This window comes from Argopecten irradians, chromosome 9 (genome assembly GCF_041381155.1).
Source record: "Argopecten irradians isolate NY chromosome 9, Ai_NY, whole genome shotgun sequence".
In the NCBI taxonomy this organism is placed as follows: domain Eukaryota; kingdom Metazoa; phylum Mollusca; class Bivalvia; order Pectinida; family Pectinidae; genus Argopecten; species Argopecten irradians.
This window is the reverse complement of record NC_091142.1, coordinates 34481506-34553594: the sequence shown is the minus strand read 5'-3', so window position 1 is coordinate 34553594 and position 72089 is coordinate 34481506. Positions and strand designations below refer to the sequence as shown.

General features: G+C 37.5%; 2 protein-coding genes across 2 annotated transcripts; one reads left to right on the top strand and one right to left on the bottom strand.

The window, feature by feature from the left end:
- Positions 1 to 9786: 9786 nt before the first annotated feature.
- LOC138330956 (uncharacterized) lies at positions 9787 to 16154 on the top strand. The gene is made up of 5 exons (XM_069278426.1): positions 9787 to 10010; positions 11620 to 12124; positions 14070 to 14195; positions 14290 to 14975; positions 15696 to 16154. The coding sequence occupies exons 2-4, from the start codon at positions 11653 to 11655 to the stop codon at positions 14958 to 14960; spliced, it is 1269 nt and encodes a 422-aa protein (XP_069134527.1). The 5' UTR covers positions 9787 to 10010; positions 11620 to 11652; the 3' UTR covers positions 14961 to 14975; positions 15696 to 16154.
- Positions 16155 to 55192: 39038 nt separating this feature from the next.
- LOC138330955 (uncharacterized) lies at positions 55193 to 60919 on the bottom strand. Its single transcript, XM_069278425.1, has 5 exons — positions 60861 to 60919; positions 58781 to 59285; positions 57014 to 57139; positions 56202 to 56919; positions 55193 to 55516 (listed from the first exon to the last, which is right to left on the bottom strand). Exons 2-4 carry the CDS (start codon positions 59250 to 59252, stop codon positions 56249 to 56251), a joined length of 1269 nt encoding a protein of 422 aa, XP_069134526.1. The 5' UTR covers positions 59253 to 59285; positions 60861 to 60919; the 3' UTR covers positions 55193 to 55516; positions 56202 to 56248.
- Positions 60920 to 72089: the final 11170 nt, after the last annotated feature.

The following is a 72089-nucleotide window of genomic DNA, read 5'->3' as shown; positions in this document are numbered from 1 at the left end:
GTAAATACTGTGTTTGGAATCAAAATATGTTTTTATCCCCATTCTGATTTACATATAGTTATAATTAACCTCTAAAAAGATAAATAATTCACAATTTAGTTATAGTTAGCAATCATTAATCATGCATACTATTTGTGAGTGACCTAACAGACAACTACCTTGTATACCTATTGGTTAAAATGACGTCACGTGATAGACACGATTGAGTCGTATTAGTATAGAAGAAATCGTATTTCGTTTAAACGATAGAATTTTCGTTCTTTGCCCCCAATTCATCAGTAATAAGATGACTGTCATGTCACGTTTGTATCGACCGATACAAGTTTACTTAAGACCAATATTTTTTCGCATTAGGTCACCTTAAAATAATATTTTCAAGCGTAAATGTTTTTTTTTTTAATTATAATGCTTGCTGTGAAAGGTTTATAGTACCTACGACTTTTCCCTTCTTCAAGCTAAGAAATTACGTCAGTGATTTTTCCTTGGGAACTCCGGTTTTCTGACAAACTGTAACCCATCTTTCTTTCGCGAGCGATCTATTGCCGTAATCAAGATAAAATTGTGAAGTTTATCCCATCGAATAAGTATGTTGAATAATTATTGCACAATTAAATTCAGAGATATCATCACTCAATTTTAAATCCGCGATACATAATCTTCGCGAATATGGTTTAAACGGAAATCACGAAACTTTCCGAACGTAAAAGATAGTCTGTTGCAAAATAGTACAGCTACCACTAGCTCACAGTCTTTCTATTGTATTCATAGCTAATAGGAGTGAGTGCCAACTGGACATAGGCTAATTCCATAAAGCGCGCTAGCGGTCTGTTGATTTGTCCAGTTGGTATTCATATTGAATATGAATGTCAACTGAAAGACGTTCAATGACTAATATCTTTATATTTGGCAACAATTTTACGATGGAATGACAAGCGAGTTTGCATCTGTGAAGAATAACGAATTCATTAATGTCATTGTTTGAACAGCTATGTTCCATGAACGGTGGCCTGATAATTTTGATGTCAAAATGATAATGGTGTCATAATACACGGATGGCAGATCATAGAATAACGAATGCCAGCTGCGCTTGGTAAGGTTACTTAGAGGGGCTGCAGTGAAGATGTAAACATATACATTTAGTACACAGCGCATACCGACCAACCTCATCATTCCTCCGTATTATCAAATAAATTGTGTCAGATGCTTTCTTCTTCTTCTATTTGTAATACAGAACCAAGGATTCTAAATTATCGATCAGTTACCATGGCTGGGAAGTTAAACGATAAACCAACATGGAGCAAGCTTTTGCCTGTTCATGGACAGGGAATCGTCACCTTCAACATCATCAGGAACAATGCTTTTATGATAAAGATCAAGAAGGCTTCAACCACTGACGATATCAGACTTACAATTGGTCTAAACTCGGCTGATTTCGGTATAAAATAAAACGGCCAGTATTCCTAGCTTGACGGAAATGCAGAAACTGGCAGCGGATATGACACAAACAAGAAGATTTCTTATTGGTTCAGCTACAACAGAAATAGCATTGTTTTTAAATATGGTAAAGGTTACACCACGGAGGAAACTACTAAGCTGGTTTCTGACTTTCTCGCCGGAGCCAAGACACCCCATGGAAAAGAGGCAACCAGAGAGAAGTATTATAGTCTTTACGAGATGTAGTAGCCGTGGAAATGTTTTGACGTGGAGATCGCGAGATGTAGTAGCCGAGAAAATGTTTGACGTGGAGATCGCGAGATATAGCAGCCGGGATAATGTGTTGACGTGGAGATCGCGAGATATAGCAGCCGAGATAACGTTTTGACGTGGTGATCACGAGATGTCGTAGCCGTGAAAATGTTTTGACGTGGAGATCGCGAGATATAGTAGCCGAGACAATGTTTTGACGTGGTGATCGCGAGATGTAGTAGCCGTGAAAATGTTAGCCGTGGAAATCGCGAGATATAGTAGCCGTGGAAATGTTTTGACGTGGAGATCGCGAGATGTAGTAGCCGAGAAAATGTTTGACGTGGAGATCGCGAGATATAGCAGCCGAGAAAATGTTTTGACGTGGTGATCGCGAGATGTAGTAGCCGTGAAAATGTTTTGACGTGGTGATCGCGAGATGTAGTAGCCGTGAAAATGTTTTGACGTGGTGATCGCGATAGGTAGTAGCCGTGAAAGAATGTTGGTTTACTGTTAGTTCAATCTTGTAAAGCGACGCTCCATATATTGTTTTGTGTCGTCTGGTTCTGTGTCGTTGCTTGGAGAGGAGAAAAGATTTGGGACGAAGAATATATGATTGATACAGCCGTCTTAGTCATATACTTTCAGCGTTTCTTTTCACAAAGTGACAAACAATTTCTTTAAATGTTTTCAAACTTTAACAAAGGAAAACGTGATTTCCGCGTTCGTATTCACAAAGTGCCAAACAATTTCTTTAAATGTTTTCAAACTTTAACAAAGGAAAACGTGATTTCCGCGTTCGTATTCACAAAGTGCCAAACAATTTCTTTAAATGTTTTCAAACTTTTACAAAGGAAAACGTGATTTCCGCGTTCCTATTCACAAAGTGCCAAACGATTTCTGTAAATGTTTTCATATTTTATAAAGGAAAATGTGTTTTCCAATTCACAGAGCGACAAATAGTTTATTATGACCAAAAATAAGCATAAGGAGAAACCAGCAGCTAATTCAAAACTCAATTTAATTTTATATGAGTAAATCTCAGAAATGTTCCAAATTGCTTTCTATACTCTTTAGAAATATTTTAACAGGAAAACATTTGAGGCTTAAAACTGACTATTTGGAGCAAAGAAAGTAAATTTCAATACACTTCGTTCTAAAAATCAGAATTATGTTGATTTAAAAAAAAATCAAAATAGGTCAACCACACTGCTTGTCACAGGAGAAATGACCCTTATTCATACTTAAATGAAATATTGTCTAAGTGTGATAAAAAGTTAAGTTAGTATTTGTTATGTAGATAATCATCAAATATTTAATAGTATTGATAAGTTTTGTCAAAAAAAAGGCTTTCGATAAATTTTGAATAAAACGTTTGTCTGTCCTTTTTGGTTGAAATGATGCATCACTAGGAAGGATAAGTACTTTTATCCATAATGTATTAACTAAGCATCCACTCCCTATTTATTTGGCACATGATGACTTAGTCCAAAAAGGAGGGGAGTTTTTAAATCAAATCAAATCAATGACGAGTTTAGCTATCAATGAACATTTCAGTGTCCATGGTGTTACCAATTATTTTAAACCATGACTTGTATTTTCACTTGAACTCCGTGTTGTATTCTAAAGGAACTACTTGTTAGTTCAAATAAAGATGTTACAGTTTGTACTATAATGAAGAGTAGAAATGAAAATATTTAAAAATTGAAGAAATTGTCTGTAGTGTTACTGTTCGTGGTGTTACCAAATAGTGATAAATTAGTAACAACACTAACAATTTTTGGTAACACCACAGAAATGAAAAAGTAACACAAGAAGAAATTAAAATCACATGGTCATTTAATTGTTATTAAGTCTCTTTGATATCATAGTAGTATGTCTATCTAGTCCATTTTTAGTCTCTAATGAATTTCATTATGGTGACCAAGAACCTTACAAAACATTTCAATCTGGTAACACCATGGACAAATGTCTATGGTGTTTCCTTTGTTTTCAAAGAATTGAAAGACAAAAATAAAATATATGTCTCAAGAGAATAATTTTTTGAGACATTTTATATAATAAAATGAAAAGTATCTGTATGCTATAAAAGTACAATGATGTTGACTGGTGAGATATATCATTTGTCAGCTGATCACCGAGTACTATTACTTTGACATAGTTTCAAATAAATTCAACAGTTATTAATTACATAAACATATTTTAAAAGAGGGTATTATAGTATTTAAATATGGTAACACCGTGGACGTTTGACCTTGACATGTGATTTTTGGGACCTTTTCACGAATTAACAATATTTTTTTGATATCTACAATGATCATTCTGGATCAAAGTTATCTATTTTTTGAGGTAATTGTTTTCAGTTTCTTTATGTTGGATTTGGAACATTTCTGAGAAAGACTCATATATAATATAGATACAGATATGAGATGGTTTACAATATATAAAGTAATTGGTGGTGGTACAAGAGTATCAAGTAAGTGTTAATTATATATGTATGCGAGGGTCCTCGTATAATCCTTTATCCTTCCAGGTTCCGAATTAATAATGTTCACAAATCCACAAGGAATCTGAATGTCCACAGCAAATTTATAAAGTTCAGGGCAATATGAATTAATCCACACAATGAGTTGTAACAATCCACAGATGATGTCAAAATAACTCTCAACATCAAATCTAATATGGCTCTGTGCAGTTCTTGATAATGCATAAGCTAGGCCTTCACAACTCTAACTACAGGTCTTAGTACAGTTTTAATTACCCCCTGCACTGCTGGAGTATATATAGCTAAATCCTATTTCAAGAATATTGGAGAATCTTCTGCTTCCAGAAATACCATATTAAAAACAAAAAAATAAATGAACACACAGTACATTTTGGATTCCTACATAATCAACATGTTTACAAACAGGTTTGTCTATACATGATAATATTCCAGGAAGTTATATATCCTAAATTAATTATCTTACCATAGGAGCTACAGAAGTTATCTCCCTTACCTCATAACTGCATGCAATCAAAAGGTTTCTTTAAATATTAAATGTGCGTTCGCGTGTATTGGTGAGGGAGGAGAAATAGGTTCCCATGTACCCCTCTGGCAGTTTTTCGAAACATGGTTTTTGGGACCGGTATGATGTCTAGTTTCATTTTATGCTTGTTGCCATTGACAACTTATGTCCCATGGGGGTCATATGGCGGCCATCTTGGAATTCAGTTATAAAAATGGCCAAAATGACACATATACGTATACGTAATGGCATATATACGTGCATAGATAGAGAACCAGACAACAATCAGAGGCAAATAAACACATATTTTAATATGATTGAAACATGCTGAATACAATTAAATCATAATAATGACGTTACGTTTTCTCATTTTTGTGAATTGACGGGAAAACAATGAAATTTTCAGCTTTTTTTTCGTAAAAAAAATCGATAAATGTCATAATTCTTATCACAAGTCAAAAAATTGATGGACAAATCACCTTGTAACAGTCATTTCGAATTGCACTAACGCTTGTGTAAACATATGTGTATTATAAAAAAATAGATCGCATCCATGAGGACGGTAAAAGAGAGGGATCCTCCCGAAAAATTTATCAAAAAATGGCCAAAATGACACATTCGTATATACTCGCATAGATAGAGAACTAGACAACAATCAGAGGCAAATAAACACATATTTTAATATGATTGAAACATGCTGAATACAATTAAATCATAATAATGACGTTACGTTTTCTCATTTTTGTGAATTGACGGGAAAACAATGCCATTTTCAGCTTTTTTCCATAAAACATCGATGTCATAATTTTCATCACAAGTAAAACAATTGATGGACAAAACACCTGGTATAAGTCATTTCGAATTGCACTTACTCTTGTGTAAACAAATATGTACTATAAAAAGATAGATCGCATAAGTGAGGTTGGAAAAAAGAGAGGGAAAATGCAGAAGAAGAAAAACATGAAAAACAAAATCAATATATTAAAACTCAAAATTCTGTCAACACACATTGTAACAGTTATTCTGAATTGAACTGACTCTTGTCTAAACACATGTGCGTTATTAAAGGATAGATTTATGGTTTTAGCAGAAGAAGCGAGACGACCCCCAACCCCCATAATTTCAACAACAAAAAATAAACTTTCCCGTGTGGTGATTCGGCGGCAAGTGATATAGAAATACCGGTACATGTTTTGTATAATAAGGGCAAGAGGTCCATTATACAAGAAGACAAAACACGAATATACCGCAGTCTCCCAAAATAACTACCCCGCAAGAACTTACATATTTATGTCGTCTCGCCATCCTCCGCTATCATTGAAGGCGAAACGAAAATGACAAGACAAAAACAAAATTCAAAAAATGTGTATTTCCTTTTACAGTTTCTTACTTGGGTAAATATTTACAAAACAATAACATTCAAACAGCAAACAATGATGGGTATAAACAGGCTATAGAATACATAATGTCGAAATAGGATAATGTAAATATATTTCTATATAGTATAAACCTTCATGGTGAAAACAAAAATGGACAAACTACACATAAATCTTTACCTGTAAAACTAAACTCTTTCATGTAAAGCCTATGATAAAATTATATATATTGAGATGTATATTATATCGAAACAAGAAAATGATCTTAAGATACACTACTGTACAGTAACATCAGTCAAAAATAACTACTGAGCACTGAAAGTAGACACAGCAAGGAAACACCAAGCGAAAAACCTATATACATTATAGAATAAAAACAATGCAATAAAAATACAATGTACATTTACAATAGGTATAATAAAAACATCATTGTTTGGGGTTGCCACGTATTTGCCTCCAATTTCTTCATCCGCAATCAATTGATTCAATTCATTTCCACCAATTATATTGAATTAAATCAATAGGATTGGGTAACAGGCTAGGCCTATATAAGCCCCTTCCTAAGTCAATTGATTCCAAGTGCATATTATTTAAAGATTAAGTACATGTAGGGTGTCGATATTTGGAATGAACCACCAAGCAGTCCATAAAACAAATATAGATACCCTACTCAACTTTATCATTCGATAAATCCACCAGAAAGATACTTTAATCCTTATATTTACAGTATTAACGATTATTTGAATGGCTCAATATTACCATATCTAGTGTTTATGACATTTATAAGATTGAAATAGAATTATATCATTTGGCTCTGACAGGCATTTAGAACAGCCACTCAAAGTGGCGGGCATTCCCGTCAATTTATCAATAAACATACAAATAAAATGAGTTCCGTCTGATGAAGCATATATCTGGAGGTTTCCGGTATGATGTTATAAGTCATTTTATTTATTTGATATTAAGGATGTACTCCTCTGAGAAGTCAAAATTTTCATGTATTATATTTTCTTTCTTATATCTTATATAGATTTTTAGAGAAAATAGTTCATACCATAAAAGAAAATGGAAGAAAAAACATATGCCCATTTGCTCGTGTGTGAGCTATTGTCAAGATACCTAATTGACAAAATATTGGATTTCATGTGAATTTTGCGTTTTGACCATATACACAAGATATCAACGCCATAATTTCCTAATGAGGAGTTTGATATGTATCCCAGTGGTCTTCTTTAAAAATATACCAGTTTTGATTAATAAGACTCATATTTTTTCTCAGCATAACAACATATGCTACCCCTACCCCTTAATTTTGAGCTACAAAATGCCCCATTTTCAGCAAATTTTGACAAATTTAACCCTTTATAGAAAAAGCTCTAGTATTAAACTTTTGTTAATGTGTTGCAAATAAATAGGGAAAGGGTTGTCCTTCCTAAATCAGGCAGAAAAATGGGGGGTTTGTGTGCTTACTTTCTTGCCCCATTTGAATATTTGCTATTTTTCAATATTTTAGAGTAAAATATAAAATTGCTCAAATTACCATTAGATGTTAAAATAAAGTGATAAACATGTATCATTTCACACATAAAGCTCAATATTTTAATTACCACGAACTTAGTAAAGATTTACAGCAAAAATCAACTCGATACAGCTAAAATGCTGGCGCAGTGATCAAAAACAATTTCAGTAAAAAATGGCAAAACTGTGGCTCTACTCAAGGCGAAAAAGACACAATTTCAAAATGGTCGCCAAATGGTCCATGTCTTAAAATCCCCGAATAAAAAAATCTACTAAAAATAGAAGTGTATTTTGTTGACAAAATTTGCAACTGTCAACTTGCTACTTATATTGATAGATTGTATTTGAAAATCCCATAACTTCTTTGGTCTTTGTCGAAACGAGACTTCGACGGGACTGAAACCTCAGAAGAATACATCCTTGAAAGCTCAACGGTGCAAATCAATTTGATTTTAGACGTTTGCATAGTGTGATTACCCATGGATGCACAATTCATTACGTGGCAGGATATTTAACGTAGTTGTGACGCGGCGTCCGATTCAAACCGCCTGCGTCAAGGAGGTGCACATGACGAACAGTTTCTTCAACTAGGCCTTTTGTGATCACTAGAGTTCTACTTTGATAGATACCGTAGATAGTCTAACAAACAGGTTCATGTTTTAAATGACTTGAATGCATGGATTTTATAATAGTTAAATGTCATTATTTTCGGATTTTAGAGACATTCAAATGAATTGGACATCGGTCGAGGAACATGTACAAACACCCGAACATAGTGTAGGGTATAAAGTCTCCGGCGATTATCGTAGATAGTCTTACAAATCAGTCCCGAGACTCCCGTGAACGAGTTGTATTGTCGTGCTACATGTTTCGGTAAAACTTGTTGTTTTTCTGACATATCTTATCCATTTGCGTACAACAATAATACAAATATGATGTACACGTTGTAGCGAACAACACATTGTTGCTGACACAAGATATAAACATTGCGACGTCATCGATATGTGCAAAACGTTGTACACATCGTATATTTATCATACGCATGGAAGCATTGCTCAAAGAGATACGGTAGTAACATAAACAATAGAACTTTTCTACATTTGTATTTATAAACGTACACGTTCATTTGCTCTAACCTATTTTGATACATGTTCCTCGAACGTACGATCGGTAATGAAAACACCAACAGTTTCTGAAACGGACCAACATAAATTCAATCGCGCGGCTGCAAATTACGCATGGCATACTCAATTTATCGAGAAATAGCCTTTGGTTGAAATCAACGGGGTTAATACTATCAATTTACCACTGACTGTAAATATTAAAATATGTTTTCTTTCTCAAAATAATTTCATACCCATATTCAAATTACTAAGATAATCAATTACATTGTTTATATTTGAAATAATTTTACAAATGGTATTGATGTACAACTCATCAATACGACTCGAAAACAATAAATTAAATTAAACTAATTTGTTTACAGAAAACGAAAACCGAGTGCAAAATAAATTATGTAACACTTGCACCTACTTCATCCATGTGAAATAATAAACGAAAGGCGTGTTCATGCAAAACTTTAATATTTTAACATATCAGGTAATGTGCGAAGTCATTACATCATTCGCTTACATGAATACCTATACATAATAATAGTTAAATCCATTATAAAAACCTACCACATGCATTAACGGTGATACATATAACCCATCCTCGATACTCTAGGGGTTACTATCACTGACTTCATATCCACACCTGGACTATCTTATAGCAAAATTAAAGGCAGTGCAGGAGAAAAAAACACTAGCAAAACACAGACCTGCAGAGATTTTCTTTGAAAATTACAGTGAGAGAAATGTCTAACCTTTAAGCAACAACGTCAAATACAGGGTACTATTATTCGATCCCATAGTAAAACTGGGCACAACAAATCAAAACAGTTAATTTAGCCCAAAGTAGTACGTCAAATGAATCGGTACACTAGTTGACTGTGTGACTTTGAAGTTGAGTTGAAGTTCCATCATTTTTTATCCATACGTGACACTAATACTGATACGGTAACAGTGAACGATATTACAGGTGTATTTTTAAGGGTACTCCAGTGACTTTAGACAATAAAACTGATACAAAACATCAAATTCACAAGGAGAATTGTTTTTTAACATATCAATTTGAAGATCTTTTCGAAAGAAAATTATACGTCACGTCTACAAATTGTGAACTTGCCATCTTATGAGTGGTACGGTATATATTAAATGTAGTCGTTCTAATTTTTTGGGACAAAATAATATATAAATGCATGTATACGCATAAAATAATTGAAAATCGACAGAAAAACACAAAAAAGTTTGCCCGAGTGATTTCAGAGGCACTAGGACACAAATGGACTATATTTCGTACCCGGTCGAAAGGTATAGTAGGCGAGGTATGTATATTCGTTCTATCATTATTAATGCAGAAATATTCAAGTTTACTACATATTTAATAATCACAGCTGTAATTTGAGTAAACCCATCAAGGAGCGGAGGCTAACACACGAATCAAGCACCTCGATAGATTTGTTATTCTGCATCTGCGCGCTCGAACATCTACTAGATCTACTGCGGCCTCCGTTCGACGAAGTTTTCATTGCGGTCTAGTTTATTATAATATCTGTTTCCTTTGTAATTTTGTAAATATTTTTACACTACTTATTCTATACCATATGACCGTGTTTTTGGTTCGTGTTAATAACACATTCTTGGAATATTTGTCTTTGAAGTAGTAAATACGCATTTCAGAAGTATATCTTATCATTAATATACATGTAATAGTTGTTGACTTAAAATAACTTCTGTTAACTTTTTTAATTTGTCGACAAGTTTTGCATATATTTCCATACGCTTGACCGACTTTTGTATTAGATGCACATTTAAACATCGAACAAACGAAAAGCGTACTGTGGAAGTGATACAGTACTAACGTCTTCCCCTCTTCCCATCAACGATGTTTTGATATTTGGTCTATTATAACTAATTTTGTATGTTCTGTTCTTGGAACAAAATAAAAAAGTTAACATAAAAAATACCATTATACAGGGATAAGCATAGGAGTCTATCGTTACTTGGACATACCATAATTGAAATATGTAGTAATAACTCCTGTTAAGTACCGGGCGATTATGTCGGACATGAAATGTTTTCGGGATGCAATTAATTATCTTTATTTTAATTTGAAGTCAAATTAGAAGCTCAAATTTTCAATGATGGTAATGGAGTAAAGAAGGTACATTTTTAACTGAAAAAAAAACTAAATCGTCTGCTCCTATTTTTGATTGTGAAAAATACCATTTGTCAGCAGTAGGGCATCTTTAAGATCTTGCGGCCTACCGTCATTAACCCATCTTTCTTTCGCGATCGTTCAAAGTGAAATTGCGAAAGTTTAACACCGCAAATTAATATATTAGGCAATTATTGCACGACAAGTACATGTAACCCTTAAACGTTTTTCAGTCGTTGTCATTCATAGATAATGTCAATGTCAACAAAACAGAAACAAATTCCTTTAAGCGCGCTAACTAGCGCTTTATGTTGAATTTTCCTCTGCTCTGTCGAGTTGACATTTATATTGGGTATGAATGTCAAAGCGCTCTTCGTGGAACTTGCCTCTATCCATTTGGTATTTTATTGACTATGAATGCCAATGGAAAGACGTTCAATGCATATATTTACATTTGGAAACAATTTAATGATGAAATCCCATATTTTGTATATATAATAAATTCATTATCGTCAAAGACGGAACAGTCATTTGAACAATCATCTTCCTTGATTGCCGGTCCGACAATTGTTGCATCACAAATATAATAATGTCAAAATAAGCGGATGCAGTTCATAGATTGATGAATGCCAAACTGATCTTGGTAATGTTACTTGGATGGGCTACAGCGAAGATGTAAATATATAGTATACACAGCACACCGACCCACCTTCACATTCCTACTTATTTTTAATAAATCATGTCTGATGCTTTCTTCTTTTTTCTTTGTAACACAGAATCGAGGATTCTATATCTGCTGAACAATTACCATGGCTGGGAAGTTTAACGGTAAACCAACATGGAGCAAGCCTATGCCTGTCCATGGACAGGGAATCGTCACCTTCAACATCACCAGGAACAATGCTTTTATGATAAAGATAACGAAGGCTTCGACTACTGACGATATCAGACTCACAATTGATCTAAACTCGGCTGAGTTCGGTATAACACAAAACGGCAAGTATTCCAAGCTTGCAGAAACCGCACAGACCGACAGCGGATATGACGCCGGCAGGAAAATTTCCTATTGGTTCAGCTACAACAGGGATAGCCTCGTTTTCAAATATGGTAAAGGTTACACCATGGAGGAAACTACTGAGCTGGTTTATGACTTTCTCGCTGGAGCCAGGACACCCAAAAAACAAGAGGAAATCAGACAGAAGTATTATGGTCTTTTTAATGCGGAAGATTTTGGATACGTGCAATTTTTTGATACCACAACAGCAAATACGGATTCCGATCGTACGTAGCAATATTTCAATTTATACAAAATGGATATAATAGCATTCTTCTTTATTCAAAATTGATCAAAATTCCTTTTTATCAGTTTGTCTATGCCTTCAGTTATGTTGAGCATTGTCATTGGAGTCCTAAAAACCTTTTAATGCCAATTTTGAGTATCGTGCTCCAAGGCTAGCATGACTACAATATTTGTGCCTCAATTTTCAAAAGAAATATACATGAATTCGAATTCGATGCATACATAGTGTGATTCATATTAAATAAATTGCATATGTATACACGTTTTTAAAATTCTTCGTCAGCTGTCATTTGGTGTTAAAACCTTGTATACGGTACTTTAATGAATATCTGGATGTTTGCTGGTAAACTTGAATATAACAAAAAATAAACCATCCACGAAATGTAAAGGTCATACAATATCGGGGACTTTGTTAACTTATTTACCCTTGATCAGTATACAATATATATATATATATGACGAGACGGAAAAGTAATAGAATGACGGGACGGAATGAAGTATTATGTGTCTTTAACGTTATCTTATAGTAAATATAAAACTGATAGTGGCTTCCGCTTACACTAGAACGAAAACATCCAATTGTACTAAAATCTTCCAAAACACATATGCAACACGCTATTATATAGATGTTAAATTTGGCGTTGTTAAGTTTCGCGATTTACTGTTTGAACTGTATTCACGGAAGGTTTTTTTCCCGTGAATCATCATTAGAAGCCTTTGAAAGCAACAAGAGGCCTGAAGGGCCTGTATCGCTCACCTGGTTTGTAATGCCAAGTAATGTTCTGAATACAGGTTTATTGTTTCTTTTCTCAAGGAATTTTAATATGAACCTCTAAATCCCCTATTGGGCCCCACCCCTCCTGCCCCCAGGGGGTCAGAGCCAAAATTTATACAAGTTCTGTTCCCTTCCCCCAAGGATGTGTATGACCAAATTTGGTTACAATGTAAGCAAAACTTTAAGACAAGTAGTGATTTATAGGATTTACCTCTATTTCCTCTATTGGGCCCCACCCGTCCTGCCCCCAGGAGGCCAGAGCCAAAATTTATACAAGTTCTGTTCCCTTCCACAAAGGATGTTTGTGGCCAAATTTGGTTACATTCCATGCAGAACTCTATGACTAGTAGCGATTTAAAGAATTTACCTTTATTTCCCCTATTGGGCCCCACCTCTCCTGCCCCCGGGGTGTCAGAGCCAAAACTTAAACAAGTTCTGTTCCCCTTCCCCCAAGGATGTTTGTGGCCAAATTTGGTTACAATCCATGCAGAACTCTATGACTAGTAGCGATTTAAAGGATTTACCTCTATTTCCCCTATTGGGCCCCACCCCTCCTGCCACCGGGGGGCCAGAGCCAAATTTATACAAGTTCTGTTCCCCCTCCCCCAAGGATGTTTGTGTCCAAATTTGGTTACGATCCATCAAAACTCTAGGACAAGTAGCGATTTATAGGATTTACCTCTATTTCTCCTATTGGGCCCCGCCCCTTCTGCCCCCGGGGGGTCAGAGCCAAAATTTATATAAGTTCTGTTTCCCTTCCCCAAGGATGTTTGTGGCCAAATTTGGTTACAATCCATGCAGAATTCTATGACTAGTAGCGATTTAAAGGAAATGTTGACGGACAGACGGACGGACGACGGACGCCGTGGCATGACATAAGCTCAACGGCCCTTCGGCAAGTTACAAAACCATGATTTATCAAACGCAAATTTTATTGTTAGCAAAATCAAAATACCCTCGAATATTAGTTCCCTCCCGAACATTAGCAATTACAAGCAAGTATTCAAGATGGTGATTTCCTAATGTATTTCATCTGTTGAAAAGATATCGAATACTTAAGATAAACTAAAGAAATACAGATCTTGTATTACACTACATATAAAATTAGTGTCGTATTATTTTATTAGTCAAATTTCATCGTTTGATTACAGTGATAGATATTGAAAAGAGTGTCTCCTTCCGAAAGAATCCATTTATCCGCAATCTATCGCCGTTCGTTCTGGACAGCAAACAAGCTACACTCTTTACCTTGGACAATGGCAATTACATGTTGACTGGTAAGTTTAGATAGACACTTTTTATAGCAGCTGCATGCTGACAGGTTCACCATTGTTTTATTATTATTATTTATTTATTTATCTATTTATATAGGGAGTCTGTCGCCAGCCTGTAAAGAACTTTATGACAATATCTGTAACACTGATTTGAACTGGCCACCGGAAGTTGACGAAGTTCTTCTTTCTGACGCCATCCGGTTCAGTATCGAGACAAAGGGATGCCTGTTATATCAAAAATTACAGGAGAAAGCTGGGGAATTCGGTCCCGGAAGTGGCCGGGAAGAGACCTATTTACGGGTTACCCTGGGACACAGTCTCGGCAACTCTCCTGGAATCCCGTACGTCCTCGAGATTTGGCCAGCAAAGCACTACAGTCCAATCCATAACCATGGCAATGCAAACGCGGTCATCAAAGTCTTGTTTGGACAAATCAATGTGTCTCTTTACAACAAGCAGACGATAAACCCGATCGCGAAACCCGTGAAGACATTCAAAGCTATTAAAGGAGATGTTACATGGATCACCAGAGATTGGTTCCAGACACATAAGCTCTGGAACAGCACCGACGACTTCTGCGCCACCATTCAATGTTACAGCTATGATGCAGGGGACACAAATCACAGGCCATACTTTGACTATGTTAGTGAGCATAGCACCGTTGAAGAGTTTCTGCCCAACTCCGACTTCACCTTCAAATATATGCGACAAAATGTACTTGAGGAATATCGAAACAAGCACGGCATGTTGAATCCATCCCACAAATAGGATCTTCCGGTACATGTGCGTTGGACCCTTTGTTTTGACAATGCTATTTAAGTAAGAAGAAGACCAATATGGCCTCTACCAGCGTGACTGATTCATTTAAAGGACTAACTTTATATCCACAATTTTATTTTTAGATTTTATTTGTATTTTGCGCATGCTTGGATGTACGTAGTTTTATACATTTTACAATAGCGTAGCTCTCTTTGATATATATATAATTATTTTAACACGTGTTGCATTAACGTAGCTCTCGCGGTTTGTTTGTTTGATTAATTAACGTCATATTAACAGCTATGGTCATGTAAGGACGGCCTCCCATGTATGTGATGTGTTGCGTGTATGTTGTGTGAGGTGCGTGTTTTGGGAGACTGCGGTATATTCATGTTGTGTCTTCTTGTATAGTGGAACTATTGCCCTTTTTATAGTGCTATATCACTGAAGCATGCCGCCGCAGACACCAAGCAACACACCCCACCCGGTCACATTATACTGACAACGGGCGAACCAGTCGTCCCACTCCCTGTATGCTGAGCGCTAAGCAGGAGCAGAAACTACCACTTTTATAGACTTTGGTGTGTCTCGGCCAGGGGACAGAACCCAGAGCCTTCCTCGTGGATATACTTTTATAACGTGTTGCGATGACGTAGTTATGGACGATAGATGTTCTGTTTATCTTAATATTTTACTGCAGAAATTGTTTTATAGAAATAAAATTGTATGGATATACCATTTCAGGACTTGTCACACTAACAGCAATTGAAGGGAATGCACACCCTGCGAAGTGAAAACACAAATCCATAATTCGTTCTAGTTCTAATCCTGAAAGTTCTGTCGTCGGTTATACGTGTGATCAGTTTATGCTGGGTTGCGACCTGTTGAAAAGTGCGTAATGGAGTTTTGACACTGTGGCTTCCGTGGCATCCTCGAAACTCCAAGGGTTACTATCGCTGTGGTTTCCTAAGATGATTCTGGATAGACATTTTGAAGATTGCCTGTATTCGACCACACTAGGAAACCCAGTGGGTAACTGCACTACGCTCCGTTTGTATCGGACCGATCAACGTGGATAACCAAGGAATGTATTCGACAATCATTTCAGTTTTTTTTTATAAATATCATTATATGTTATTTGTTGAAGAAACAAAATTTGCTTTCTGATATTTACTGTATTTAATACAATAAAGTTTACTGCAAACAGACTTCTTTTCGTGTAAGATTAAATTTTGCGTTTATCGCGGCTAAAAGAAACCTTGAAAATAAATCACCGTGAAATGGGATAGGAGAAATATAAACATCAACTTTATTAATTTACATCGATTACGAAACAAGTTATGAACATCTTATGCAAATCACTCTCGATTGTCCGAATGTAAGCGTGCGAGAAATCTTAGTGTTGGATGAAACCGGAGTGCCCGGAGAAAACCCTAACATTTTAACGTCCGTGCCGGGGATCGAATATCATGGATATAACATCAGTGTTAATAACCCCTAAAGTATCGAGGATGGCAAAAAGTATAGTTTAAAGTTATATGTGCCGTAACTGGCCGAAAATTTGGACATGTTATTTTTTCTTTAATTATCTATTTAAAACCATAAATTTTATTGAATAAAGCTGTGAAAACTATTCAAATGGACAGACAAACATACAAATGCCCCATAAACGTTAGCTAGAACAAATAGGTTATGCACATTCTTGTTTTTATGCCTTATACATAATTAGATGGAAACATACCTTCAGAAATAACTTACTAATAATACTGATAAAGTGTGCAATGAAATTGGGGACAACAATATTGCTTCATGGTCTGACCGTTTGAACTAATTTCACTACACTGAAGATGTTAATATAATGATGTTTGGCAGTACTGCCAAAAATCATTTTCAGCTCTTTTGTGTAGTTTAAAATTAAAACCAATGGATTGAAAGTATTGTAATTCTCAAATTGTTGGTAACTTTTGGAGTTGAAAAACATATTAAAAGCTCTCGTTGATTCGTGACTATGAAAAATATGGCACATATAGCTTTAAAGCACAATTAAATAAAAAAATAGATTTCCAACAATTTGATTCAATACAAAAAAAACATCATAATTTCTGTTCATTCCAAATCAGTTTCTTGTATCTGCATAGTACTGTTTAGGCGCGAGACGCTCATCTACGTACGTCTTCCTAGTTTGACTAAAATTTGATTTCATATAACCGCATAAGTTGATGAAAATGCGGTATGAGACTGTTGTTGGAGATAATACATAGTCTAACACTTACAGCTGCTCTAATGCTGCATCATCTTCCCGGCATCCCTGTAGTTTAAATGCCTGGTTTTCTGCCCCTCGAAGCTCACGTGTCAAGTCTCCATCTTCATTAAGTTGTCGCCAACTATCCTCATATGTTTCAACCGTAAACCACGATATCCTCCAGTTGGTGTGTCAGTTGTGGTGGCCAATCCACTACTCGATATATCCTAACTTTTATTCTATGTCGCCCCAACAGTGCCATTACCAACAAGATACTTTCTCGGCAGCTTCACCAATTCTTCTCAAGGCTGATGACATTGCCTTTCCTCGTTCTCCTAAATGCTGCAGGAAAATCATGTCTGGACATAATGTAGTCTCCACTATTGGAAAGACAAGCCATCCATCCAGGTCCATTTTGAGCTCCAAGTACTTTTTCCTATCCAGCAATGATGCTGTAACCGCCTTCTTTTGCTCCACTGTCTCGCCCTCCCTTACACAAATCTTCATGTTACCGGGTGTTGACTTTGGGCGCGCCCTTCTCCTTTCTTCCTCTACAATGATTGCTATATATTGCTAGATCGCGTAGGACCTTATCGTGACGCCATCTGTACCGGCCTTGTGTTAACGATATCTGACACCCTGACAAGATGTGAGCCATCTAGAGTATACTGTGTAGTGAATGCTCCCTCGGTATACTTGTAATATGGTATACTCCCTGAGCATGCGTAGTGGGAGTAATAAACAAAGTACTAAATGACTCGGTCTCGATGATAGGAGGAATATATCTCTAAGGTCAATACTACTGTAGTTTTGTAAAGTAAGAAATAAATTTGGCTGGTCTTCCTTCCAGTTTGGACTTTTGAGGATTCCTTGGACACCAAAGTGTAAAATAAGAGACGCATACTAAAATCTTGGAAGCCCATTCTAATATTTCCTATGATGTTATATGTCAAATGATTTTATAATAACACCTTTAGCATTTTCCTTGTTAATTTGATGTTAATGAAAAGATCCATTCTTAATGACTGTTGTCACCAAGTTCCTGGGACCACGGTATCAGTCCTCTAGAAGACTTATCAATATCACCATGTGATTTTTGAATAAATTGGTCAATTGGTCTACTTTTAACAAGTTTTGTAATTATTCTTTTGTAACACAGCAAGTTGATTGATATACATTGTATCCGAACTTCAATTCAAACAGGATAACTTGTTAGCTCACCATAGACCATGAAATTATTTGTACACTTTCTTAACTTCAGTATTGTTTTACAAAATTACAAATGAATTTTTCTACATTTTTTATTTTCAAATCCCCATATCTCTGATGAGTATAATAAAACTGTCATTACACGTGAATCCAATATTTTCAGTTTAAGATGAACAGGAAGAGATACATTCCTTTATTTCTTATAAATAGCAAACACCGATTTAATTGTTTGTTCAGCAGGTTTTTCCCCTTTCTTTAAAAACGCTACCATTAACATTATTTTCTGTACCTATATATGTAAACAATTCTTATAAATCTAATTCTGTATTCCATAACATCAACTGGTGTTGTTGTACCGATTTACGTCTTGAGAATATCACCATTTTTATCTTTCTGATATTAAGTTCTAATTTCCATGTTATGGAATATTGTTAAAATTCATGTAACATTTAATTTGTTGTAGACCATCAGATATTTCTGATATCATAACAGTGTTATTGGCAAATAATATGATAAAAAGTTTGGGATACATTCCAATATCATATACCGTAAAAACTGGTATAATTTGCTCAGGTACTTTTTAGGGCTGGAAATGCTTAAAACATCTAGATCTACTATCATTATATTTTGCGCATCAAAAAATGGGGAAAACCAAAGCCCAGGGAGTCCCAAAACCGATGTATGAAGGTGACAATTTCAATGCAAAATATTCCCCATAAATGCTTGACAACTTGCACAAAAAGTGTTGTATTTTGAAGAAATAACATATGAAAACCGCATTGTGTTGTTTTCTTTTATTGGCCACCGTAAACTGAAACTGAAATATCTAGCAGATGTCCAAAACATCGGCGGTCTGGTCCGCCGTACTCCGTGCACATGTCAATGTTTTGAGATATTAGACATGAATAGTAATCAGGAATATTTGAAAAGAGTAGAATATATTTACTTAAATTGGCACAATAAGTAATTAGTTTGTTTGAGATCATTAACAATCAACAGCAATCAGCTAGCTGATACGTAGTTTAGCTTACAACAATCACAGTGTGCATAATTTGCCAAGATTTGTGTTCTGTCTCCGATAGTAGTTATAAGTAATTATGTATGTAATTCCGGAACCTGGTTAACCGGATTTTAGTTTGTTGTATATCCGGATTTTAGTCCGCATTTAGTCATCATCTTTGTTCTTCCGGTAAAACGGCATGGTCGTCGATTGTGTTTATGGTGGAAGTTTATAAGCAATCCCTTGCTAAGGCACGGTGTAAGTCTATTACAAATATGTTTATATAAGACGAAAATAAGTCTTATTGTCATGTCATGTCAGTCGAGTAGCTGTCAAACAGTAGTTTGTGCAGAATTGCCAACTTGATGTTGGATATAACGAAGTCTATTTTTAGTAACAGTAGCGAGGGGAATCTGAATTTGGCATAATTTAGAAATGTATATCTATTTAGACCTATACATTGACATAGTGGTACCTACATATGTATGCTACATCTAGTTTATAGATAATCAGTCGATTATTAGTTGCGGTCAGATAATTCGCGTTTGTTTGTATAATAATGATATAGTCATGATATGTAACGGTAAATTGTATAGTGTATAACGGAGTACATACAGAATTGTACATGTAACTAAAGTGTGTTTTTTGCATGTTGTAGTTTTTCACCATTCGTCATAATGAAAACTTGAGAACTGAAGTGACTGGTTTTGTTATGATTTGGTTAGCTGTCAAGACAGTGAAAAAACTGAAATAACAAGGATGGCTACACCTTCGAACCCCCTGGACCAGGGACTTTCTAGTACTGAATCGCTGCACCAGCAAACAGACTCCACTGATATGTTGGACCAACACACACAATCAACCGACACTAGCACTGATAAACGGCAACACATACTCACAGAAAAAGGGCGAGAACTTTGTGAAGTAGAAGTCATGAAATATACTGCAAAACTTTCTCGTATGGTAAGAGAAATGGACGAGCTTCTCTTAATTGTAGGGTCAACAACAAAATGGGATCAACAGGCCAATACAGTGATTTCCCTCAAAGATACTTACCAACGCTACTTGGTTTTATCTAAGGAATTTAGAGGATATTTACAAAGACAGAACTCTGGGGAAAGTGCACGAGAACTTACCTCGCACAGTTTAATTGCGAAATCTGTCAGACAGAAACTAGAAACTGTTTTTGGACCGTGGCAAAGACCAACTGATTGTATGAGTTCAAGAAGTGTGCAGAAGTCTAAACTTTCTAAAACATCCTCAGGTAAATCCTCAGCAAGTGTGATAATAGCACGTCAAAAGGCAAAACTTGAAGGAGCGAAAGCCAACATGGTATTTGCATCGCGAGAAGCTGATCTCCTTAAAGAAAAGGCTCGGTTGGAGGCAGAGACGTTAATTAAAAATGCAGACATTGAGGCTACGCTTAAGAACTTAAAGGCAGAACAGGAAACCAAAGTGGCCAGCGTAGAAATGGATGCTGTCCTTGAAGAGTTGGAGGGCCCAGGAGAGGATATCTCTGATGTCTCAGAATCAAGTGTTCACCAAAGAACTGTTAATTATGTACAAGAACAGAACCAATTGAAATCCGACACCTTTTTACAGTCAGGGCACTCTAATGTTTCCACACATAATGATGCTCCGAACCTACTTGTACAGGAACAGTTACAAGGGAAACACGGACCTTCAGAGGCTCACTCACCTCATGTACAAGCTCCCTACATGCCACCAGAGGCTCAGACACAAGCTCCTCACTCACCTCATGCACAGGCTCGCTACATGCCACTAGAAGCTCGGACACAAGTTCATCACTCACCTCATGTACGAGCTCCCTTCATGCCACCAGAGGCTCGGACACAAGCTCCTCACTCACCTCATGTACAAGCTCCCTACATGCCACCAGAGGCTCGGACACAAGCTCCTCACTCTCCTCATGTACAAGCTCCATACATGCCACCAGAGGCTCGGACACAAGCTCCACACTCTCCTCATGTACAAGCTCCATACATGCCACCAGAGGCTCGGACACAAGCTCCTCACTCATCTCATGTACAAGCTCCATACATGCCACCAGAGGCTCGGACACAAGCTCCTCACTCACTTCATGTACAAGCTCCCTACATGCTCCCAGAGGCTCTGACACAAGCTCCTCACTCACCTCATGTACAAGCCCCCAATGTGCCACCAGAGGCTCAGTTACATGCTTCTCACTATTCTGATGATCATGATGCTGTTAAAGGGCTTTCCAGGTATCTGATAAAACGAGAACTTGTCACGGATCGCCTTATAAAGTTTACTGATACACCGGAAACCTACCTTTCTTGGAAGGAAACATTTAAAGAAGTAATCAAGGAGGTTGATGCTAAACCTTCAGAAGAGATCGACTTGATGGTTAAGTGGCTGGGACCACAGTCAAGTCCACAAGTGTCAAGCATTAAGACAGCACATGCAGGAGACCATAGAAAAGCTTTGACAAAGGCATGGGAAAGACTTGATAGTTTTTTTGGAAGCCCAGAGAGAGTGGAACATGCTCTAAAACAGAAACTACGTAATTTCCCAAGGTTATCATACAAAGACAAACCAAGATTCTATGAACTGTCAGATACATTGAACGAAATACTTGCTGTAAAAGAAGATGAAAAATACAGTGGACTTCTCAGTTACTTTGACACATCAATTGGAGTAAATCCTGTAATACAGAAACTGCCGGCTGGTCTTCAAAACAAATGGCGTGATAGGGCTATGACCTTCAAACGCACACATGGTGTCGCATTCCCACCCTTTTCATTCCTCTGTGTATTTGTTCAAGAGATAGCAATGACACTGAATGATCCAGGTTTCGACTATATAAGCAGTAGTGCTGATTCCGACAACCCAGTAACACAAGGTAACAGGAAGAAACCTCATGTATCTGTTCACAAAACATCCGTCTCAGAATCAGTATCTGGTCGAGTGGAATCTAGGTGTTTGATTCACAATGCTGGACACTCATTGAATGACTGCCGGGTATTCAAAACAAAAAGCATCAAGGATCGTAGAGATTTGCTAAGAAAACATGGACATTGTTTTCGGTGCTGTGACGGCAAACATAAGAAACAAGACTGTAAGGAGGAGGTAAAGTGTAACATTTGTAAGAGCATAAATCATTCAACAGGTATGCACAGCGACCACAGTCCTGAGGTGGCTCAGGATCACGGCGGGGAGAAGGAGAAGGTAAACGTTAAGTGTACTGAAATTTGTGGAAAGCATTTTCAAGGAAAATCATGCGCAAAGATAGTCCTAGTCACAGTTCGTCACAAGGGCAGTAGGAAAGATCCTATTCGATCATATGCAATTCTGGATGAGCAGAGTAATAGGTCACTTGGAAGGAAAGAACTCTTTGATATCTTTGATCCTGATTCAGTATCAGATCTTCTTTCTACATGTAATGGGAAAGTGGAAACAAGCGGTAGACAGTCATCAGGTTTCATCATAGAGTCTATAGATGGCACTGCCTCAATGGAACTCCCTAACATCATAGAGTGTGACACCATCCCCAACAACAGGGAAGAGATACCCACACCAGAAGTTGCCATTCATTACCAACATTTGACAGATATATCCAGTTGTATTCCTCCTCTCTCGGTCAGCTCTGAAATCTTACTCCTGATTGGCAGGGACATGCTGCTTGCCCATCACGTCTTGGAACAAAAGACTGGACCTCCAGGTCATCCATATGCACAACGACTGCATCTTGGCTGGGTAGTTGTCGGCGAGTCCTGTTTGGATAGACTCCATGCACCATCATCTAATGCAAACGTCCTGAAGACGTTACTGAATCCTGCACTAGGACATACTTCAGTCTTGAGCCCATGTGACAGCAAGATCCGGGTTTCTGACATTTTTCATCGCACTGAAAGGGACAACAAACTGGGAAAGTCTGTGGAAGATAAAGCCTTCTTGTCTCTGATGGAAAACCAGATGAAGAAGGAACACACAGGACGATGGATAGCGCCCCTTCCTTTTAAGGAAAACAGAGATCGCCTACCCAACAATAGGAAACAAGCCATGGACCGAGCTAAAAGCCTTGATGAAAGCTTAGGCCGTAACCCTGTGCAGAGAGAACATTTCTTAGAGTTCATGAAAGGCTTACTGGACTCTGGGCATGCGGAAATTGCCACTGCTCTTGATCCAAACGAGGAATGCTGGTTCCTACCATTGTTCGGAGTGTACCACCCCCAGAAGAAAGACCGCATCAGAGGCGTTTTCGATTCTTCGGCAAAGGTGCAGGGCAAGTATTTGAATAGCGTTTTGATGTCAGGACCAGACATGCTCAATAGTCTTCTTGGGGTCTTGTTACGATTTCGGAAAGAAACTGTTGCAATAACTGCTGATGTCCAGCAAATGTTCTATTGCTTTCTCGTGCATCCCGACCATCGGAAGTACTTGCGTTTCATTTGGCATAAGGACAACGATTTGAACCAACCCTTAGTTGATTACCAAATGAAAGTCCACGTGTTTGGAAACAGTCCTTCGCCTGCGGTGGCTACTTTCGGACTTAGGAGAACAGCAGATGTAGCTGAAGTGAAATATGGTGCTGACGTCAAGCATTTTGTCCATCGCAACTTTTACGTCGATGACGCTTTGTCCTCGTTTCCTTCTAAAGAGGAAGCCATTGACCTCATGAGTCGCACTCGTGCTGCACTGAAAGAATTTGGTTACCTCCGCTTGCACAAGATAGCATCAAATTCATCTGAGGTATTGTCGGCATTTGAACCTGATGACCTTGCCAAGGAACTGAAGAACCTTGAATTTGAAAGGGAAGCGCTCCCATCACAACGCAGCTTGGGAATGCGCTGGGATCTCCAGCGTGACGAATTCACATTTTATGTTGAACCTGAAGAGAAACCATTCACAAGACGATGCGTCCTTTCATGTGTGAATAGTCTATTCGATCCATTGGGTTTTCTCGCACCTGTAACAATAACAGGAAAGGCCATTCTCCGAGAAGCAATGTCTGATGGAGCCGAATGGGACGAACCGTTACGACCAGATTGTCTGCACAAATGGCAACAATGGAAGTCATCATTGCAACATTTGCAGAATGTAAGGATTCAGCGTACTTATGGCGGTATGTCTATGAGCGAGGCAGTAACGAAGGAACTCTGTATTTTCTCTGATGCGTCAGAGAAGGCAATCGCAGCCGTAGTTTACATTAAGCTCACCGACTCGAATGGATCTCAAAGTCTTGGATTTGTGCTAGGCAAAGCGAAGTTAGCCCCAAAGCACGGGCATACCATTCCAAGACTGGAGCTGTGTGGCGCAGTTTTAGCGACGGAACTGTTTGAAACTGTTCGGGATGAAATGGACATTGGCTTTGATCGTGTGCGGTTCTTTACAGATAGCCGTGTCGTCCTGGGCTATATTCGCAACGAAACAAAACGATTCTTCGTTATGTGGAAAACCGCGTCGAACGCATCCGCAGGTGCAGCAACCCCAGCGACTGGAACTACGTCTGTTCAAAACTGAATCCGGCAGATGAGGCTACTCGGTCAGTTCCTGCAGATGGTCTCCAAGACTGTACGTGGCTCAAAGGACCTACTCATCTACTGGAGGAGAAACAAGACCACGGAGAAGATGCGGACTACCCTCTAATTAGTCCCGAGAATGATCGTGAAATACGTATCCTCAAAACAGAAGTAGAGAAAACTTCAGGAAAAACGTTTGAGAGCAGTAGATTTGAATACTTCTCTTCATGGTATCGTCTTGTACGAGCTATCTCTAACGTGAAAAGCTTGGCCGCTAGATGGACAAAAACTAAACCGGATCAACAGACATGCAACTCTGCGGAAGAGCATGATTTAGTCAAACGGTCGGAACAATTCGTCGTGAAAGTTGTTCAGAATGAAGCATTCCATAAGGAGATCAAGGCACTTGCAAGTGGAAAGGATGTTCCAAGAAATAGCTCAATACTCAATCTGGATCCATTCCTTGATGATGATGGTCTTCTTCACGTTGGGGGACGTTTGAAGAATTCTGACCTTCCACAAACTCAGAAGAACCCAGTTATCTTGCCCAAATCTCACCATGTCACTAGACTCGTTTTTGCTCACTATCATCAGGAAGTCCAGCATCAGGGTCGATTGTTCACAGAAGGTGCAATACGTGCTGCGGGCTATTGGATAATTGGATGTCGACGTTTGATCAACACTCATCTGCGAAGCTGTGTGCAATGTTTAAAGTTGCGTGGAAAGCAACAATCTCCTAAGATGGCAGACCTGCCTCCTGAGCGTCTTGATCTTTCGCCTCCATTCACGTATGTTGGAATAGATGTATTTGGACCATGGACATTGATCACACGAAAAACCCGTGGAGGCCAAGCACACTCAAAGAGATGGGCAGTGATATTGACATGTCTTGTCATACGTGCTGTCCATATCGAAGTCATAGAAGAGATGACAACGTCGAGTTTCATCAATGCTCTTCGTCGTTTCACGTCTCTCCGTGGGGAAGTGAAATTCATACGTTCTGACTGCGGAACAAATTTCGTGGGAGCAGCGAAGGAACTAAACTCCACTGTCATCAACGTTGACGATCCAAACTTCAAGAGTTTCTTAACACGGAAAGGCATCACGTGGAAATTTAACCCTCCGCATGCCTCACATATGGGCGGAGTGTGGGAAAGACTTATTGGAGTGAGTCGAAGAATTCTGGACGCACTGCTGTTGGATGTGCAAGGCAAAAAGTTAACACACGAGGTTCTTGTAACTTTCATGGCCGAAGTTTGTTCAATCATCAACTCCAGACCGATAGCAGGTGTGTCTGCTGATCCAATGTCTCCAACGCCATTGACTCCCAATACACTTTTGTTTTTGAAGACCACTCACAAAGTGGACTCCCCACTGTGTGGATGATTTCACATTGAAGGACATATACAAGGCTCAGTGGAGTGTGTTTCAGCATCTAGCCAATTGCTTTTGGAAAAGATGGAAAGCTGAATACTTGTCTCCATTGCAAGAGAGAAGGAAGTGGCAGCAAGACGAAAAGAATCTACAGGAAGGAGACGTAGTTCTCTTGAGGGACAAGTCATTGTATCGTAATGAGTGGCCCATGGTGTGATTCATAGGGCTGTCCCTAGCGCTGACGGTCGCGTAAGGAAAATCGAAGTGTGTATTGGAACAGACCGTAAGGTATACTCCAGACCTGCCAGCGAAGTTGTGCTTCTGGTGTCTAGGAACTGAATATTATACTCCTGATTCGGACATATATATTCCGGAGTGAAGAGACTATTTTGGAACAGACTTTCTGTATTGTGTGCAAATAGTGAACTTTTAAATCAAAACGAACATTGAATCAGGGCTGCTTTCACCCTGAAGTATTTGCATAATTGGTATATGTACGAACTATGTTCCCCTTCCATTTTTGACAATTCTTATTTTAAAAGGTGATATAGATATATCAGACGGGGAGTGTTCTGTCTCCGATAGTAGTTATAAGTAATTATGTATGTAATTCCGGAACCTGGTTAACCGGATTTTAGTTTGTTGTATATCCGGATTTTAGTCCGCATTTAGTCCTCATCTTTGTTCTTCCGGTAAAACGGCATGGTCGTCGATTGTGTTTATGGTGGAAGTTTATAAGCAATCCCTTGCTAAGGCACGGTGTAAGTCTATTACAAATATGTTTATATAAGACGAAAATAAGTCTTATTGTCATGTCATGTCAGTCGAGTAGCTGTCAAACAGTAGTTTGTGCAGAATTGCCAACTTGATGTTGGATATAACGAAGTCTATTTTTAGTAACAGTAGCGAGGGGAATCTGAATTTGGCATAATTTAGAAATGTATATCTATTTAGACCTATACATTGACATAGTGGTACCTACATATGTATGCTACATCTAGTTTATAGATAATCAGTCGATTATTAGTTGCGGTCAGATAATTCGCGTTTGTTTGTATAATAATGATATAGTCATGATATGTAACGGTAAATTGTATAATGTATAACCGAGTACATACAGAATTGTACATGTAACTAAAGTGTGTTTTTTGCATGTTGTAGTTTTTCACCATTCGTCATAATGAAAACTTGAGAATTGAAGTGACTGGTTTTGTTATGATTTGGTTAGCTGTCAAGACAATTTGTAAGACAAAATATTCTTTTCCACCAGGTAAGATTCTAAGTCATAAAGGTAGATTGAAAATAGGAAGGCAGATAAAATAACCAGATAAATATTTGTAGCAGAATCAGACTGGTTTGATTATCGGTGATCAGGTAGCTCAGTCGGAAGAGCTACATTTTCTTCTCTCCTGTTACAGAATTGGCACCCAACTAGATAACCAACGGTTGTGGTGTTTGAAAGGATCTCGTATGTATTCAAAAAAGGAGGGAGGAGTGTAGCGGGACTGGACTGGGTCGATTATCGATGACCAGGTTGTTCAGTCGGTAGAGCACTCAGCTAGTGTTCGGAGAGTCCCGGGATCGAATCCCGGTCTTGCCGCTACATTTTCTCCTCTCCTGTTACATATGGTACCATACGTGCATGTAGATATTCAAGGTAAATCAACAATGTTCGCTGATCTTGCAAAATTGCCTTACAGTGTTATAATGAATGCAGTAAATGTATGTCTCATTGGTGTGATTGATTTAAAGGCAGTTCATGTGGTGACCGAAAAAAAATTAAAATCAATAGTTTCAGAGTGATCAGGGAACATTGATAGTCAAGGCGCGGAAAACATAAGACGACCTGTGTTATACAAATTAATGTTTAATTGATTTTTATTAAATTGTCTCGAAGGTGATGGTTTGTGTGTTATGAGCGATAAGCTTTATATGTTTTTGACAAAAAATATAAACAGCTAATGTCATATTGTGTTTTAACTTTAAATAATCTTTTATTTATTCATTTCATTTCAAGCATGTGCATGTTATAGAATATAAACAAATATCAGGTATATGCTTAAATCATATTACAGTTAAATTCACAATAAGGAATTTGAAGATTATGATAGTAATTATATCCCCCAAACGAAGTTGGGGACATATTGTTTTTGCTCCGTTTCTTCTTTTTCTTCTTCTTATTATTCTTTTTACAAGCTAACAGATACTTACATTATATATATAATTGGCTTCTTACATGTAGGTAAAATTCGTTTTTTTCGTTTAAATATCACATACAGTGTATATAGCAATAATGACAAGATAAAAGCTAAACGAATTTTAAAACATATATGTATAATTAATTTTTCACAAAAAATGATACGGGCAGCCACTTGAAACGTCATGATATACATGTACACGTGCATATCAAAAGGTCTCCAATACTTTTAAACAACATACGTATCAATTCACTAGTAAACGTTTCTGTTTGCGTGCCTCTGTGTTTTTGCTATGGTGACCGAGATTGTATTTTACGGACTCGGAATAACAGTTGAGACTGCTTGTTTTACACATGTTCATAGAAATTTAACTGTCGAAAACAGATGTATCTAGATTTAATATAAATCTAGGGGGGGGGAACATGTCTTTTTGCCCCCCCCCCCCCCCCATTTTCGCCGAGTGAAATGTTCAAAAATGCACATTTGAAAGAAAAAAGGGTCCTCATGCACATTTTTGTACTTAATTTTAGAAAATTTGTACATGTTAGTTAGGGAGTGGGGCTGTTGCTAGTGTTTACCGGGAGGTGAGGGTGTAGTGTATAAGTTTATAGGTATAGGGTAGATGTACCGTTATCGATAGGTCCTATATAATCCTATAGGGGTGTACTTATACTGTCACCGTTTATCTTTGTGTATTACTTTTACTTACTTTGTTACCGTTTATATGTATCACTGTTTAATTGATCTAGTTAATTAATATGAATAAATCTCCATTTATCTTTATGTAAGTGTTTGTTGACATGTAATTAAATTGCTCCGCCACATCCTTATGAACTTGGGATTGAGCTGTCTGTAATCAGCTCAGCGTGTGTGCGTGTCTCTACTCTCGGGATTCGTCTGCTGACCGGTGTCGTGGGGATTGTAAATCAAAACTATACGATCACAACATTTGGGAACTGACGTCCCCTCGACGCTGGTCCCGGGAGTCGGGACGCGCTATTACAGAATGGTGCCTTACAAACAATGTTTCAGATCATTTTTTTTATAAAGTGACGTAGTGTACGTTAGTTATAAAGTGACGTAGTCTTCATTCGGATAGCCTCTGGTGTTACAGTATACCGATAGTGAAAGTAAACATGTGCGCCGTTCATGATCAGTTCTCCGATCATGGGAAATAAAAATTGCAACAATGTTGCATGTGAAAATGTCGTAAGCAGATGAAGTGTCATCCTTTGTGAGTAAAACAGAACAAAAGAGTGCTATTTTGTACTTCCTGTAACTGAATTTTACATTTACACATGTACAGACATCTGTCAGTATGTTTCCTATTTTGACGAATACCCGGTCGGGAAGGCCTACACTGCCCTGCAGGTAGGGCGTTAGAATTGTACCTGCTGCCCCTATTGCATGATCGTAAAAGGCGACTAAATTTAGGATCTTATCTTTTCTCTTCTTCCTAACTGACTTTATCTTTCCTAATGCCTCCCTTGCCACCGCCTCACTTTTGGCCTTGAGTTGAGCGTTCGCCCCTGTGAGGAAGGCTCTGGTTTCTGTCCCCTGGTCGAGACACACCAAAGTCTATAAAAGTGGTAGTTTCTGCTCCTGCTTAGCGTTCAGCATACAGGGAGTGGGACGACTGGTTCGCCCGTTGTCATTATAATGTGACCGGGTGGGGTGTGTTGCTTGGTGTCTTCGGCGGCATGCTTCAGTGATATAGCACTATAAAAAGGGCAACAGTTCCACTATACAAGAAGACACAACTCGAACATACCGCAGTCTCCCAGTACACTCACCTCGCACAACATACACGCAACACACCGCATACATGGGAGGCCGTCCTTACATGACCATAGCTGTTAATAGGACGTTAATAAATCAAACAAACAAACAAACGCATTTTTGGACCCGGGTAATTCCTCAATCCAACCCGTGTGACAATTGGACAAAGAAACAGCAAAAATCGTAAGTGTTCATTTCGTTTTGATTCTACAGTAAATAAATTACACACGAAGTGAACTTACGTGTCTCTGTGTATTTCTGCTAACATATATGATATCAATGTTTTATTTTATTACAACAAGAACAAGAATATTACTTAAAATTTTGGAGCAATTTCTTTTTCAAATTCGAAGTTGACAAAAATTTACAGCTAGCACTATTTTCTAATTTTATGACATACAATTTAATGCATTTAAGTCAGTAGGTGTAACCGATTTAATTTGCCAAATTGTCCATGTGGATACCGTGGTAATGGAGTGTTTCATCACAAAACATATGTAGGATTTTGTATGCAGGTGCAGGTAGGGCGTTAGAATTGTACCTGCTGCCCCTATTGCATGATCGTAAAAGGCGACTAAATTTAGGATCTTATCTTTTCTCTTCTTCCTAACTGACTTTATCTTTCCTAATGCCTCCCTTGGCACCGCCTCACTTTGGCCTTGAGTTGAGCTTTCGCCCCTGTGAGGAAGGCTCTTGGTTCTGTCCCCTGGTCGAGACACACCAAAGTCTATAAAAGTGGTAGTTTCTCCTCCTGCTTAGCGTTCAGCATACAGGGAGTGGGACGACTGGTTCGCCCGTTTTCAGTATAATGTGACCGGGTGGGGTGTGTGTTGCTTGGTGTCTTCGGCGGCATGCTTCAGTGATATAGCACTATAAAAAGGGCAACAGTTCCATTATACAAGAAGACACAACTCGAACATACCGCAGTCTCCCAGTACACTCACCTCGCACAACATACACGCAACACACCGCATACATGGGAGGCCGTCCTTACATGACCATAGCTGTTAATAGGACGTTAATAAATCAAACAAACAAACAAACGCATTTTTGGACCCGGGTACTTCCTCAATCCAACCCGTGTGACAATTGGACAAAGAAACAGCAAAAATCATAAGTGTTCATTTCGTTTTGATTCTACAGTAAATAAATTACACACGAAGTGAACTTACGTGTCTCTGTGTATTTCTGCTAACATATATGATATCAATGTTTTATTTTATTACAACAAGAACAAGAATATTACTTAAAATTTTGGAGCAATTTCCTTTTCAAATTCGAAGTTGACAAAAATTTACTGCTAGCACTATTTTCTAATTTTATGACATACAATTTAATGCATTTAAGTCAGTAGGTGTAACCGATTTAATTTGCCAAATTGTCCATATGGATACCGTGGTAATGGAGTGTCACATCACAAAACATATGTAGGATTTTGTATAGTGTGTAACATCAGACGCCCTGCAGGTAAGGCTTAAGAATTGTATCTGCTGCCCCTATTGCATTATCGTAAGAGGCGACTAAATTGAGGATCTTATCTTCTTCCTAACTGACTTTATCTTTCCTAATGCCTCCCTTGGCACTACCTCACTTCTGGCCTTGCGTTGAGCGTTCGCCCCTGTGAGGAAGGCTCTGGGTTCTGTCCCCTGGCCGAGACACACCATAGTCTATAAAAGTGGTAGTTTCTGCTCCCGCTTAGCGCTCAGCATACAGGGAGTTGGACGACTGGTTCGCCCGTTGTCAGTATAATGTGACCGGGTGGGGGGTGTTGCTTGGTGTCTTCAGCAGCATTCTCCAGTGATATAGCACTATAAAAAGGGCAACAGTTCCACTATACAAGAAGACACAACATGAATATACCGCAGTCTCCCAAAACACGCACCTTGCACAACATACACGCAACACACCACATACACGGGAGGCCGTCTTTACATGACCATAGCTGTAAATAGGACGTTAATAAATCAAACAAACAAACAAACAAATACTGTCTTCAATCCGTACTACAGAAATTCAATTAAGTGACAATGCTTCACATTTACTACTACAAATAAAATAAAATAACAAAACAATTTAGAATTGCTTTGTAATTATCAAGCAACTTTTCAGTTTAATTTTCATAGGATTATACATCCAAACAACTATCCAAGGAATGATTCAACAGTCCTTTAAATTTTTAATTTTGGCTGCAAAATCTTATCAAGAGACTTTTCTGTTTCCGCCTTTTCCCTCAAGCTGTTTGAATGCGATATAAGCGATAGGTTTCCTTCTTTCTCTGCTCTAAGGCATATGTATCAGCTGAGTTAATAAAAGTTTCATGGTCCTTTTTATTTTGTTTGAATTATTTCCTCAAATTCCCCACTTCTTCCCTTTAGACATTTCCTTTTTCTCTTCTGTTCCTCTGTGCTTTTCATTATCTTTTCTTTTCTTCCTAACTGACTTTATCTTTCCTAATGCCTTCCTTGGCACCGCCTCACTTTTGGCCTTGCGTTGAGCGTTCGCCCCTGTGAGGAAGGCTCTGGGTTCTGTCCCCTGGCCGAGACACACCAAAGTCTATAAAAGTGGTAGTTTCTACTCCTGCTTAGCGCTCAGCAAACAGGGAGTGGGACGACTGGTTCGCCCGTTGTCAGTATAATGTGACCGGGTGGGGTGTGTTGCTTGGTGTCTTCGGCGGCATGCTTCAGTGATATAGCACTATAAAAAGGGCAACAGTTCCACTATACAAGAAGACACTACATGAATATACCGCAGTCTCCTAAAACATGCACCTCGCACAACATACACGCAACACACCACATACATGGGAGGCCGTCCTTACATGACCATAGCTGTTAATAGGACGTTAAGTAATCAAACAAACAAACAAAAAAAAATCATTTCCTTCTCTTCGTCAAGGTACTGTTTATATCTGTATCGTGCATTTCTAGCACTTACAAGTGGCTCCTTGGTGATCAGAACTTTCAAGACTCTACCAAAATTGTTAACAAAGTCACAGATAAGTCTGTGCCACTAGAGTATGCTCCTTCATATTTTCAACCTCAAGTTTTTGGCGAGGGCCACCTCGTCATTGTGATCGTGGTTGCAAAATTATCTTACAGTCAATTCCCTCAATATGATTTGCTTAGAAATTGCTCGCAGATTACTAGCGCTCTTAGCGGCAGTGTATTCAACAACTTTGATTTTCCGGGAATTTTAAATATCAAATTTTGAATATGAAAGTTACTGAAATAAGCGTATCTGTAACGTTGAAATAGGAATAGTATATTACGTCTTTCATATCCTTACTATATAACACCATCCAAAAGATCTTCTGTTCTGAATTGTTTACAAAAGTATCTAGACTTTTCGTCCCCAAAATGGTGTTTACAATGAATGAAGAAGTTTCGTCCCAAAAATGCTTCGCTCCGAAGCTGGTTCCACCAGACGTTTACTCCCAGTGACAGTTATCCCGCAACGGAAAAAAATGAAATCAATATTTCACCTCAAACATCAAAATTGATACCATAATGAATTTTGTAATTTGAATCAAATTTATCTCGGAGCAAATACATTTTTCATCGCGAAATTGAGATGCATTTATCACGGCTGTGTTATGGCACATGGCCTTCATCTGGAACTCCTCGGGAATAGATTCTCCCGATAATACCCGATGAGTTCAGGATGACGTAAAACTACAATGGAAGAAAACTTGGTCTACTGATAAAATAGCACGTGGCAGACGGTGAACATTTTGTAAATGTCCAAGGTGGCGTAATCTTAAAACTAACGGCAGTTAATAAGGTATGAATATTTACCACATCCATAATTATTGATAATTTCATAAGCACATGTATAAATATCATATTACTAAAGCACGTTCAGAGATTACCACTAAATCATACTTTTAAAACATTTTAGTTATTTTCACCTCAGGAGCTTGACGTTCTGATCATAAACATGATATATACGTGATTATAAACTTTAACAGCCAGGGTCATGTAAGGATGTGCCAGGTTTGTTGGTGGAGGAGAGCCGGAGTACCCGGAGAAAAACCACCGACCAGCGGTCAGTACCTGGCAACTGCCCCACATGGGATTCGAACCCGCATCCCAGAGGTGGAGGGCTTGTGGTAATATGTCGAGACACCTTAACCACTCGGCCACCGCGGCCCCTAAAAATGGGGCGGAAAATGAGCCCTGTCTTACATCGATATCACGTAACTGCCTCTAAGTACTAATACGTAATACTGACTGATCACACTCTTCAGAATATCTTAGACTAACAAGTTATTCAAAGTGGCAAGATCTTCCAGCTGACGGCAGTAAATAGAGTCATTGTATATGTAAGTAAATTTATATTTTTATTACATTATCTATAAACGCAATTATCAAATGCATTCTATTAACAATGTGTAAAACACTTACTTATTCTATAGCTAAAATATTGTACAATGCACACAGGTAGTATCCCCATCAGCCTCTCCACACATACAGTTCAAGTAGGCCTACAGTTGGGAACATGTACAATACGCACACATTCATTTATCAAATTAAGGTCTTTAATTTATAAATGATACTAGGTTAGGGTATTAAGAAAAGAATGGAAACTTGTTCATCTCTTCTTTTTTCTGAACCAATATTGTAAAATTTATGAAAGTAACAAATCATATTTATGGCACATGGAATGCCTACATGATATACATATGTGTGCATGTATGTTCTCATATTTTTTTACAGAATGGCTGCAGGCACATCACAGTATTTTTCGAATAGGAACCACTCCAGGAGCTTTGTGTTCAACATGTGTGTACAAGAGGAAATGAAAATTCTGTGACCAAAAACAGTTTTGGTACTCTTAACAATCAATTTATCATAATGGCGTAAAATTTTCTTGGACATACACATAATGTGAAAATATATACATATATAGAAGCATATATACCTGGTGTATGTTATCAGGTGAAATTCTATTATGTGAAATAAATAAAAATCAATAATGCAGTACTGTGTTAGCTTCTTTCATGTTGGATATATAGACATGAACTGTACATGTGTAATGTAAGAGGAGCAGACAAATACATGACAAGACATGGGTTCCAATCTTGGATCTCAAATTTACAGATAAACTACTGTACCTAATACCGATCCAGAATCATTACACATGTATAGGGATAGTCTAGATTAAATTTCTTATTCCTGCCAATGAAGGCAATTTCTGGTGCAAAATCACTGATATATAGTACCATTCACACACAATGTACATATATAAATATAGATATTATATATAAAAAAAATAACAACAAAATTTCTTGCTAGCACCTTTGTTGTGTCATGATTGATGGGTCTTTACATATTCCTGGTATATACTTGTTAGCTGTAAGGCGGAGAAAATTAAACATACATTGATTAATTATTAATGTATACTAATGAACTGGATACAGAAGTCTGAAGCAGATGTGAAATGGAATTCTAATGATTTATAAAAAAAATATACAACTTATATTCACTATTCACGTCATATTTAAAATGTATATTTCTTCTCCGACATTTTAAATAGTTATGGCATTACACCATTCATTCTTCTTGTGCAAACAATAAAATGGTAAATACATATAGGTGAAATTTAAAAAAATATATATATATACAGAGACATTTTTTTACATTAATTTATTCTACATACTTACCTAATTCCAAGTATGTAAAATAAATATGAATATTATAACTAAGACCTGTACTTTGTGGTTCTGTCAGTCATGTTAAAGTTGTATTGCTGCTAATTTCACTGTAACGATATGTAACTTAAACATTTGATATTTAAACATTGACATGTAACTTGATGATTAAGCTCCCCAAAAGCATATGTTGGCCTATAACAGAGCCGAAATCTTGGAATCATATATTCCTGGTTTTGAATAAAGCGCCTTCAATCACCGCCATGTTCAGTGACTTTGGGTTTTGTCGGATTCCTAATTGTATCACGTGACTGACGTTCGACACAACCTGCACGTGGTGAGCCAGGTAACTAGCGTAAACACACATGAGTTTGTTTACGTTTTCCTTCTGGCCTATATGAGCAAATCATGCTGGTATATGTCAACAGATTGAGTATTTGAAACATCCAATTTAAACATTACCGTAAAATGTTGTAATGTGCGAGCATTATTTTCTTTGTAGATAGAGTCTGATGAGGTCGACCACATGTTTTGTTTATAAAAAATTGTTGATATTTTCACTTGGTTTCACAACTCTCGTTTTACTTCGAGATTGTCGCGACGATGTTCGGAAGAGTTCGGAATCTTTCAAGCCTATTCTTCACTTGTACACGTTAAAAAGATTTTTTACTTTTATAATTAAAGATACTCCCAGTGCTGCAACTTTATAAAAAGTGGTAAAATTAGAAAGTTTAAACCTCAGGCAGACGGAGAAAAATATGTATAACACTTAAACAGTTTTCACTATGACCAAAAGAGCGAAAGTTATAGACCATATAACTTTAAAAGTGGCAAAATTTATTATTATATATGATTCTCAATGTCATCTATTTGTTTCTGAAAAACAATATAAATTTTGAAAAAAAAATAATTAACTATATACTATTACCATTTTGGAAGAATAAAAAATGTTTGTTGCTATGTTTGCATTAATTTAGAAGCACCCCAAATAGATATGAATAGCAATGTATTTGGTAAATCGGGCCAGGGGAGATAACTCTGTAATTTTTTTTGTTTTCTCTTTTTTCATCATTATTTCAAAAGTTTCAACACCAATCTATTTTTTTTCGAGTATTTGTTCATTTAGGTCTCTTTTATCACATGAAAAAAATTGGAGAAGATGAATTTACAACAATTTGGATAAAGTTTAGTTTAAAAGCTTAAATAATGTATTTGAATCATGCGTTACATGATCAATCATTCCCGGATGAAAATATGAAACAAATGGCAATACATGCATTTTCATTGTCAATGTTGTGCTCAAACTTTGTCAGTGACATAGTCATGAATCATTTTGAAGAAGAAGAAAAATAACCTGATACTTATATTTTTTTATTTTAAGAATTATTGTTCATAATATAATTTTTCATGGAAAATTGATGAAAAAAGCTTAAATAAGTAGGCATATTCAAGAAGCTATAGAGAAAAAACAAGCAAACCAACATATATTTTTTATTGCATTTTTTTGTTTGTCAATAACCCCTCTTTCAGAAAAGTCATAAGTAAAAAAACTGTATTTCCAAGAAATTGTTGACCCCTCAGCAGAATACATCCGTAAACTAGGTAATACGAAGTAAATCCCAAAACCGAACCTTCTCAAAACCGATCACCTCTAGAAACCGAACATGGATGTCATGTACGGAATGAATTCCTCTTTATTAATAGTATATAAAACTTCCCAAAACCGATCCCTCCCAATTCCGAATACCGGACCGATTTTAAAATCGGAATAGTCAAATGTAACTAAAATACACTTCTGAAAACCGGCCTTACCTGAGCGACACCGATAGATTGTATTGAGGTCTGATCAACCGACCGTGAAATACACACGTACCTGTACCATAGTTGTCGCATGCCATGTCCTGGGGCATGTATACAGGTGTAAAAGCTATAGGTATAGGTACACGGTAATTATACCCGATATGGTGGTGTAATTATTTAATCATGCCTATTGTTTAGATATCTAACGAAGGTCTACCATGTGCACGCGGTTTGTTTACTGTAGGAAAACAAGCAGAGCTAGTAATAAAGAGAAAGTTTCGTATTCAAATTACACAGGTTTTTTTTATTTACATTTGTAGTTGTCGGATAACGTAAATTATCTGTATGAAGAAGCCGAAGCCATGTATTGTTTTAGAAAATGACTATGTCATATAATGACCGGCATCGACTGATCATCGTGTAATTAGACCATATAATTTGATTCTTGACGTAACCGGAAGCGATCGGTCGTATGTAGGTTGCAGACGAGAACACATCCCAAAGAACATTCACGCAACTAACTAAACTACATTTATAAGCGGTAACAAAGTCAAGTTTGCTGTAATCCATTCCTTTTAAACGTATGATTTTCTCTTTTGTGATAACATTCACATTAACAATCAATATCGGTCGGTTTTAACGAACACTAGGCATACATGCGGTGCACTAATGTAAAAAACGACTTCCGATCGATTAAATCCGGATCGTGATGATCGGTATTCGGTTCACTTCTCCAAACCGAACCCTCTCTAAACCGGCCGAAATTATATGCACCGACCATGATCGGTTTCGGGAGGTTCCACTGTACAAAGTAAATTTTTGGCCGAATGACATAAATCATATATGGAATGTTCATATAACTTGAAGTGATATTTTTAGCTCACCTGGCCCAAAGGGCCGGTGAGCTTATGTCATGGCGCGGCGTCCGTCCGTCCGTCTGTCCGTCAACATTTCCTTTAAATCGCTACTAGTCATAGAGTTCTGCATGGATTGTAACCAAATTTGGCCACAAACATCCTTTTTGGAAGGGGAACAGAACTTGTATAAATTTTGGCTCTGACCCCCGGGGGCAGGAGGGGCGGGGCCCAATAGGGGAAATAGAGGTAAATCCTTTAAAACGCTACTTGTCCTAGAATTTTGCATGGATTGTAACCAAATTTAGTCACAAACATCCTTGGGGGAGGGGAAACAGAACTTGTACAAATTTTGGCTTTTGATCCCCCGGGGGCAGGAGGGGCAGGGCCTAATAGGGGAAATAGAGGTAAATCCTTTAAATCGCTACTTGTCCTAGAGTTTTGCTTGGATTGTGACCAAATTTGGCCATAAACATCCTTGGGGGAAGGGGAACAGAACTTTTATAAATTTTGGCTCTGACCCCCTGGGGGCAGGAGGGGTGGGGCCCAATAGGGGATTTAGAGGTTAATATTAAAATTCCTTCAAAAAAGAAACAATGAACTTGTAATCAGAACATTATTTGGCATTACAAACCTGGTGAGCGATACAGGCCCTCTGGGCCTCTTGTTTAGACTACTAGATCGACGAAAATGCCAATTTCTTTTTCATATTCTTCCGTAAAACGGCACTTAAAAAGCTGTTTCAATCTAAGAAATGTTTAGCAATTTTCCTGAGTTATATTTTACCAACAAGCATCAGAGATTAGCAATTAAAACTTACATAAACATATTCCCTACTCTCACTTGCATTGTGTGATCACTCGAGCGGAACTAATCTCTACCACCTGGCACAGTCTTGCAAATGCAATCGCACAAAAGCCCACATGATAACTGTTTTTAGTGCGATTACATCGTAGGGTGTAAACACTGTTAGTTTTTTAACTTTTTACTCAACAACATAGACTTTACGCTTTTCATGATCAGCACCATCATTTTCTGTATAACTTATTTATTAATTTACCACTGTACCCATGCATACAAATGTACGTGTGTATATTTATACTTCTTTGTGCACATTATATAACAACTGCTATATTACGATCAATTTATGAAGGACAAAACACTTACATGTAAGAACAGGAGGACTGATTTCCTCTAAGCTGGTATTGATATTTATGATTAAAATGTTTGATTATATGATATTAGCCTTTTCAGTAATTACTCTGTTAATACATTTATTGTTTCCTTATTTTTTACAGAATGTCAGCATGCATGTATCATTTCAACTTGAAACAGTCTAGGAGAAGAATTTTGTGAACAAAAAGAAGTAATTTTCAACTGTGGAATTTTAATATTGTAATCATTTTCAATCCGCGTAAATTTTAAGTGAAAACCCCCATTTACCAATTTTCAATGAATTGCTGGTGAAAAATTGAAAACAGGAAGTTGGCCCAGCGACAATCTTATAATTTTTTTATCATATTGATCAGTATCCCTTAATACCCCTATATTCTAATTTTTATTGAAATCAGAGACCAAAATATAAAAACAGGAAGTTAGTCTAGCGGCCATCTTGGAATACCAAAAATCTTTACGAAAATCTTTTTATGTTGTTTGCCATCCCTTAAAACCGCTGTAGACCAATTTTCATTGAGATCGGAGATCGAAACCTGATGAACAGGAAATGAGCCAGCGGCCATCTTTGAATAGCAAAATCTTTACGAAAACATTTGCATATTGTTCGCTAAATATCGTATAGACCAATTTTCATTGAGATCGGGGACCGAAACCTGAAAACAAGAAGTGGGCTAGCGGCCATCTTGGAATACTAAAATCTTTACAAAAATGTTTGCATGTTGTTTGCCATCCCTTAAAACCACTACAGATCAATTTTCTTTGAGATCGGAGACCGAAACCTGAAAACAGGAAGTGGGCCAGCAGCCATCTTGGAATACCAAAAATATTCACGAAAATGTTTTTATGATGTTCGCCATCCCTTAAAACCCCTATAGACCAATTTTCATTGGGATAGAAGACCAAAACCTGAAAACAGGAAGTGGGTCAGCGGCCATCTTGGAATAGTAAAATCTTTACGAAAATATTTGCATGTTGTTCGCCATCCCTTCTTTGAGATCGGAGACCGAAACCTGAAAACAGGAAGTTGGCCAGCAGCCATCTTGAAATACTAAAAATATTCACGAAAATGTTTTCATGATGTTCGCCACCCCTTAAAACCCCTTTAGACCAATTTTCATTGAGATCGGAGACCGAAACCTGAAAACAGGAAGTGGGCCAGCGACCATATACCAAAATCTTTACAAAAATGGTTGCATCTTGTTTGCCATCCCTTAAAACCCCTATAGACCAATTTTCATTGAGATCAGAGACCGAAACCTGAAAACAGGAAGAGGGCCATCTTGGAATACCAAAATCTTTACAAAAATGTTTGCATCTTGTTCGCCATCCCTTAAAACCCCTATAGACCAATTTTCATTGAGATCGGAGATTGAAACCTGAAAACAGGATGTGGGCCAGCGGCCATCTTGGAATACAAAATTCTTTACGAAAATGTTTGCATGTTAATCGCCATCCCTTAAAACCCCTACAGACCAATTTTCTTTGAGATCCGAGACCGAAACCTGAAAACAGGAAGTGGGCCGGCGGCCATCTTGGAATACCAAAATCTTTACAAAAAATGTTTGCATGATGTTCGCCATCCCTTAAATCCCCTATATACCAATTTTCATTGAGATCGGAGACCGAAACCTGAAAACAGGAAGTGGGCGAGCGGCCATCTTGGAATACTAAAATGTTTTCATGTTGTTTGCCATCCCTTAAAACCCCCACATACCAATTTTCTTTGAGAACGGAGACCGAAACCTGAAAACAGGAAGTGGGCCAGCAGCCATCTTGGAATACCAAAAATCTTCACGAAAATGTTTTCATGATGTTCGCCATCCCTTAAAACCCCCATCGACCAATTTTCATTGAGATCGGAGACTGAAACCTGAAAACAGGAAATTGGGCCTGGCGGCCATCTTGGACTTCTGGTTGGGAAAAAAAATCTTTATGCACAATCCCACACCTTAATGAGTATGTATGTGAAGTTTATTGATAATCAGCCCAGTAGTTTCTGAGAAAAGCTGCGGAAACCCGCGCGGCGGAAGAAATAAGAATAAAAAGAATAATAATAATAATAAGAAACAGAGCAAAAACAATATGTCCCCCCACTTCGTTTGGGGGACATAATAATTAACTTACATTATATATGATAATAATAAAAAAAATACTGTAAGAGATATCTTCATAATTCCAATTGTTCTGAAATCAGAACGATTTTTTAAGTGTTCCAGCGAAATTAATGTAGTGTAACTTACTTCCTTTTGAAGAAAATCGTCTTTTTGTGTCCCTATTTCCCTGATGCAAATATTCACTTGGAAGGTCTTTATCACTACGGTGTTTATTCACCTTGAAAACAAGCGTTCTGACGCCCTTCACGGGTTAAGTTCATTTTACGAATTTAAAGTAAACAAAAGAAGCGGAACAATATCAAGACACAATGCATTTTCAGCACTAATATCGACATTAGTTGGGCACAGAGTTCGAAACCGGATAATAAGAATTTCCTGTCATAGTTTCAATAGGAAAATTTGTACGATGTCAGTAAATAGATGTTTAATTTCTTTCGTTTGATTCAATTTCTAAATTTGATGACTTGATCCCGAACATTCCAGTGACGTCACTTTTAGTAGGAGTGAATGAAACGGCAGTCAGTCCCGCCAAACAGTGACGTCATAATCACCGGAATGACGTCGCTTACATATTTCCCACGGTAGTAAAAAGGAGTTCGAAATCACACTCATATACAAATATAGCATTTTGATGAGGTCGATACATGGTTATATCGACCAAAGAAAAAATATTGACCGAGGACGTAGTCCGAGGTCGATATTTTTTCTGTGGTCGATATAACCATGTATTGACCGAAATCAAAATGCTATAATTGTTTTATTATTTTTCTGGATTTTTTTCCATTTTGAAATGAGTGTGAAACTAAATGAGCATCGCATTGTAAATTCTGCTTCGTGATGACAGTTACAATCATTTGATTTTGTAACAAGTATAATTCAAAAACAACATATTAAACAGTATCAATTGATGCCCTTCAAACTTTTATTACATGAACCCGCAGCATTCGTGTTTGTAGCATGCACATGTACTCCATTATACATGTAGCTCTATGTCTTAAGGACACAGTCAATTAAATGTATAGTTTGTTCTCCGTTGAAATAATACACTTCGACGTCAAACATACATTAACAGATTCAGATTGACATTAAGATACATTATCTTATGCCTAGTACTCCATTCCGTAAAATAAAAATCGTATACATACAGTAGGATTAGCCTAGGCCTAATGTTGTAAGTAGCCTAGGTGGAATTTTAAAAATAAATATCAAACGTATTCACTATTCAATGGCTCCAGACGCTTAATGAATGTTATTCGATTATTTCCTACTCTCCTACCGTGTTTATATTGAAACTTTAAAAGCTTAAACTGTAGTCATCAGCTGGAAGTCATCATCATCTTTGTTAGAAACCGAAACAATCAACGTCGTCTGTCACATTTTGTGGTTACGCTTCAAACTCAGGTCATCAAAGCGTTTGTTTCAAAGCGCCAGGAACACGAAGCGTTTTGGTAACGTAGACGATAACGTTATCTAAAAATAACCGTGCAATATACTTTTTTCTATAAACTACTTCCGGAAAAATCGTGCAATATAGTTTTTTATCGGTGATCACGTGGCGTGTATTTGACCAATGAGAAGTGTCAAAAAATCCAGAAAAATAATAATTTGGTTTAGTGAATGCATCTTTTCTTTATCATTAAAGAAGCGTTTCACTTTGAGCAAAATCGTGTAAATAACAGGCAATTTGCTTTCGTTTTGAATACCATCTTTTGTATGTACAATGAAAAAGTTACAGGATAAACAAAATACACGGTCACTATCTTACAATACAAGTTTTATTTTGGTGTCGACAGGGAAAACCGAAATTACTCGGCAAAACCTCCTCATCTCATATCATCGCATCGCACAAACGATAGCAGCATCGATATTAATTATAGCAAAATAAAAATGTCCAACGTTGGAAAAGTTCATTCATCAGTGGCATAGGTCCTCAATATTTCGTAACAAACCCCCCCCCCCACCCTCGGGCGCCCTGTACCCACAGGAGGTAATTGATATACTTTTTTAGGTCATCTGACCGAAGGTCAGGATGACCTATTGTCATCGTGTTTCGTCCGTCGTCATGCGCCGTCCGCCGTGCGTCGTGCGTAAAACTATTTATACAAAAGCCTACTCCTCCTAAACCCTTGAGTGAATTACATCCATATTTGGTATGAAACATCCTTGGGGAAGGACAATCATATTTTATATAAATGAGATAGGTCCGACCCCTAGGGGCAGAGGGGCGGGGCCCCAAAAGGGCAAATTTTCTTAATTTAAGCTTTTAAATCCTACTCCTCCTTCATCCTTGGATGGATTTCATCCATATTTGGTGTGAAACATCATTGGGGAAGGACAATCATATTTTATATAAATGAGCCTGGTCCGACCCCTAGGGGCTGAGGGGTGGGGCCCCAAAAGGGCAAATTTTCTTAATTTTAGCTTTAAAATCCTACTCCTCCTTCATCCTTGAATAGATTACATCTATATTTGGTGTAAAACATCATTGGGGAAGGACAATCATATTTTTAGTTCATCTGACCTGAAGGGTCAGGATGACCTATAGTCATCCGTGATTCGTCGTGCGCCGTCCGTCGTGCGTAAACTTTTTCCTTTAAAACGCTACTCCTCCTTAACCGCTAAGCGGATTTCAACCAAATTTTGTTTGAAACATCATTGGCCAAGGACAATCATATTTTATATAAATGAGCCTGGTCCGACTCCTAGGGGCTGAGGGGTGGGGCCCCAAAAGGGCAAATTTTCTTAATTTTAGCTTTACAATCCTACTCCTCCTTCATCCTTGAATGGATTTCATCCATATTTGGTGTGAAACATCATTGGGGACGGACAATCATATTTTATATAAATGAGCCTGGTCCGACCCCTAGGGGCTGAGATGTGGGGCCCCCAAAGGGCAAATTTTCTGAATTTTAGCTTTAAAATCCTACTCCTCCTTCATCCTTGGATGGATTTCATCTAGATTTGGTGTAAATCATCATTGGGGAAGGACAATCATATTTTATATATAAATGAGCCTGGTCCGACCCCTAGGGGCTGAGATGTGGGGCCCCTAGAACGAATATACGTACCCGGCCTACTATACCTTTCGGCCGGGTACGAATTGGTCCCTATGTGTCGTAGTGGAGCACTGCCTCCGAAAATCACTCGGGCATAGTTTTCTATACTTTTTTGTAGGTTTCCAATTATTTTATGCGTATACATGCATTTACATATTATTTTTGTCCAAAACAAACATAACTACCATTCTTAATATCTACCGTACCGCTCACAAGACGTCAAATTCACAATTTGTGGACTTACCGTATAAATTCCCTTCAGAAAGACCTTCATATGTATTATGTAAAAAAATAATGCCTCGATGAGAATTTGATATTTTATGTGGTTCAGTTTTATTGCCTAGTAGGTAAGCGATATCAAACAAGTACGATAAAAATGCAAACAAACGTTTTATAATGGTTTGCATAATCATTACTTTGCTCCATTAGCAGTAATAGGCACCAATTGTAGCTCTAAAGACGACACCATTCTCTGTCAAAAAGTCTTTTGAGCTACAATATTGCAGCTATGGGGCCCCCAAAGGACAAATTTTCTTAATTTTAGCTTTTAAATCCTACTCCTCCTTCATCCTTGGATGGATTTCATCCATATTTGGTGTGAAACATCATTGGGGAAACAAAATTATATTTTATATAAATGAGTCTGGTCCGACCCCTAGGGGCTGAGGGGTGGGGCCCCAAAAGTGCAAATTTTCTTAATTTTAGTTGGCCCACATCCTGTTTTCAGGTTTCGGTCTCCGATCTCAATGAAAATTGGTCTATAAGGGTTTTAATTGATGCTGAACAACATGCAAACATTTTCGTAAAGATTTTGGTATTCCAAGATGGCCGCTGGCCCACTTCCTGTTTTAAGGTTTCAGTCTCCGATCTCAATGAAAATTGGTCTATAGGGGTTTTAATTGATGCCGAACAACATGCAAACATTTTCATAAAGATTTTGGTATTCCAAGATGGCCGCTGGCACACTTCCTGTTTTCAGTCTCCGATATCAATGAAATTTGTCTATACGGGTTTTAATTGATTCAGAAGGGGGAACTTTAGGTAAGGACAATCATATTTTATAAAGGATCGAGGTAAGACCCATGGGGATAGTACGACGGAGGTCCAAAATGGGAGCTTTGCTGAAATTTGGCTTTAAAATCTGACTCCGCCTTATATTAATCCTTGAATGGGTTACATTGTATTGTTTATATTAATCGTTAACCAATACTTTATACTGTGACTTTGTTGTTTTGTGCCATGAGTCACATGACCGTTAAGGCCCATGGGCCTCTTGTATATAAATGAGCCTGGTCGGACCCCTAGGGGCTGAGGGGTGGGGTCCCAAATGGGGAAATTTTCTTAAATTTAGCTTTAAAATCCTACTCCTCCTTCATCCTTGGATGGATTTCATCCATATTTGGTGTGAAAAATCATTGGGGACGGACAATCATATTTTATATAAATGAGTCTGGTCCGACCCCTAGGGGCTGAGGGGTGGGGCCCCAAAAGGGCAAATTTTCTTAATTTTAGCTTTAAAATCCTACTCCTCCTTCATCCTTGGATGGATTTCATCCATATTTGGTGTGAAACATCATTGGGGAAGGACAATCATATTTTATATAAATGAGCCTGGTCCGACCCCTAGGGGCTGAGGCCCCAAAAGGGGAAATGTTCTTAATTTTAGCTTTAAAATCCTACTCCTCCTTCATCCTTGGATGAATTTCATCCATATTTGGTGTGAAACATCATTGGGCAAGGACAATAATATTTTATATAAATGAGTCTTGTCCGACCCCTAGGGGCTAATATATAAGGGGTGGGGTCCCAAAAGGGCAAATTTTCTTAATTTTAGCTGGCCCACTTCCTGTTTTCAGGTTTTGGTCTCCGATCTCAATCAAAATTGGTCTATAGGGGTTTTAATTGATGCCGAACAACATGCAAACATTTTCGTAAAGATTTTGATATTCCAAGATGGCCGCTGGCCCACTTCCTGTTTTAAGGTTTCAGTCTCCGATCTCAATGAAAATTGGTATATAGGGGTTTTAATTGATGCCGAACAACATGCAAACATTTTCGTAAAGATTTTGGTATTCCAAGATGGCCGCTGGCCCACTTCCTGTTTTAAGGTTTCAGTCTCCGATCTCAATGAAAATTGGTTATATTTGGGTTTTAATTGATGCCGAACAACGTGCAAACATTTTCGTAAAGATTTTGGTATTCCAAGATGGCCGCTGGCCCACTTCCTGTTTTAAGGTTTCAGTCTCCGATCTCAATGAAAATTGGTATATTGGGGTTTTAATTGATGCCGAACAACGTGCAAACATTTTCGTAAAGATTTTGGTATTCCAAGATGGCTGCTGGCCCACTTCCTGTTTTCAGTTTTCAGTCTCCAATCTCAATGAAAATTTGGTCTATAGGGGTTTTAATTGATTCAGAAGGGGAAACTTTAGGTGAAGACAATCATATTTTTATAAAGGACCGAGCTAAGACCCATTGGGATAGTATGGCGGAGGTCCAAAATGGGAGCTTTGCTGAAATTTGCCTTTAAAATCTTACTACTCCTTATATTAATTCTTGAATGGGTTACAACCATATATGGATAAAGGGCTACCAAGTCTGTTCAACAAATGACATTTACCTATTTCAGAAACTTACATATTCAACTAAGGAGTTCCTTGTATTGTTTATATTAATCATTAACCAATACTTTATACTGTGACTTTGTTGTTTTGTGCCATGAGTCAGATGACCGTTAAGGCCCATGGGCCTCTTGTTTTTCATATATCATTACACATAATCCTTGTACATTTCTATAAACAGTGGTGTCGCTAACAGGAAATTAATGAATACGCAAAAATGGGTATCCCCTGGGAAATATTATGATAAAGAATGACTAAGATGAGTTTTACGATGGAATTTGAGGATTTTGCGAGCGCCGCAGGCGCAAGATTTTGGTGTATAGGGGGTCCGGGGGTTTCCACCGGGAAAAAATACGATTTAGAAGTGCAGAGATGAGTTTTACGACGCATTCTGTTGAATTTGCGAGGCCCGAAGGCGCGGGATTTTGGTGTTTGGGGGGTCCATGGGTCGCCCCCGGGGGAAAAATTAAAATTTAGAATGGCGGAGATGAGTTTTATGATGTATTTTGCTGGTTTTTAAAGCGTTATTAACATGGTAATTTTTCGATTTAAAGTTACCTGCATTTAGAAATGATAATTGTGAGTTCGTCATATCATTATGCAACCCTGCTGAACATCCCGGATTCACACCATCGGCACATTGTTGTGTAACTCAAAGTAATGATGAATTGAAGACATATAAATAAATTAATCTTTAAGAAGCATTTTAAGCCCACCATCATCAGATGGTGGGCTATTCAAATCGCTTTTTGTCCGTCGTCCGTCCGTTAACAATTCTTGTTATCATTATTTCTCGGAAAGAACTGGAGGGATCATTCTCAAATTTCATATGTATGTTCCCCTTGGGCCCTAGTTGTGTATATTGCATTTTGGGACTGATCGTTCAACAAGATGGCCGCCAGGCAGCCATCTTGGATTTTGAAAGTTAAAGTTTGTTATCGCTATTTCTCAGAAAGTACCAAAGGGATCATTCTCAAATTTGATATGTAGTTTCCTCTGGGCCCTAGTTGTGCATATTGCGTTTTGGGACTGATCAGTCAACAAGATGGCCGCCAGGCAGCCATCTTTGATTTTGATAGTTAAAGTTTGTTATCGCTATTTCTCAGAAAGTACCAAAGGGATCATTTTCACATTTCATATGTAGATTCCTCTGGGGCCTTAGTTGTACATATTGCATTTTGGGACCGATCGTTCGACAAGATGGCTGAGCGTCCGCCATCTTGGATTTTGATAGTTACCGCTATTTCTCAGAAATTACTGAAGGGATCTCTCTCAAATTCCATATGTAGGTTCCCCTTGGGCCCCAGTTGTGCATAGTACCTTTTTGGACTGATTGGTCAAAAAGATGGCCAACTGCCTGCCATCTTGGATTTCATCGTTGAAGTTTGTTACCTCTATTTTTCAGAAAGTACTCAAGCGATCTGTGTCAAATTTTATATGTAGTATGTTTTAAAATGTTTGAAAAGCAGGGAAAAGATCCCTCTTTCCATTGTCAGACATAGATCATTCTTTGGTGGGCGTCAAGATCCCTCTGGGATCTCTTGTTTTTTAAATAGTATAATCCCTTGGTGGACATTTTTAGTCTAGTTCGTGTGCATTGAATTTTCATTATTAAAGGTTTGAACATTACGTATTTGCATGTTTTAGGAAAAGCGCCGCGCGGCGGAAAATTTTCTAAAATTAAGTACAAAAATGTGCATGAGGACCCTTTTTTCTTTCAAATGTGCATTTTTAGAACATTTCACTCGGCGAAAATGGGGGGGGGGCAAAAAGACATGTTTGCAATTACCCCCCCCCCCCCTAGATTTATATTAAATCTAGATACATCTGTTTTCGACAGTTAAATTTCTATGAACATGTGTAAAACAAGCAGTCTCAACTGTTATTCCGAGTCCGTAAAATACAATCTTGATCACCATAGCAAAAACACAGGGGCACGCAAATTATGACAGAAACGTTTACTAGTGAATTGATACGTATGTTGTTTAAAAGTATTGGAGACCTTTTGATATGCACGTGTACATGTATATCATGACGTTTCAAGTGGCTGCCCGTATCATTTTTTGTGAAAAATTAATTATACATATATGTTTTAAAATTCGTTTAGCTTTTATCTTGTCATTATTGCTATATACACTGTATGTGATATTTAAACGAAAAAAACGAATTTTACCTACATGTAAGAAGCCAATTATATATATAATGTAAGTATCGGTTAGCTTATAAGAAGAAGGGAGCAAAAACAATATGTCCCCAACTTCGTTTGGGGGATAGAATTACTATCATCATCTTCAAATTCCTTATTGTGAATTTAACTGTAATATGATTTAAGCATATACCTGATATTTGTTTATATTCTATAACATGCACATGCTTGAAATGAAATGAATAAATAAAAGATTAATATTAAAATTTAAAACATAATATGACATTAGCTGTTTATATTTTTTGTCAAAAACATATTAAGCTTATCGTTCATAACACACAAACCATCACCTTCGAGACAATTTAATAAAAATCATTTAAACATTAATTTGTATAACACAGGTCGTCGTATGTTTTCCGCGCCTTGACTATCAATGTTCCCTGATCACTCTGAAAGTATTGATTTTAACTTTTTTTTTCGGTCACCACATGAACTGCCTTTAAATCAATCACACCAATGAGACAAAAATTTACTGCATTCATTATAACACTGTAAGGCAATTTTGCAAGATCAGCGAACATTATTGATTTACCTTGAATATCTACATGCACGTATGGTACCATATGTAACAGGAGAGGAGAAAATGTAGCGGCAAGACCGGGATTCGATCCCGGGACTCTCCGAACACTAGCTGAGTGCTCTATCAACTGAACTACCTGGTCATCGATAATCGACCCAGTCCAGTCCCGCTACACTCCTCCCTCTTTTTTTGAATACATACGAGATCCTTTCAAACACCACAACCGTTGGTTATTTAGTTGGGTGCCAATTCTGTAACAGGAGAGAAGAAAATGTAGCTCTTCCGACTGAGCTACCTGATCACCGATAATCAAACCAGTCTGATCCCGCTACAAATATTTATCTGGTTATTTTATCTGCCTTCCTATTTTCAATCTACCTTTATGACTTAGAATCTTACCTGGTGGAAAAGAATATTTTGTCTTACAAATCTTGGCAAATTATGCACACTGTGATTGTTGTAAGCTAAACTACGTATCAGCTAGCTGATTGCTGTTGATTGTTAATGATCTCAAACACACTAATTACTTATTGTGCCAATTAAGTAAATATATTCTACTCTTTTTCAAATATTCCTGATTACTATTCATGTGTAATATCTCAAAACATTGACATGTGCACGGACTACGGCGGACCAGACCGCCGATGTTTTGGACATCTGCTAGATATTTCAGTTTCAGTTTACGGTGGCCAATAAAAGAAAACAACACGATGCGGTTTTCATATGTTATTTCTTCTAAATACAACACTTTTTGTGCAAGTTGTCAAGCATTTATGGGGAATATTTTGAATTGAAATTGTCACCTTCATACATCGGTTTTGGGACTCCCTGGGCATTGGTTTTCCCCATTTTTTTGATGCGCAAAATATACTGATAGTAGATGTTTTAAGCATTTTCAGCCCTAAAAAGTACCTGAGTAAATTATACCAGTTTTTACGGTATATGATATTGGAATCCCAAACTTTTTATCATATTATTTGCCAATAACACTGTTATGATATCAGGAATATCTGATTGTCTACAACAAATTAAATGTTACATGAATTTTAACAATATTGCATAACATGGAAATTAGAACTTAATATCAGAAAGATAAGAATGGTGATATTCTCAAGACGTAAATCGGTACAACACCAGTTGATGTTATGGAATACAGAATTAGATTTATAAGAATTGTTTACATATCTAGGTACAGAAAATAATGTTTGTTTTGTTAATAATCGGTGTTTGCTATTTATAAGAAATAAAGGAATGTATCTCTTCCTGTTCATCTTAAACTGAAAATATTGGATTCACTTGTAATGACAGTTTTATTATACTCATCAGAGGTATGGGGATTTGAAAATAAAAAATGTAGAAAAATTCATTTGTAATTTTGTAAAACAATACTGAAGTTAAGAAAGTGTACAAATAATTTCATGGTCTATGGTGAGCTAACAAGTTATCCTGTTTGAATTGAAGTTCGGATACAATGTACTCCGTTGTCTTCTATCTTTGTTTTTCAATTGGACGCGGTCCACTAGGGAGGTTGCCGAACACACGTGTCTGTCCTCGTAACGAGACATCAAGATACAAACTCACATTGGCTCAGTTCAGTTGTTTAGCGCAGCGTAAGGTTCAAAATGAGCCTTTTTAACCAAGCCACGAGCCCTTGCTAATTTTGATGTTAAATTAGTGCGCTCAGCCCTAGCTAGTATCACTTGATCGTGTAGGAGTCAGTGTCTCGAGGTAAGATCAGTCAATGTCCGATCAGCCCTCCTAGTGTGTCAACCGAACTCCACGCAAACTGTGTACATGCGTCGGGCGAACGAACACATCTAAGTGTGTTAACTGAATCGGCGCAGGTATGTGCTTCAAGCGATAAGGACGCGGGTACGTGAGTAGGAGTGTGGATACAGTCTTCATACGGCTTTGGTATATCGAGTTTGTCTAGTGTCTTTGAGAATGTTGTTTCGCTTTAGAAAGTGAAATATCGTGTTCTCGCCACTTAAAACTTTTACTTTTGAAGTTTTACCTGAGCTCATTTTACATTACAGGCTTGGAAATTAAATTGTGTCAAGTATGTACCTTCTAAAGCTTTATAAAACATTGCATTAATTCCCGAAGATTTATTTGGTGATGTCTTGTTTGTAGTACTTAACATGAGTACCTCGGGCCAAATGATGTTTCCAGTGAGACCAGAAGGCGGAGTACCCGATCACCCGGATATGACGTCATCTATTCAATACTTTCCTTATTTTGATGGACAGTTCCTGGCAATGGCAGCAAGTTTAAATGGAGGCAACGTCCTATCACACATGGTGATCATGTTACAGCAGTGGTTTAAGGCTTTCGGTCAGTAAATATTCCTGGATATTTTCTGTAAATCTATTTCAGCCCTATTAAAACTCATAATTATCTGTAAAACTTCAAAAGTAGTTCTGATATCAAACTAGGATATAGCTTCCAACATGTTTTCTTAAAAGGTGTAAATTATTCAAAGTATTTTTAGTCATCCGTTATTATTCTCATTGCAGGGTTTGATGTCAATGAAGATAAAATTTTGAGTACACTACTGGAGTTGGGCTCAGACGCATCAACGGGGCCAATCATCGTATCAACTTGCTGTGTTACAAAAGAATAATTACAAAACTTGTGAAAAGTAGACCAATTGACCAATTTATTCAAAAATCACATGGTGATATTGATAAGTCTTCTAGAGGACTGATACCGTGGTCCCAGGAACTTGGTGACAATAGTCATTAAGAATGGATCTTTTCATTAACATCAAATTAACAAGGAAAATGCTAAAGGTGTTATTATAAAATCATTTGACATATAACATCATAGGAAATATTAGAATGGGCTTCCAAGATTTTAGTATGCGTCTCTTATTTTACACTTTGATGTCCAAGGAATCCTCAAAAGTCCAAACTGGAAGGAAGACCAGCCAAATTTATTTCTTACTTTACAAAACTACAGTAGTATTGACCTTAGAAATATATTCCTCCTATCATCGAGACCGAGCCATTTAGTACTTTGATTATTACTCCCACTACGCATGCTCAGGGAGTATACCAAGTATACCGAGGGAGCATTCACTACACAGTATACTCTAGATGGCCCACATCTTGTCAGGGTGTCAGATATCGTTAACACAAGGCCGGTACAGATGGCGTCACGATAAGGTCCTAAGCGATCTAGCAATATATAGCAATCATTGCAGGGGAAGAAAGGAGAAGGGCGCGCCCAAAGTCAACACCCGGTAACATGAAGATTTGTGTAAGGGAGGGCGAGACAGTGGAGAAAAAGAAGGCGGTTACAACATCATTGCTGGATAGGAAAAAGTACTTGGAGCTCAAAATGGACCTGGATGGATGGCTTGTCTTTCCAATAGTGGAGACAACATTATGTCCAGACATGATTTTCCTGCAGCATTTAGGAGAACGAGGAAAGGCAATGTCATCAGCATTGAGAAGAATTGGTGAAGCTGCCGAGAAAGTATCTTGTTGGTAATGGCACTGTTGGGGCGACATAGAATAAAAGTTAGGATATATCGAGTAGTGGATTGGCCACCACTACTGACACACCAACTGGGAGGATATCGTGGTTTAGGGTTGAAACATATGAGGATAGTTGGCGACAACTTAATGACGATGGAGACTTGACAAGTGAGCTTCGAGGGGCAGAAAACCAGGCATTCAAACTACAGGGGTGCCGGGAAGATGATGCAGCATTAGAGCAGCTGTAAGTGTTAGACTATGTATTATCTCCAACAACAGTCTCATGCCGCATTTTCATCAACTTATGCGCTTATATGAAATCAAATTTTAGTCAAACTAGGAACACGTATGTAGATGAGCGTCTCGCGCCTAAACAGTACTATGCAGATAAAAGAAACTGATTTGGAATGAACAGAAATTATGATGTTTTTTTTGTATTGAATCAATTGCAAATTGTTGGAAATCTAATTTTTTATCTAATTGTGCTTTAAAGCTATATGTGCCATATTTTTCATAGTCACGAATCAACGAGAGCTTTTAATATGTTATTCAACTCCAAAAGTTACCAACAATTTGATAATTACAATACTTTCAATCCATTGGTTTTAATTTTAAACTACACAAAAGAGCTGAAAATGATTTTTGGCAGTACTGCCAAAAATCATTATATTAACATCTTCAGTGTAGTGAAATTAGTACATACGGTCAGACCATGAAGCAATATTGTTGTCCCCAATTTCATTGCACACACTTTATCATTATTATTAGTAAGTTATTTCTGAAGGTATGTTTCCATCTAATTATGTTTAAGGCATAAAAACAAGAATGTGCATAACCTATTTGTTCTAGCTAACGTTTATGGGGCATTTGTATGTTTGTCTGTCCATTTTAATAGTTTTCACAGCTTTATTCAATAAAATTTATGGTTTTAAATAGATAATTAAAGAAAAAAAAAACATGTCCAAATTTTCGGCCAGTTACGGCACATATAACTTTAAACTATACTTTTTGTCATCCTCGATACTTTAGGGGTTATTAACACTGATGTTATATCCATGATATTCGATCCCCGGCACGGACGTTAAAATGTTAGGGTTTTTCTCCGGGCACTCCGGTTTCATCCAACTCTAAGATTTCTCGTGCGCTTACATTCGGACAATCGAGAGTGATTTGCATAAGATGTTCATAACTTGTTTCGTAATCGATGTAAATTAATAAAGTTGATGTTTATATTTCTCCTATCCCATTTCACGGTGATTTATTTTCAAGGTTTCTTTTAGCCGCGATAAACGCAAAATTTAATCTTACACGAAAAATAGTCTGTTTGCAGTAAACTTTATTGTATTAAATACAGTAAATATCAGAAAGCAAATTTTGTTTCTTCAAAAAATAACATATAATGATATTTATAAAAAAACTGAAATGATTGTCGAATACATTCCTTGGTTACCCACGTTGATCGGTCCGATACAAACGGAGCGTAGTGCAGTTACCCACTGGGTTTCCTAGTGTGGTCGAATACAGGCAATCTTCAAAATGTCTATCCAGAATCATCTTGGGAAACCACAGCGATAGTAACCCTTGGAGTATCGAGGATGCCTCGGGAGCCACAGTGTCAAAACTCCATTACGCACTTTTGAACAGGTCGCAACCCAGCATAAACTGATCACATGTATAACCGACGACAGAACTTTCAGGATTAGAACTAGAACAAATTATGGATTTCTGTTTTCACTTCGCAGGTGTGCATTCACTTCATTTGCCGTTAGTGTGACAAGTCCTGAAATGGTATATTCATACAATTTTATTTCTATAAAACATTTCTGCAGTAAAATATTAAGATAAACAGAACATCTATCGTCCATAACTACGTCATCGCAACACGTTATAAAAGTATATCCACGAGGAAGGCTCTGGGTTCTGTCCCCTGGCCGAGACACACCAAAGTCTATAAAAGTGGTAGTTTCTGCTCCTGCTTAGCGCTCAGCATACAGGGAGTGGGACGACTGGTTCGCCCGTTGTCGGTATAATGTGACCGGGTGGGTGTGTTGCTTGGTGTCTTTGGCGGCATGCTTCAGTGATATAGCACTATAAAAAGGGCAACAGTTCCACTATACAAGAAGACACAACATGAATATACCGCAGTCTCCCAAAACACGCACCTCGCACAACATACACGCAACACATCACATACATGGGAGGCCGTCCTTACATGACCATAGCTGTTAATATGACGTTAATTAATCAAACAAACAAACCACGAGAGCTACGTTAATGCAACACGTGTTAAAATAATTATATATAAATCAAAGAGAGCTACGCTATTGTAAAATGTATAAAACTACGTATATCCAAGCATGCGAAAATACAAATAAAATCTAAAAATACAATTGTAAATATAAAGTAAGTCCTTTAAATGTATCAGTCACGCTGGTAGAGGCCATATTGATCTTCTTCTTACTTACATAGCATTGTCAAAACAAAGCGTCCAACGCACATGTACCGGAAGATCCTATTTGTGGGATGGATTCAACATGCCGTGCTTGTTTCGATATTCCCCAAGTACATTTTGTCGCATATATTTGAAGGTGAAGTCGGAGTTGGGCAGAAACTCTTCAACGGTGCTATGCTCACTAACATAGTTAAAGTATGGCCTGTGATTTGTGTCCCCTGCATCATAGCTGTAACATTGAATGGTGGCGCAGAAGTCGTCCGTGCTGTTCCAGAGCTTATGTGTCTGGAACCAATCTCTGGTGATCCATGTAACATCTCCTTTAATAGCTTTGAATGTCTTCACGGGTTTCGCGATCGGGTTTATCGTCTGCTTGTTGTAAAGAGACACATTGATTTGTCCAAACAAGACTTTGATGACCGCGTTTGCATTGCCATGGTTATGGATTGGACTGTAGTGCTTTGCTGGCCAAATCTCGAGGACGTACGGGATTCCAGGAGAGTTGCCGAGACTGTGTCCAAGGGTAACCCGTAAATAGGTCTCTTCCCGGCCACTTCCGGGACCGAATTCCCCAGCTTTCTCCTGTAATTTTTGATATAGCAGGCATCCCTTTGTCTCGATACTGAACCGGATGGCGTCAGAAAGAAGAACTTCGTCAACTTCCGGTGGCCAGTTCAAATCAGTGTTACAGATATTGTCATAAAGTTCTTTACAGGCTGGCGACAGGCTCCCTATATAAATAGATAAATAAATAAATAATAATAAAAAAACAATGGTGAACCTGTCAGCATGCAGCTGCTATAAAAAGTGTCTATCTAAACTTACCAGTCAACATGTAATTGCCATTGTCCAAGGTAAAGAGTGTAGCTTGTTTGCTGTCCAGAACGAACGGTGATAGATTGCGGATAAATGGATTCTTTCGGAAGGAGACACTCTTTTCAATATCTATCACTGTAATCAAACGATGAAATTTGACTAATAAAATAATACGACACTAATTTTATATGTAGTGTAATGCAAGATCTGTATTTCTTTAGTTTTATCTTAAGTATTCGATATCTTTTCAACAGATGAAATACATTAGGAAATCACCATCTTGAATACTTGCTTGTAATTGCTAATGTTCGGGAGGGAACTAATATTCGAGGGTATTTTGATTTTGCTAACAATAAAATTTGCGTTTGATAAATCATGGTTTTGTAACTTGTTAGCTCACCTGGCCCGAAGGGCCGTTGAGCTTATGTCATGGCGCGGCGTCCGTCGTCCGTCCGTCTGTCCGTCAACATTTCCTTTAAATCGCTACTAGTCATAGAGTTCTGCATGGATTGTAACCAAATTTGGCCACAAACATCCTTGGGGGAAGGGGAACAGAACTTGTATAAATTTTGGCTCTGACCCCCGGGGGAAGGAGGGGCGGGGCCCAATAGGGGAAATAGAGGTAAATCCTATAAATCGCTACTTGTCCTAGAGTTTTGATGGATCGTAACCAAATTTGGCCACAAACATCCTTGGGGGAAGGGGAACAGAACTTGTATAAATTTTGGCTCTGGCCCCCCGGGGGCAGGAGGGGTGGGGCCCAATAGGGGAAATAGAGGTAAATCCTTTAAATCGCTACTAGTCATAGAGTTCTGCATGGATTGTAACCAAATTTGGCCACAAACATCCTTGGGGGAAGGGGAACAGAACTTGTATAAATTTTGGCTCTGACCCCCTGGGGGCAGGAGGGGTGGGGCCCAATAGGGGATTTAGAGGTTCATATTAAAATTCCTTCAGAAAAGAAACAATAAACCTGTATTCAGAACATTACTTGGCATTACAAACCAGGTGAGCGATACAGGCCCTTCAGGCCTCTTGTTGCTTTCAAAGGCTTCTAATGATGATTCACGGGAAAAAACCTTCCGTGAATACAGTTCAAACAGTAAATCGCGAAACTTAACAACGCCAAATTTAACATCTATATAATAGCGTGTTGCATATGTGTTTTGGAAGATTTTCGTACAATTGGATGTTTTCGTTCTAGTGTAAGCGGAAGCCACTATCAGTTTTATATTTACTATAAGATAACGTTAAAGACACATAATACTTCATTCCGTCCCGTCATTCTATTACTTTTCCGTCTCGTCATATATATATATATTGTATACTGATCAAGGGTAAATAAGTCACCAAAGTCCCCGATATAACCTTTACATTTCGTGGATGGTTTATTTTTTGTTATATTCAAATTTACCAGCAAACATCCAGATATTCATTAAAGTACCGTATACAAGGTTTTAACACCAAATGACAGCTGACGAAGAATTTTAAAAACGTGTATACATATGCAATTTATTTAATATAAATCACACTATGTATGCATCGAATTCGAATTCATGTATATTTCTTTTGAAAATTGAGGCACAAATATTGTAGTCATGCTAGCCTTGGAGCACGATACTCAAAATTGGCATTAAAAGGTTTTTAGGACTCCAATGACAATGCTCAACATAACTGAAGGCATAGACAAACTGATAAAAAGGAATTTTGATCAATTTTGAATAAAGAAGAATGCTATTATATCCATTTTGTATAAACTGAAATATTGCTACGTACGATCGGAATCCGTATTTGCTGTTGTGGTATCGAAAAATTGCACGCATCCAAAATCTTCCGCATTAAAAAGACCATAATACTTCTGTCTGATTTCCTCTTGTTTTTTGGGTGTCCTGGCTCCAGCGAGAAAGTCATAAACCAGCTCAGTAGTTTCCTCCATGGTGTAACCTTTACCATATTTCAAAACGAGGCTATCCCTGTTGTAGCTGAACCAATAGGAAATTTTCCTGCCGGCGTCATATCCGCTGTCGGTCTGTGCGGTTTCTGCAAGCTTGGAATACTTGCCGTTTTGTGTTATACCGAACTCAGCCGAGTTTAGATCAATTGTGAGTCTGATATCGTCAGTAGTCGAAGCCTTCGTTATCTTTATCATAAAAGCATTGTTCCTGGTGATGTTGAAGGTGACGATTCCCTGTCCATGGACAGGCATAGGCTTGCTCCATGTTGGTTTACCGTTAAACTTCCCAGCCATGGTAATTGTTCAGCAGATATAGAATCCTCGATTCTGTGTTACAAAGAAAAAAGAAGAAAGCATCAGACATGATTTATCAAAAATAAGTAGGAATGTGAAGGTGGGTCGGTGTGCTGTGTATACTATATATTTACATCTTCTCTGTAGCCCATCCAAGTAACATTACCAAGATCAGTTTGGCATTCATCAATCTATGAACTGCATCCGCTTATTTTGACATTATTATATTTGTGACGCAACAATTGTCGGACCGGCAATCAAGGAAGATGATTGTTCAAATGACTGTTCCGTCTTTGACGATAATGAATTTATTATATATACAAAATATGGGATTTCATCATTAAAATGTTTCCAAATGTAAATATATGCATTGAACGTCTTTCCATTGGCATTCATAGTCAATAAAATACCAAATGGATAGAGGCAAATTCCACAAAGAGCGCTTTGACATTCATACCCAATATAAATGTCAACTCGACAGAGCGCTTAAAGGAATTTGTTTCTGTTTTGTTGACATTGACATTATCTATGAATGAAAACGACTGAAAAAAGTTTAAGGGTTACATGTACTTGTGCAATAATTGCCTAATATATTAATTTGCGGTGTTAAACTTTCGCAATTTCACTTTGAACGATCGCGAAAGAAAGATGGGTTAATGACGGTAGGCCGCAAGATCTTAAAGATGCCCTACTGCTGACAAATGGTATTTTTCACTATCAAAAATAGGAGCAGACGATTTAGTTTTTTTTCAGATAAAAATGTACCTTCTTTACTCCATTACCATCATTGAAAATTTGAGCTTCTAATTTGACTTCAAATTAAAATAAAGATAATTAATTGCATCCCGAAAACATTCCATGTCCGACATAATCGCCCGGTACTTAACAGGAGTTATTACTACATATTTCAATTATGGTATGTCCAAGTAACGATAGACTCCTATGCTAATTCCTGTAACCATGGTATTTTTTATGTTAACTTTTTTATTCTGTATTTCCAAGAACAGAACATACAAAATTAGTTATAATAGACCAAATATCAAAACATCGTTGATGGGAAGAGGGGAAGACGTTAGTACTGTATCACTTCCACAGTACGCTTTTCGTTTGTTCGATATTTAAATGTGCATCTAATACAAAAGTCGGTCAAGCGTATGGAAATATATGCAAAACTTGTCGACAAATTCAAAAAGTTAACAGAAGTTATTTTAAGTCAACAACTATTACATGTATATTAATGATAAGATATACTTCTGAAATGCGTATTTACTACTTCAAAGACAAATATTCCAAGAATGTGTTATTAACACGAACCAAAAACACGGTCATATGGTATAGAATAAGTAGTGTAAAAATATTTACAAAATTACAAAGGAAACAGATATTATAATAAACTAGACCGCAATGAAAACTTCGTCGAACGGAGGCCGCAGTAGATCTAGTAGATGTTCGAGCGCGCAGATGCAGAATAACAAATCTATCGAGGTGCTTGATTCGTCTGTTAGCCTCCGCTCCTTGATGGGTTTACTCAAATTACAGCTGTGATTATTAAATATGTAGTAAACTTGAATATTTCTGCATTAATAATGATAGAACGAATATACATACCTCGCCTACTATACCTTTCGACCGGGTACGAAATATAGTCCATTTGTGTCCTAGTGCCTCTGAAATCACTCGGGCAAACTTTTTTGTGTTTTTCTGTCGATTTTCAATTATTTTATGCGTATACATGCATTTATATATTATTTTGTCCCAAAAAATTAGAACGACTACATTTAATATATACCGTACCACTCATAAGATGGCAAGTTCACAATTTGTAGACGTGACGTATAATTTTCTTTCGAAAAGATCTTCAAATTGATATGTTAAAAAAACAATTCTCCTTGTGAATTTGATGTTTTGTGTCAGTTTTATTGTCTAAAGTCACTGGAGTACCCTTAAAAATACACCTGTAATATCGTTCACTGTAACCGTATCAGTATTAGTGTCACGTATGGATAAAAAATGATGGAACTTCAACTCAACTTCAAAGTCACACAGTCAACTAGTGTACCGATTCATTTGACGTACTACTTTGGGCTAAATTAACTGTTTTGTTTTGTTGTGCCCAGTTTTACTATGGGATCGAATAATAGTACCCTGTATTTGACGTTAGACATTTCTCTCACTGTAATTTTCAAAGAAAATCTCTGCAGGTCTGTGTTTTGCTAGTGTTTTTTTCTCCTGCACTGCCTTTAAATGCTTTCCCATTGTTGTAATCACGCCATTTACCTATGGTAAGCAACAATTTGGCACATGGATAAGAAGGTGCAAGGTTACATAAATCAGCTTATTGCACTCGGTTTTCGATTTTCAGGTTAAAGTAAACAAATTGTTTTGATTCAATTACATTGTTTTCAATTCGGCTATTGAACGTATTATATAACCACAATAATTGCACTATGGCAAATTATTTCAACACAGTAACCTAATGTAATTGATTCCATCATTAGTTTTAAATAATACTAAATACTACCATTACTTTATAAAAAATTATAATTTAACTATTTACAGTCCCCGCGATCCACAAATTATACACGGCTAAACATAACAACTTCTGTCAATTTTCAATAAACAGGTACCCCACTTCTGTTTACCTAGCGGGAATATTCAAAAAATCATATCTTTTAATGATATTCATGGGGAGACTTAAGCAGGGCTACTAGCCTGTCTATCTCTATAGGGTTAACAATCAGTCTAGGCATCACAATAATATTTTATTGGGGCTTAAGAAAGGCTACCAGCCTGCCTATGTTACTCTACCAATAATCCTCTATAGGGTTACAAATCGCCCCTTTCTTCAAAAAGACAATATGTAAGGCATTTCTCAGAATGGCTTACATATTTTCTTAACGCAAAGTATCAAGTATAAGCGTATTAATATTTCAATTTACCACCGCCTCCTTTAAAAAAAAAATTCCCCCTAAATAGTAACTAGTGGGTTCCATTTCATTCATGTAGCTCCTTTCAACCTTCTTTCATTCGCATGCGTCATGCAGTATATTTTTTAATTATCGCGAAGTTATCCTATTAAAATGTAAAACGTTACAACTCTTTCCTTAATGGCAATTACATATGTACATAAATATTGTAAAAATTGGACGTTATTACTTATAAACATCTCCAATTATCTTTCATTTAAAAAATAACCTAGAATATCCTAAAACTATGGTATTATCATAAAAGTTGGCCTATTACAGAAATTTTCACATTCACCATCATTGTTAATTCAAACTATTATAATAGTTCTCCATTAAACTAATTTATAAAATTAATGTGCACATGGGTAATGTATCTATGCAAACAGTCTTTCCTAATTGCACTTTTTGCGTTAGAGCTAAAATATTCAAGGATAAAATTATATTTTCAGTCACAGTCAACAAAGACCAAAGTAGTTCAAACATATTTCACAGTTACTTCCATTGTAGTTCAAACATATTGTCACAACTTCACTTCATTGTAGTTCCATATTTATTCGTACAGTCACTTCCATTGTAGTTCGAACATTATTTAACAGTCACACAGTTCCATGGTAACTACGTCGTTGAAAATCAGTAATATTATTTCACAGTCACGTCCATTTTAGTTGAACCTATTTAACAGTCACAAGTGTAGTTCCATGGTAACTTCATCGTTAAAAAAATCAATTCGTAATAATATGGCTGCTCCTATATAAAAAAAATCCACAGTTTTATTCTCCACAGTTGCTGCTTATTTAGTTAGTTTTATCTCCAGAGCTCTTTATGTTCTTAGTTAGTTTCATCCGTCATCCACCACGGTTCTAAAGAAGGGTCACATTTTGTCTTATCCGCATTAAGACATTGTGATTTTTTTTTTTTTAATTGATTAACGTTAATATCCAGACAAGAGTTGGTACTTTTTAACACCAAGACGTTTCCGTATTGTCTTGTAATAACCGAGACATTATATGTATATCTTTGTCTCGTAAGTATCTTTAATCGACGTTAAATATCAAGGCATAATGTTTCACCGGGTCATTATCATTTTCCTTCTTCACATTTAGACATTGTCTTGTTACGACCAAGACGTTACTTTATATCTGTCTATGGAAGACTGAGCTCTTTTCTTAAGTCTGGGTATATTAACAATAAAATTCGTACTCGGGTTGTAAGGCAGTCTTGTTTACCCGATTCAATTCCTCCTCACTTCCTGATGGGGCAGTTACATCTGCCTCGGCGAGTCAACGCCCTCAGGGTAATTTCCTGACATCAGTGTAGGTAGGTTTTCTGTGTTTTCTTGTTCCTGGTGGATGAGTTCCTTGATGTATGTTGTCATCAATTCTTCTAAGGCTGTCATGTCTTCTGTGGATTGGTTACTTTTGTGTCTTTGCATGGGTCTTGAGGCTTGCGAGACACTCGACTCTGACTTTCCCCCCTTTTCACTGACCATTTACCTAACCTACATTTCTGACATTTATCCCTAATTCTCCTACGACATAAATATATCACTATAACAACAACTACTACCACACCTACTATCGACAAGTAGGTCGAGAGGGGCAAATCAGATTCCATATAGGTTCAAGATCAAATGAATTGTCAAGTTCATTTATCAACTCATCAATGGGGATTTCCTTTATAGGCTTAAGTTTATGGGGTATCTTAATGTTTTTTTACATTTGGTAGTCTTTGGGTCATTGGTTTCCAGAGTTCAATGGAGCCTACATAATAATTTGAAATCACCTGTTGAAAATGATCTGTTAGGTTATATTACTCTCTGAATGATGAATAATATGAGGGCAAGGTCATATATATTCATTTGATGCAGAACAACCTTCCGCAAGGGATAAGGTGTCAATAGGGTATCTGGTCACCACAGTACCAGATTGGGCTCTATAGGGGCATTTCAGTGTAAAAGTCAAGGATCTATCATGGACAACTATCCATTGGCCATTGGTCAAATACTGGGCCATAGGGGAAGTGTTTGTATTTTGTACTACTGTAGTACAATATTTAACTAAATTATTGGTCCAATTCATAAAAAGATTAACAATACATTTCTTATTTCCCATTATAGTATACATTGGACTACGAAACCTGCAGTAGTTTTTAACGCTATTTACACATTGATTCATCTCCTCAATTGTCATTGTAACCAATTGTGTTTTCGCTTCATTGATTGCAAGAGCTTCTGCTTCTAATTTATAAGTCGCCAAAATATTTGTTTGATTCGATCCAAGGTACGGAAGAGGAAGGTTATGTGCTCGGTACACAGCAAACTTGCCAATCATGTCTATTAATGGAATGGAAATAACTACAATAAGGCTATCAGTACTAATAAGTGTCGTACAGGTCACTGTCTTATAAAAATCCCAAAGGTCAGTTTCCGGGTCAAAAGGTACTACTTACACCTGGGTCAAGTTTGCTTTCTACTTCTATAAGGAGTTCGTACAAGTCTGGGGGTGAAATGACTGAAGGGCTTAAATGTCCTAAAGATAGCATATTGATCTGAAGTTTCAAATGATTAAGATAATCTCTAGCTAATCCAACTAATTCCTTTGCTTCACTAAGGGCCCTGTCGATCTTAGTGTATGTACTTAAATATTCATCAATATCCTGTATTGCTTCTGTTAAATTTAGAGCTATGCTTCTTAGATTCTCTAAGGTATCAATCACGTCATTTATATTCCTTCTATTATCAGTGATTTGACCTTGTGCAGCATGAATTATTGTTAAGCTTTCCCTTACTGCATGCTGAAGTTTGACTTGATTACGTCTTAAGAGGTTTACGTTAGTTTTGATTTTATTGATATCACCTTCATCTTAAATACCAAACAGGAAATTCAGTGCTTTACCTATTATAGGGAATTAAAGCTCTTTTAGTTCTGGCTTGATGTAGTGTCCTAATGTCGGTAAGTTCTGACTGAAGAAAGTCTTGTGTATTTCTTAAATTTTCAACTTCATGGTTCAGTATTATAAGGTTGTTATTAAGACCTTCTCGTTCTCGTTCTAGATGTTTCATGGTGTTTTATTGACTCTGCTAGGATGCTTTTAGTTATTTCTGACAGACTATTTACCTAAACATTTTAATTTTCTAAGAACTTCTTCTCGTAAGGATTAAGATTAAGAACAAAAGCTACAAGCCATTTTGATCTAGTTGATGTTACATCAGCAACTTTCTCAAATATTACATTTTGTCTTATTACTGTACTAGTGCTTAAACTTAATATGGTCAGGAAAAGAAACACGGTTTAGAAATGAACTGCGCATCTTTGACAATTTCTTTTTACCTGTAAAAATTCAATTAAGAAAATACGTTTAAATCTGGTTTCTTGAGTAATTCATCCAATTCGGCTAATTCCTTATTCTTAAGACCTGGAAAGGGTATGAATGGGGTATATAAGGTAAATCTAACAAGGAATGAATCACCATTTTCGCCAGAATTTTATCATTGACGGTAAGATGGTAACGCTGGCTGTGGACTCCTTCTTGTATTTCTTTGATTTGATAAAGTCTATAGGGGATTTTTGTATAGTGTCTTAACTCTAAATGGAAATCGTTTTAACTTAACTGACTTGGAAGCCTGTGCTATCCTACTAAACTTTCATTTATTAATTGTCTAACAGCATATGATATGTCCATTGCCTCCTTTATATCTTTTAACAAAGGGTCATTAGATTCATCTATGGTTCATGTCTTAACACATTGACAGGTGGCCAAGTTTTACACTTTGTAATTTGGCGATTGGGTCTTGAAGATTTGTTTTTGCTTACTTGAAGCTCTAACCTTAGGGGTAACTACCAATCGTGGCTGTGTCTATTTAATGAGGGCGACTTATTTAATGCTTTAGGCCGTCTTGTGTCTTACTTGGGGCATGTATATATATCTTGGCCCGAGCGTTAGACTCGTTATTATTGAAGATACTCTTTCCTACCCGTGGGTTCCCTGTCGCTTACTTTCATCCGATTAAACTGGCTGGCTATTCAGGGAAATCTTAAGGGGGTCCACGTTTATCCATTTTTTTTAATTTAAATGAAACTATTTAATGAACTCTAAATCATGTTATCTAGTACTTCTTTGCTTCTAATTTCCTTTTGCGCGTTATTTGTATTGCCTTCCTCAATTCTTTCATTACTTTTATCAGACTTGGTCTTAAGTTTCGTTCATATTCGAATCCACTTAAAATGAGTATTTGACCTTGGCTATTGCTGTTCGCCTAATTTTCCTATCTACTCTAAAATTCTCTACTTGATTCTCTAAGGTTTTTTTTTAAAGGTTGCTATTCTATCAGGGTGTTTGCTTTTAGCTTCAATTCTTATTAAAATAGTAAGATTTTTTTTTTCTACAATAGAGGGTGCCCTAATTTGTAATCATCTGTATTAGATTACATAATTCTTCAGGTTTATTTCGGTCCGCCATTAAGGGTTTTCGGAGTCCTATTTTCGCCTGAAATGATAAGAAAAACGATTCACTCTTGAATCTCGTTATTGATCACGACGAAGAAATATTTCAAAGGAACTTCAGACATTTTTTAAATAGCTCCGGATCACGAAGAAAATATCTAGGCATTTTCTTGATAATGCTAAATTTTTCTCAGAGTCTTTTGATGATATGTTTCCCTTAACTCTTATACTTCTCTGTCTGATTCTTAGAATCTACATCTTTTCTATTGGGGAGCCCGTTCATCTTGATATGTTTTATCTACTGCGGTGGAGATTTGGGGCGTAACTTCATTTGCTAATTTATTTACCGCATCAATCTCCATGTCATCAGCAGTACAACCTGTCTCAGACGCATCATCAACATCGTCAACATCATCTGTCTGAGTGTCAGCGTTATTGTTTTCTTTTAACTTACCTTTCAATTGTGATAAAGGTATAAGTTCATCATCTGAATCAATAGGACTAGCTTTGTCCAATTCTCGAGTCCGGAGCCTTTGTCTTAGCTCCATTAACGGAATATCATCCTCAGAGTCCGAATCTGACCTTTCTTGTCTTCTATATCTTATGACTCTTTTTAAGGATGTTTCCTCCTCAGACTCCTCTGAACTGCTCTCTCAGGGGGAACTACATATGTCGATTTCCTTAAAGGTCGACCTATATTATCTTTGGGCAACTCCCATTCATCAACATTTGCTAATCGTAAATGCCTCGCGTGTGTCTTCGTGACTTCACCTGTAAGCTGGTTTCTTACCTTAAAACTTACTGGTCCAGTTTGCTCAATAATCCTATAGTAAGGTAAGTGTGTCCATTTATTGTCCAGTTTTGAGGTACGCTTATGGTTTCTTATGTAAACCGGATCTCCTGTCTTAAGATTCTCGTCTTTACAGTTCCTATCAGCGAGTTTCTTCTGTTTCTTCTTCGCTTGCTTCATGTGTCTATGCACTAGAACAAAGGACTTATGTTGCTGCTCTAAGGCGATCTTGTGTAACTCTTCACCGGCATACCGCCGTCTTGGCTTTAAGATTGTGTCCAAGGGGAGTACTACATCGCGGTTATAAAGCAGGAAGAAAGGCGAAGCCTTTGTTACCTCACTGGTATGAAATCTTACTGCGGCCAATACTTGGTTCAAGAAAAGATCCCACGTGTTAACGTTTTCTTTGATCTTCTTGGCCAAAATGACTACCTATCGTTTCTATGAAATCTCTCGACTTTTCCATTTGTACTGAGGGCAATAATGAAAGAAGTGGTAACATGGTGGATATTCAATCTGCTTCTAGTGTCCCTCCTTTACTGAATCGAGCGATATTCACTGAAGAACCGTTACTCTTAAACCATTTCTAATACTCTACCAAATCTTCGGGTAATAGTTCTTCAAAGAAAAAAGATATGTTCAAATGGTTGGCTGCGGATTTGACAGGGACTGGAAATGTCTTTCACGAAAGCCAGAGGTAAACTTCTATGAACGACACGACATCGTATTTGTTTCCTGATAATGTATGGGGGTAAAGGTCCTGACAAATCCATTGCAACCTTTGCTAAAAGGGGATGGGGTTAGGCAGCTGTCTTGAAGAGAGGATGAGGGATTACTGACTGTGACTTCCTTGTCAGACAGTCCACACACTTTTTCAAATGTGTAGGTGAAACTTCTAAGTATAACAAAGGAAAATTAAATACTTCTTTCTTATTACGTCAAATGTTATTGTCAACTGCCATATCGACCTAGGTAAAGTCATGCTACTGATCTTATCACCATTCCTTCAAGACTCCTTCGTAATGTAAAGTCCTCAAGACCGTGTCCACTGATTCCGGCTTTTGACAGAATAATACAAACACTAAGTGATCATACAACCAAGAGCGCTCCTCCTCACTCTTGGTTTGCTTGTCAATAGCAAAGTTCTAAGGTCTCAGCTTGATATGTCTTACGTCATTGTCTGTGAGTTTTTCTTATTTCAAAGGTCCCTATAGGGAGAAATCCATATGAGGTTTTTAACAATATCGTCCTGGTAGTAACAAACGTTCTAACTGACAAAGTCTCTGTTGCTTAAAACTTTGTGTTAGAGTTTGTGAGCTCCAAAACTCTAAGGCTCTGTCAATCAACGTCCAAGACATCATGAAAGTCTGTAGTTTTTTGTTGTATTCCTGGTTTCTCCTCTGCTTATCCTCAGCTTCTTCCCGCAGTAAATCTGTTTGGTAAGTCGCGATAGTATGTCCGCGCAACCAATTAAATCGCCCTTCAATATATTCCTACCTTACAAATATATGGATAGCAACAGTAAGGGACCATAAGGAGAGTTTCTTATTCTATGGTCTTCTTTGTCTGAGAAGATGTAAGAAAAGGGGCGATGGTCTGATTCTTATTATACAAGAACTGTTTGTTGTAACTAGTTATCAAGCTTTCTGAGTGCAAATACCACAGCAAAAGCTTCCTTCTCTATCATCAGACCCATCCTACGGCTTTGTTGGGCCTAAGCTTATGTGACAAGTAATAGACGTTGCATTTCCTTACACCTTCCCTTTTGTCTTCTTTGTAAGACCAAGCACCTATTGCATGGTGTCCTGATATGCAATCAGTATAAAAGCACAAAAGGTAAGTTAGGGTTCTGGGTATGCTAGTAGATGTACTAACTGTTAAAAACTTTCTTTAAGATAGTCAACATGACATCTGACATTCTTCAGACCATATTGAACCTAGCTTACTTCTTGTTAGGTCTGGGTAAAGACATTACCGCGCTATTTATTGAGTAAGTTGGTGGATTGTGTTTTCCTGTAAGTACACCCGCACATTCCAATAATTGCTCTTACATTCTCTTACGCAAGTAGGGTTTGGTAAGGCCCTAATAGCTTCAACTTTCTTTTGTTCCTGGCTTTACAACCTTTGTTCGTAATCATAAATGCCAAGATATAGCCGTCCTCTTTCACTTGAATAAATGTAGCATATTCTTAAGCATTAGTTTGAGGTTACCAAAGATATTCTTAATTTGTTTGAAGACTATCCTGTAAGTTGTTTCAGGTGTTCCTTCGGCCCTGTCCTACTGTAAATTATGAACATCATCAAGGTTAAGCCCGTGCGGAATTGTTCGCATCCTGTGTACAGACAATATTCACCAGTACATGTAAGGACAGCGAGAAGCGTTTACTGTAGTCCGAAAGGCATTCTGTTGAACTGTGAATAGTCCTTTGTGGAAAGGCAAAAGCTGTTCTTTTGTTTTACTTTCCCTCGTCGAGTTCTTACTTTGCCAATATCGCACTTGTCAAAATCTAATTGTACGTGAAATGTTTTGAGTGGTACCTAGGAGGGGTCAAAATAGTATCATCTATCAAAGGAAGAGGTAACTGACAACCGCGGTGTAACAATCTTATTTAAACTCCCTAAAAATCTACACTCATTCACTTACTTCCATCTTTCTTAGCAACCTACCGACTAAGCCAAAACGCCAGGGGACTTCTAGACCTATCTAAAGACCTTTTGCCTTTAACAATCTCGTCCCATAGCTTCGTCCACTAACTTTGACCGTTTTCTTCAGTGGGTGTCCAGTAAGGTCGTATCTTAATTTGTTTAGTGATCTTCGACAATGTATTACTCTATAATGAGTTATCATCTTACAAGTGTCTTTGGATGTCCAAGCTGAGAATCCTTTTTGTCGAATAGAGTCCATAGTTTCTTCTTAATATCCTCAGTGGTCTCAGCACTTGTACTCGTTCTGTGTATAAAACATCAACCTCCTTAAAGTTTTCTTCTGTCTTTGTCATCGTCTTTTGTCGCAGACTATACTTGAAATGTCTATTTTGTCATCTAAGGCCTGTGCTTTGCCTACTACACTTCCTCGTTTTAGGGTTTAAATCGTCCTTTTATTGTTTTGGTTAATGTATCCAAGATAGGTATCATTGCAGAGGGTGTTCGTGACCTTGTACAACACAACCCGTTTGTTAAGTCAAAACGAGGTTCATCATATATACAATTATCAATTTGCAGATAGGCTCTAACAGCTTTTGAACCTGGTATCTTACAATTTCTTTGGGAAGTCTTACCTGAACATACCGTTTGCCGGTTGCGGTCTTAAACAATGTCGTGTGGGTGTCCCTTATTATTGAGGCAATAAGTATGTCTTCCTGCTAATTGAAAATAGGTTCCAATACATATACGCATTACATGCAAGGTACATAATACATTCAAACGACATTTTGTTTTAAGAAATTGTATAAACCAAGGATGCAGTTTCTGTTCCATTGCCATCAACAAAAAATAAAAAATAATGTCGTTAAGGTCAAATGTCTTTAATTGAAATGTGAAATGTCTTGCAGAACCTAATTACCTTTGAAGCGTTGTCACTTGCTGACGGATTGGAGTAGTCATGCTTATTTTTTCTGTAGTCGTTGGTTTAATTGGTAACATCTTAAAAAAATCTATTGCTGATTATGGAAACGCTCAGCACATGTTGTCAAAGAGTAGCTCGTAATTTTTTTGTTTACCTTTTTTTATCACAGTTTTTACTTGTGTTTACCCGATATATCCTAATTATTTTCTAGACACGTCACATGCTTACTTTATTTCCTTTTCAAACCCTCCCTCCATCGGTATCCTTATGAAAGCGAGGTCTTTGTAGTAAACGGCCTACCTTTTGTTATTTAAATTGGGGCAGTTCTTTCTTATTTGACCGTTCCTTCCTCCCATTACAATAGAAAACATCTGAAATTGTTGAATCTTTGTTTATTTGGAGCTAATAGACTGTTACTAACAACTGCCTACAATGAGGTGGTGTACATAGTTTGCACTCTGTTACCTGTACTCTAAAACCTACCTATTGTTGGAGTTTGGTTATGAAATCTGCTATTGTCTGAATACCAATTCGTAGGGGGCTTCTATGAATGGGTGTTTGTCTCTGTGTTTCCCCTAATACTATTTTCGTTCTTGTAATTGTACTTGGCGGTGGTCTTTATCTTATGATAATGTTTTGTTTACATTTATAAACACTGTCGACTGTCCTGGTGTGGTCCAATGTCCATTGGTACTTACTTCTTAACTCACCTGTAATAGTCTCGCCTCGTTTTAGTTCGTATGTCGAAGTTAAAGTAGGTTTCCCTCGCGTAGGGGCTACCTGAGGTGTCAAAAACAAGTTCCTGTCATTGGCCTTAAGACCATGTCATTGTCATTATTTCATGTCTTGTCTTATATTTGAACATTTTCCTAAGGTTCTGTACTGCGGCATAGCTATAATGTACCGCCCTCATCTAATGTGTCTGGGTTCCTCGCGCATAACCTTCCATCTTAACATAGTCGAAATGCAACCCATGCACAACAGGCGTTAACTAATAGTCTTTGAACAATGCCCTTTTCACATTCCTGGGCATCGAGGATACCGCGACCTTCTGCTACTTGCAGTAGTCGTTTC

What these genes read in the sequence shown, in the direction of transcription:
- LOC138330956 (XM_069278426.1), top strand. Translation starts at nt 11,653, where the DNA reads ATGGCTGGGAAGTTTAACGGTAAACCAACATGGAGCAAGCCTATGCCT. An exon ending in AGCAAATACGGATTCCGATC is followed by an intron (nt 12,125 to 14,069) that starts GTACGTAGCAAT and finishes GTTTGATTACAG; the next exon opens with TGATAGATATTGAAAAGAGT. An exon ending in TGGCAATTACATGTTGACTG is followed by an intron (nt 14,196 to 14,289) that starts GTAAGTTTAGAT and finishes CTATTTATATAG; the next exon opens with GGAGTCTGTCGCCAGCCTGT.
- LOC138330955 (XM_069278425.1), bottom strand. Translation starts at nt 59,252, where the DNA reads ATGGCTGGGAAGTTTAACGGTAAACCAACATGGAGCAAGCCTATGCCT. An exon ending in AGCAAATACGGATTCCGATC is followed by an intron (nt 57,140 to 58,780) that starts GTACGTAGCAAT and finishes GTTTGATTACAG; the next exon opens with TGATAGATATTGAAAAGAGT. An exon ending in TGGCAATTACATGTTGACTG is followed by an intron (nt 56,920 to 57,013) that starts GTAAGTTTAGAT and finishes CTATTTATATAG; the next exon opens with GGAGCCTGTCGCCAGCCTGT.